We start from the raw sequence: 72,089 nt of genomic DNA, 5'->3' as shown, positions 1-72,089 counted from the left end.
GAAGAAAGAGTCAGGCTTATCTGTGTCGGGGGTGTGACTAATACATAAGAAATAAATTATGAAAATAAGGAGTCAATGGACTATGTAGAGTATGATTAAGCTTTCATTGTACATATCAACTATGACCCTTTTGTCCCCCCATGATGTATACATGTTAGTAAGAATGACCCTTCGAGCATAGTGTGACTGATGCATAAACACTCAATTATGAAAATAAGGAGTTTCAACATAGAAATTATGATCCTTTTGTCGAGGATGTATACATGTTAGTGATAGATCATATGTCTGGTATTTTAATAACGGTGCTAGCAAGCACATTACTTCTCAGCATGATTTATTTTTCTCCCTTGAGTCTGCTCCTCAAGGAGGTATAATCACATATGAAAACAACTCCTCATATCCAATGAAAGGAGTTGGTAAGGTTGTTATAACTTGAAAACTATCGGACAATCACTCTCTCAGAAGTATTGTTTATGCTAGGTATTAAAAAGAACTTGTTGTCAGTCTCTCTGTCATTGCTAGGGTATGCATAGTATGGCTAGATTTGTTGATGATTAGTGTATAGTTTATGACCGGAGTGATGCAAACATCACTATGGTATCCGATATTCTAAGACATGGGCTTTACAAGTTGGACATGTATGAGACATTAGTACATAATGTTTGTTCAGTTACTACCACATGTACTATGAGACATTAGTACATAATGTTTGTTCAGTTACTACCACATGTACTATGAGTGATGCGGAGCTATGGTATGCTTGATTTAGTCAATTACACTTTGGTAGTTTGTTGCACCTTAGAAGGAAAGTGATTCAGTTAGAGTTGCCAAAGATTGAGGCCCTTGTTAAACATATATGTGAGGGTGTATCATTCCCAAAATGGCTGCCTAAAAATTATAGCTTGTACGTTGTGATATATGTGGTCCTATGAAGACACCATCGATCGGCAGATATCTCTACTTTTGTGACTTTTATTGATGAATACTCTAAGCACACCAATTGTAGCACACCTGGGTGTCTCCATTAAAAGAAAAGTTAGAGGTTTTAAAATGCGTTAGCAAACACTTCATTTCTATGTCTGAAAATGTGTATACATGTAAAGTTGGCACTCTTTGTACAGATCATGGGGAAGTATATACCAAAGGAGTTTTAAGTATATATGGCTAAAAGAGGCACAAAACATCAATGCCTTATGTGCACATCTCATCAAAATGGTATGGTTGAGAGAAAGAACAAATCCCTTATGGAAATGACATGTTGCATGGTTAAAGGTCTTGATTTGCCTCATGTTTTTTGGTTGGAGGCAATTCTATATGCCACTGCCCCACCAAGGCCTTGTAGACAATTACACCTATGAATCTTGGAATGATAAGAAGTCCTACGTGGCTCATTTACATGTTTTTAGCTATCTTGCTTATGCTCTTGTTCTTGTGAGTAACAACACAATAAGCTAGATGATAAGGCGGTAAAATGTATTTTTGTAGGATACAGGGAGCAGAGATGTCTTTGTTGAGAACTCATTTAACCCATGCTTTTATGCAAAAAAACAACAAAATGTATGCTCACATGACATCTTTGATACACTCCTACCTTTGTGCAGCCAAAAGAGCAGCCAATGTAGAGAGAAAATGAATGCTCAACAAGGTGCTAATAATATTGACTGATGCTCAGCAAAACAAAAGAGCAGCCAATGTGGAGAGAAAATGAATGCTCAACAAGGTGCTAATAATATTGACTAAAAATCAACTTAAATTTCAGCCCATAGATCAACCTCCTATTGAGATGAGGCACACATTAGTGACCTTTGTGTTTATCTTTGTGATTCATGTATATCATGGCTCAACAAGAAGTGGCCGACAATGGTGGCCAAACTAATAACAAGGGTAAAGAATTTATTCAACCCAATCTTCTCCTTAATCTCAAGAAGTAAGGGATTTAAAATTATGGTTACTATGAGTAAGGATGCTTTCTTGCTAAGTGAATCCATGACCACATTCTCTTTTCCTAACCTATATTTGATCTTAAAACAAACTCTTGAAGAGTTTGCATCAATCTTCTTTGCCTCATAAGATCGTTTTGAGTAAAATCCACTTTAAGCTCTTATGATCAATTACTAAAGCAAAATTTTTCCCAATAAGATAGTGTTGCCAAAGCTTCAAGGCATGCATTATTGCAAGGAACCCTAAATCATGGACATCATAGTTTCTTTTATGCAGCCTCAATTTATAGGATTTATATTCTTATGGGATATCTTTCCTACATTAGGATTCCACCAATAACAAATCCATTGGCATCAGTAATAACTTCAAAAGGCTTCCCAAGTTCTAGTAGCTTTAGCACAAGATCTGTCATAGTTTCTTTTATGCAGCCTCAATTTATAGGATTTATATGCTTATGGGATATCTTTCCTACATTAGGATTCCACCAATAACAAATCCATTGGCATCAGTAATAACTTCAAAAGGCTTCCCAAGTTCTAGTAGCTTTAGCACAAGATCTGTCGTCTTGCTAATGTAACCTAAAGCTTATCAAAGTTACTCTAATACATATAATACTTTTAAAATGGAGTGTCCTTCTTGAAAATAACCATAAAAAGATAGTTAATGTTGGCATATTGAGGTTGGGATTACAAAATGTGTACGAAAAAGTAGTAAATAACAAGGCACTTCATAGATCTCCATCAGGGCTATTTCAAGGTGAAGGCAATAATCTCTTGGACCGATTCCATGAAAAAATACTTGGGGACATCATACAACGTCCATAGCAAGATGGCCCTTGTTTAGCTCAAGATAACCGGTATTATCTGAAATAGTTGGAGAAACCATATTGAGTCCAACCATCTGAATCAAGATTAACTCAAAAAGGAAGACATGAAGGCATACCTCCAATTATGGTTTTGTGCCCCAAGATTCTAAGAGGAAAGGATGAATGGATTTTTGAAATTGTTTCAAGTAAGGAAATTGATCAAAGCATACCACCAATCCTACACCAATCCTACGTAAGTATTGTACGCTATGCTCCTATGGATAGATGATGAGACCCTTCTTCACATCAGTTTGTTTGAAGGTTGGATCCTCCTTTTCCTCCATAGTAGCTAAAGTAGTGAGAATGGATAAATATTTTGCACAGGTTTTTCCAAAAGAGATAGCCCAATCAAAATCATTTATCTTCTTCTTCCTAGTTTTAGTAATGGCATGCTGCTGACTAGGCTAGAACTTGCCTCCTCTGATTTTTTTTGTTTTTGAGTTGGGGCATCCCTAATTACTCTCTGTAGATCTTGGGAAACAAGGAGTTGGAAAGGTAACACAACAATCGTCGTAGAGCATCAAGGCCAGCAATTTTCAGTCATTCATATCTCACCCAAATACCAAGGTAAAGATTTTAAGGTTTTAGTTGATTGAGGAAGTACTCATTCATCATTTTGCTTGGATACTTGCATAAATTAGTAATTAACTTGAAGCAGGAGGGTAAACCAATGCAAGTAAAAATTGGCCAATGGAAATATTCTTTTTCAGTACTATGAGATAGATGTGATTCAATTATCCCTAGGCTGAAGCTTAACCAAATGTAAGCTCAAATTTCTTCCCTTTGGTATATATGATAGAATTCTTGGGATAGACTGGCTTACTTTTAGAATCATGGGATAACATCCACTATCATAAGGGGAATATTTCCTTCATGAATCTCCACATGGATAAGGTGCAAGCAGTTGGAGTAGCTGGAGCTCCTACTTGATAACTCTTGTAAAGGCATCTAAACTGAGGACCATGGATCTCTAGGGGAACAAGGTGCAAGGGATCCGAGTAACTAGAGCTCCTACCTTACAACATGTAAGGCATCTAAACTATTAAAAGGACTTAGAAAGAAGCAAGTAGTTATGTTGTTAAGCTAAATCCTATAGGTAAGGAATCAAATACTAAGGAAACCAAATGGTTAAGTCAGTATGCTGACATAATTCCTAAATATTTGACCAAAATGAGTATACTCACATAATTTCTAAAGATTTGACCAAAATGCCCCAAACTCGAGATAAAACTCATACTTGGAGCTCATCTTGCAAAGAGAGCACATAAGATGGTCATTTTAGAAGCAATTAAACTCAAGGAATAGTTGGAGCGAGGCTTTATTTGACCCAGTGTATCCCTATGTAGTGTGCCTATTCTTTTTCAAAAAAAGAAGGATGGGGCTCTTAGAATATATATTGATTATTGAATGTTGAATCAATTCACCATCAAAAATAAAATTTATGCTCCTAGAATAGATGAGTTTTTAGACCAATTGCATGGTTCCCAAATATTTAAAAGATTAACTTAGTCAAGGTACTACTCGATTAGGATTAAGGAGCTAGATATTCTTAAGGTGGCCTTTAATACTCGATATTGATGTTATGAATTTATAGTAATGTCATTCTAAGTAACTAACTCCCTTGTTAGCTTCAATCGATTAATGGAAGAAATCTTTAGAGAACATTTAGATGATTTTATCTTAGTCTTCTTTGATGATATTTTGGTCTACTCCAAGAATACTATTGATTATAAGAAGCATGTGCATAAAGTCTTGGAAACCCTTAGAAAGCGCAAATTTCCTAAATTTAGAGTAATGCCATTTGAATTAACTAATGCCCTTGGTAGCTTGAATCAACTAATGCCCTTGGTAGCTTGAATCAATTACCTGATACCACGAGTAGATGACTTGCTAGACAAGCTCAAGGGAGCACAAGTCTTTAGTAAAATTGGCCTCAAGTTCGGTTACGATCAAATTCGTATGGATAAAGGAGACATTTTCAAACTGCTTTTAGAACCTAAACCAGTCACTATGCTTTTTTAGTTTTTGTGTTTTTTGGTTTGACTAATGCTTCGGGTACTTTCAACAAAATTATTGAATAGAATATTCGTGAAATATCAAAATTTTATTGTAGTGTTTTTTGATGATATCTTAGTTTTTAGTAAGAATCATCAAGAGCATGAACAACATTTAGAACAATTTTTCTCACTCCTTTGAGAGAATTAACTCTATATCGATCCTAATAAGAGAAAATTCTTTTAAGAAGAAATTGAATACTTAGGACATATTGTATCTACTAGTGGTATTCGAGTAGACCCTAAAAAGAAGCATTATTAATTAGCCCAAACAATATGACATTCACAAACTTTGATCTTTTCTTGGCTTGTGTAGCTACTATAGTAAGTTCGTTATAGAAATTTTGTATATATTGCACATCCTTTAATCGAACTTCTTAAGAAAGCTAGACATTTTGATTGGACTAGTAGATATGACCGTTCCTTTTTTGAGCTTAAGAAAGCTTTGACTCATGCACTGGTTCTTACATTATTTTATTTTCAATGACCACTCTTACTGATGCAAGTGGGTCAGATTTTGGTGCTACTCTCATGTAGGATACAGAAAGAAATTTTAGTACATATGATAAGGATTTAGCTAGTACTATTGTACATGCTTTGAGACTTTGGAAACATTATTTAAATTGATTTGAACTTTTACTCAAAACTGACCAATAAGGCAGTCATCATTTGTTGACCCATCCTGTAAGATTCCTCCCTCTAACTTTTGAGGAGTAAAGGTATAAGAACCTCCCCTTCTGTTCTTGAAATTATTCCCCTCTCTGAAATAGGAGAAAGATCTTGTTTTACCCTGTTTTGGCCTAGAGAGAGAAAATGTCTAGAGAGAGATAATCCAAAATTAAGATATCTTTGGATATAAAAATCCTCCTAGTGTCTAAAATGGATTCCCCTGAAATAAAAGTTCAAAATGAACCTTCCAATGTGCATTTGGAATTAATTGAAAATGTGTATAAGGGACCTTAGCCTAAGGGTCTACATTTAAAAAAAAATTAGATTATGATCCAATTAAGGTTCCAATGGGCCAATTGGATTAATCCAAGTGTTGGGATGAGATAAAACTAAGAGAATAAAAGAAAATACCAAAAAATGAGTAAATGCTCACATAAGATGAAGAGTTGACTGAGTACAAGGTTTATTAGTTAAAAATTATGAGATATTACTAAAAAAATGAGATATTTTGGAATAATGATGCATTTTTGATACCTTGGTAAAAGGAAAGGGGGACTCTTGAGGTAGGTGCCTATTTCACATGTGTGGAAGGGCTTTTAATTTCAAAAAATTGTGATATTTTTATCTCTCCTCTCTCCTAGATCAAACCAAATAAAAAAGGGAGCCAAACTAGTCCAAATCTTGTCCAAATTGAGTCAAACTGAACCTGGAAAATTCTAGAACCCAGTTGGACTTGGTTAGTGGCCTCCCTCACCTATAAATAGACCCTCAGTCATTTGTAATAAAATATTAGAGCTATACTATGCTAGTATTATATTAAAATAATTATATTTTCTATTATCCTTTAAATTTTCCTCTCTCTTGGAAGCTTGGAGCTCTCTCTCTCTCTACAAAAACTCTTGGAGTTACTCTTATCCTCTTGGTGAACCAATTGATTGGTCGGGGGCTTCACTGCTGCTAATAGAGAATCAAGCCAAACTTGGAGGTAAAATCAAATTTTATGGGTTTTTTCAATTTATCTCAATGACTCTTCTTCTCAACCCCTCTCAAGCTTGAGAAGCTTTCTAAATGAATGTTTTAATTCAAATCAAGCTTTCCCTTAAAGTCTTAATGCTTATTTGTAATGCTTTCTTTAAATAAATCTCTCTCTCTAAAAGAATAGCCATCTTTATGGCTAAATCCCTTGAAAAAGGATGCTTCTCAATGATAGTCTCTTAATTCAAAGCCAAACTCTAGGCTTGATAAGCTAGAGATTAAGAAAATGATATTTTTATGATTTTGTGTTAACAAAATCATGGTTATTTCTTTTAGATTATTTATAAGTAGTTATAAACTACTTTGATTGATTCTAAATGAGAAATAGATTATCCTATCAATTCGGGAAAAGAGAAATAACGGAATGAGCTTAATCTAGTGGGGTAATCATAATTAAGTTTATGATTATGATTAAAATTATGATTTAAATTCATAGTTTGATTTTAAGCATAAAAGAGGAACTACTATCATATTTTCATTACAAGCTTTTACTCTTTAAATTTTTTTTTAGAATTATCAGTAATAGTAGCGAAGCTATGGCAAAATTTTCAAAAAATAATACATATCTTATTTTTATGCATAATGCTAAAAGAGGACTTCCTACTATATTCTAGGATTAGACATCCCATGCAAAAAGAATGTTTTTCATCATATTTATGAGAAATAATTTTTTAATAATTATGCTTAGTTAATTGTTTAAGAGAAAAGAGTAATTTTTGGTAAATTTATTTTTATGCAAAAAGAGGAATTCCCATGATATTTGAGAATCAAGTATTTAAATGGTAAAAGAGAAATTTTTGATAAATTTCTTTTTATGTAAAAAGAGGAATTTCCATGATATTTGAGATCCAAGTAATTAAATGGTAAAAGAGGATTTTTTTGGCATAATTCAAATTATGAGTATTTATCAAAAGTGGAAGTTTAAGCATTATTAATTTTATTGGAATATATGGGTAGAATTGATTTTTGTAAATCCCATGAATCTTTTACTCAAAAGAAGAATATTGAATATATTTCACTTGAGAAATTTGAGAAAGAATATGAAATAACTTTACCTTATGTTATTAGTCATATATTAAAATGTGTAGTCTATCACTTAGTTCTATATGCCGTCAGTTATTGCACAACAAGCACAAAATTAGAAATCATATCATGTGTTCCCACCTAGAGTAACAAGCTTTATGTTGTCATTGTCAAACTACATATTTAATAGAAAGAGACATGATTCTATGCTCTAGTTTCCACCCAAATATAAATGTGCAAGCCAAAATGACACACTTTCATTTTTGCAATATATCATCTATCTCGTATTGGGCTTCCAACTTCATTGTGTGCTTTTCATCGAAACAAATATTTTTTTTAAGAAGTGAAATTTCAAGCTTGAAGTTTTGTAAATTTTCCTTGTTACCCTTTTAAAGGAACGAGAAAAATATCTTTAGTGATTATAAGAGAGCTTATTACATCATTTTGGACCAAAAGGTAAAATTTTCTAAATTACAAATTTTCTATATGGAAGATATAAGCATAGTTGGTTTAGAATTGACAAATATTGATCTAAGGTATATAAGCCACTTCCACAGATCCTATATACTCTTTGACTAGACCTAACTTTTCCATGATCATTATTGAACATAGGTTGGAGTAGGAAAATGGCATAAAATTAATCTCTATATTAACAAAATGAACTTCCCATCTTGTGGCTACACCTCACATGCATTTGATAGGTTTTTGCAAGAACATGGGATTCGGAGACAGATTACTTGCAGGTACTCACCTCAGCAAAATGGTGTTGCTCAAAGAAAGAACATGGTCATTGGTGAGATTGCTAGAGCCATGCTCAATGAGAAGAGTATGCCAAATTACTTTCAGGCTGAAGCATATGCTAAAGTGGTGTACTTGTTGAACAAGACACCTATAGCTGCCATACATGAGAGTACACCTGAGATGAGGATGACAGGTTGTAGGCCTGACATTAGACATTTGAGAGTCTTTGGATATGTGGCATATGTGCATGTGCCAGATGAGAGGAGGAGAAAGTTGGATCCAAAGGCCGAAAAATGTATATTTATTAGGTATGCACAGGATAGGAAAGCATACAAATGTTACAATCCAATGACCAAGCAGGTGGTCATTAGCAGGGATGTAATATTCTCAGAGATGGCTAGTTGGTAGTATGATAGTGAGGATGTCATGGTTGATGACATTGATGCAAGTTTGGATGTGAACTTGCCTATTCAAGAGGAGTCCACTAGCATGTCTGGACCACATGATGATACATCTAGTGAGAATGTGGGTTCTTGGCCTGGAAGACTAAGACATGATGTGAGCACAGATGGGAGTGACTTGGACAAAGGAAAAAAGAAGGTGGAAGGCATTGGGATTGGAAATGCAGGTTATGACTCATCTGGCAGTGAGAGCCTTGATGGAGAGTTGGGCATCCCAGTGGTGAGGACTCCAGGTGTAAGGAAAGACAGGTATATTCCACCACATGTGAGAGCTCATGGAGCTCGTAGTGACCCTTGTGAGGAAGTCACAAAGGGTTAAGTACCCTGTTTAGAGATTGACGTATAGGAACTATGCTATGCATTATGCATATATGACTTCCATGGTGAAACAGGTTGAGCCTACTCATTTTGAGGAGGCTATTGGCAAACAGGTTTGGGACAGTGCCATGGATGAGGAGATGGATGCATTGTCTAGCAATGAGACATGGGAGTTGGTTGCCTTACCAAAAGGTAAGAATGCAATTGGTTGCAAATGGGTGTACAAAGTGAAGTGTAAGTCAGATGGATTTGTGGAGAGACATAAGGCAAGGCTAGTTGCAAAGGGTTATGCACAAACTCATGGCCTTGACTATGAATGAAACATTTAGTCCAGTGGCCAAGATGGCCACCGTGAGATCCGTGATTTCTATGGCTGCACTCAAAGGTTGGGATTTGCACCAAATGGATGCGAAGAATACTTTCTTGAATGGTGAATTACAAGAGGAAGTATTCATGGAGTAGCCACATGGATATGTACATCCAGAGTTTCCCACATATGTATGCAGATTGAAGAAAGCCTTGTATGGGCTTAAGCAGGCACCTCAAGCTTGGAGTGATAAGATAAACAAGTACTTATTAGCATTGAATTTTATGTGGGAAATTTAGATTCTTTATTGTATGTGATAGAAGACAAAGAGAGGCATTATGGTGATATCTATGTGGATGACTTGATAGTCATAGATGATCATGGGCATGATGTTGCAGATGTGAAAGCATCATTGAACAGCCAGTTTGACATGAAGGATTTGGGAGAGTTGATATTCTTTCTTGGCATTGAGGTGATTAGGACATATGGCATATGGCTGCAAAGGCAATATGCCTTGGACATGCTTGCAAAGTATGGGATGACAGGATGCAATGTCTATACCGTTGGAGCAAAATGTGAAGCTCAGGACTGATTTGGGTGATGAGTTGAAAGATGTCACCATGTATAGGAAAATGGTTGGTAGTCTTATCTACTTGACTATCACGAGGCCCGACTTATGTTATGCAGTGGGACTAGTGAGTCAGTTTATACAGAGTCCCAGGAAGCCTCATTTGGATGCTGTCAGGAGGATCATGAGGTATGTCAAGACTACTACCCATTATGGCTTATTCTATGAGCATGGGGGAGATGTGCATGTGTATGGATACACGGATGCAGATTGGGCATGTAGTTCTTATGACAGGAGATCGACCAGTGGGTATGCTTTTAGCATTGGTAGTGCTACAGTGAGTTGGAGCAGCAAGAAGCAACCCACAGCTACTTTGTCTAGCATAGAGCCACAATGGAGTGAGGAGGGAGAGAGAGAAGACAACATGTGGCACCCAAATTATGAGCTAGATAATATCTCACCAAAGTGGTGAGCTCTCTCACACACCATACAACAAAGGATAGCACACCTTTATACAAAGACAAGGCTCATGCATGTGAGCCATGTGTCACCATGCTAGACACTCCATTCCACCTTAGTCTAAAATGATTAAATCCACCACACTACTAATACTTGGATTTGATACCTTCAACATTTAATTGCTTCTTCTTCTCAGAAGCATTAGGGTTATCGAAGCCCTTTCCCTTGCCTTTCTTTGCATTTATGGAGAATGCACGGTTACCACCATCTTTGGCTTTAAAATGTATCTCCTCCTCGAGAACCAAACTCCTTAAAAGTAAGATTCAAGTTATGCACTTGTCTGTTTATGTGCCACTTCTTCACTATCTTGTGATCCTGATTGGTGATCCCCACTACTACCGTATGATCTCACATATTCTTTATCCATGTTATGAACTGCTCTACTAATTCTCTTTATTGAAATATTTTCTATTGCAAGATGATTCTCAAGGTTTTGTAGCCTTGTCTCATTCCCATCTTGAATTGGTTCTTAAGAACTTGCCAAGCTTTAAAAACTATGGTAATATGTTGAATTAGGGCCATCATTGAATCAATGACGTTGGTGATAATAGCACACAATGTACTACATTCCTTTAGATCTTGAGTAGGACTTGTATTAATAACACCCTTGCCGATTCACCCAAGAATCAATCACCCATCTATCTCTTCACACTTCATCATGAGATTACTCATGGAGTAATAGCAAGGAAAGAGGCATGCCATGCATTGCCATGTGTCACCATGTGTCTGTCGTTTCTTCATTTTCTTAGTAGTAGTATAGATATATATTTATCACTATTAGTAGTAGTATAGATATATATTTATCATTTTCTTAGTAGTAGTAGTATAGATATATATTTATCATTTTCTTAGTAGTAGTAGTAGTAGTAGTAGTAGTAGTAGTAGTATAGATATATATTTGTCACTATTAGTAGTAGTATAGATATAAATAGACATGAGGATTTATTCGAGTCGTCTTAGCCAAGAAAAATACACAAAATGTCAATAGCCCTCGTACATAGAGTACCCTAGCTTCAAACATGCATGCTAAAAAGTGTCACAACAATGTCTTATATTTTGAGAATCATACATGCCTCGTTTATAGAGTACCCTAGCTTCAAACATGCATGCTAAAAAGTGTCACAAATTTCATTTATAATTTCATTATATATGAAATGAAATTTGGATCACTGAGCTTTTGAATCTCAACATTCTAAAATGACATTTTTTGTTTAAAGTTTGGAGGAAATTATTGGTTTACATGGGCACACAACAATGTAGCAAGCATCACACACCCTACTCCGGTTACATGGGTGCACAACACTATAGGCGAGCAAGATTCAAATTTGCATCAACTCAATGGGACTCCGATCCTTTAACCACTACCCTACAACCATGTTGGCATTTTTAATCATGCTTATAACCTAGAATCATTCTTCCTAGGTAGTGTTGAAATATACAAGTGAATAGGGTGTGTGTGGGAACAAGCCCTTAGCAAGAGGCTGTAAAAGAGAATCTGTAAATGAGTGAGAAGCTGTGAAAAGGTGAGAAGTATCTACTGGGAGAGAATAAAGGGTAGCACGAGAAGATTTAGGATGTGGAGATATTCTGGGAAGAGGTGGAGAGAATCAAGCAAAAGAGGTGGAGTGAATCAAGGAGAGATCAGTGGGATTAGATGCTTGGATGTAAACTCTATAAATTGAGGCATTGGCCTAATGAGAATTTGCTAGTTTTTTATTATCCATGCCTACATTAAGCTATCACTTAATTTCTCACTAATCACATCTTAATCATCATCTAATCTCTTTGTTAATGATGTTGATTCTAGCATTTGATCCACCATAGCTCATCACATTGCTACAAATTTAACATGATATCAGAGCCTAGCTTAGAATCCATCAAATTTATGAGCCCATTATCTTGTTAATCACCTAGTTAATTAGGATTAGTAGATAATCAAGTTTTTATCTCTTTTTTCAATTAACCTCTGTACCCCCAGCTGGTGGAGGCTCCCTTCACACATAACATTGGCCTAAAACCTCTTAGCCAAACATAGCCATACTCCTTGTGCTTCAGCCCATCTAATCAAATCAGCAAACCGCCGGTGCATGCTGCAGATTTTCACGATTTCTCAGGCACCTTTTTTCTGAAGCAAAATTGAGATCTTGTGTACACCAGATACAATGGGTCTAATTCCTCTTGGCCCCAGGGGTTTTCAAGGGTGCTCTAAAGCTAGTGAAGACAGTTTTTGATTTCATCAAGTCTACAGTGAGATCCAAGCTCTACATCAAATCTGTAGGTGACTGGTAAAACAGAGATTAAGCATTCAATGTTTGGTCAAATCTTGTGTTTCTTGGCTTAATCCTCTACTAGACTAACTGCTATTGATGGCTTTGAAAGGGGTTGAGCTCATTTGAACTCTAAGGCCCCAGATCTGCACTCCTCGCATACTCCATTTTTTGCACACAAAACAGAGGATTATTTTGCTAATCAGTGATTAATAAGCACTAATCACTGTATTTTGGTGCAATTGAGGGTTCAAATTAACCATTGGGTATCTGATACAGATCCCTATAACTTCAGATTGCAATTTGGAGATGGTTTGATACTCCAACCATTCAGTACAGATTTGTTACCCTTGGTCTAATGTAACTTTTGGTGAATTTATGTTGATAAATCTGTTGTAATCATCACCTAAACACCATATTGAGTTGTAAAAGGGTAGACATTGCCCTTGAATCTTGAAATTGGATCAAGAGGTAAGACCCCCTTCACATCCTCATGAGCACGGCACAAGAGATAGCCAAATTTAATGGGAAGCAGTTTTATACATGGCAAACAAAAACCATGTATTTGCTCATGAGGAAAAATCTGTGGGGGCTAGTTGAGGGAAGAGATGAATGCCCAGAGGTGAGTAGGGAAAATGAGTGGAAGAGCAGGAATGAGAAAGCATTAGGACTTATCACACTCAGTTTAAATGATGAAATCATTCATAAAAGATGCATGGGATGAACTCAATAAATTATTTGGCACTCAAGCAAAAAATTCAAAGATAAATCTGTTAATGCAATTCTACAAACTGGATATGAAGGAAAGTGAACCTTTAATCACACACTTGAACAAATAGTAAAGCATTAAGCAACAACTAGCAGCCATTGGCAAAAAGGTGGAAGATGATGATGAAAAGATGCAGGGGGGAAGAGAGCTTGAGCTCTTGCAAGCACACACTCACACACAAAACCCTAATAGAGAACACACAAGGTGAGAGGCTGAAAATCTTCTTCTCTTTCACTCAACACTCAACACACAATATACAAAGATAAGAGTACTCCTAATATGAAAGGTACTCAACCAATACGTACACGGGTTCTCTATAGTGTGAACCCAACTAAATGAGGTGGCGCTATAACTATGCCAGTCTCTAGAATGGCTGTCACACAGCCTGTCATCCCACTGGCCGCATATCACCCATGATCTCACCAACCATGCCAGTGGTGTAAGTGTGGGGCCTATCCCCCAGGCGGGTCATCAGTGTCCACCGCCTCATTGGATGAGCTCGATACTCCCCCTCGAGCTCAACTCCATCTCATGTACACCAAGCAAAGCCCTGAATTTGCGGAGCTTCTCTGTACCCAATGCTTTGGTGAAGATGTCAGCTACCTGATCCTCTGTGCTGACATAAACAAGGTCAAGGTCTCCTGCCAAGACTTCTCTCTGACGAAGTGGTAGTGGACCTCTATATGCTTCGTACGAGCATGAAAAATTGGGTTCCTGGCCAACTGTATATTGCTAATGTTGTCACAGAAAATGACAACTTGTCTATTCACTGATAGACCCAAATCTGCAAGTAGCTTTCTCAACCAAGCTACCTTACATGCTGCCATAGCAGCTCCTCTGTACTCGGCCTCTGTACTAGATAGGGCAACCGTAGGCTGCTTCTTGCTGCTCCAAGTCACAGCAGCACTCCCTAAAGAAAACATGAATCCACTGGTAGATCTTCTATCTGAGATACTACTAGCCCAATTAGCATCTGTGTACCCATGTACACATATCTCTGTCCCAGTCTCATAGAATAGTCCACAATGCAAAGTAGACCTCACATACCTCAGTATGCGTCTCAATGCATCCAAATGCGGTTTCCGTGGAACCTGCATAAACTGACTCACCAACCCAACAGCATAGCTCAAATCTGGTCTGGTGATCGTCATATAGATCAAGCTTCCCACTATGCGCCTATACATAGTAGGATCCTCCAAGATCTCTCCTGAATCTGCACTCAACTTGCCATTCTGATCCAATGGCACGGAAATAGGCTTACAGCCTGTTATACCATACTTGGATAACATGTCCAAGCCATACTGTCTCTGCAGTAATCCAATACCATGTGGTGACCTAATCACCTCAATGCCCAAGAAATATCTGAGCTCCCCCAAATCCTTCATCTCAAACTTCTGTGTAAGCAAGATCTTTACATCAAAGATCTCTACATCATGGTCCCCCGTAATGATCAAGTCATCTACATAGATGACAACAAGCACAACCCCTCTATCACCATGTCTCACATACAGCGAGAAATCTGCATTGGCTACATGAAAGCCAATAGGGACAAGATATTCAAAAATCTTGTCAGACCATGCTCTTGGTGCCTGCTTTAAGCCATACAAGGCTTTCTTCAACCTGCAAACATGCTCAGGGTGACTCACATCCTCATAACCAGGTGGTTGCAACATATACACCTCTTCTTGCAAATCCCCATGCAAGAATGCATTCTTTACATCCATCTGATGTAAAGACCATTGCTTTGACGCAGCCACTGCTATCACAACTCTCACCGTTGCCATCTTGGCAACCGGGCTGAAAGTTTCCTCATAATCAATGCCATATGTTTGCGCATATCCTTTGGCTACCAACCTAGCCTTATACCTATTTATGCTTTCGTCACACTGTTATGTTTTACTTTGTACACCCACTTGCATCCAATGGCTTTCTTACCTTCAGGCAATTGCACTAAGTCCCAAGTTTCATTTCCATATAGTGCATTCATCTCCTCATCCATAGCTTTCTCCCAACACACATTTCCAACAGCCTCATCAATGCATGTGGGCTCAACAACCTGCACAACCTTTGCCATATATGCATAGTGATGTGCCACATAACCATCATAGGTAAATCTCTGCACAGGATTTTTTACTCTCCCAGATCTTCGCAGCTTTTCATTCATGGTTTCCATAGCCTTCTTTACACCAGGTGTTCTCATGGCTAGGATCCCAAGCTCCTCATCAAGGTTCATATCTGAGCCACTGCAGAAATGTCAGGCATACCAAGGGGCTCAACCACTTTCTCTTTTCCTTTACGTGATGTACTAATCACATTTGCAGGGCTGGTATTATGACGCAGCCTGCCACTCCATGGTCTATCAAATAGACCCACTAGATGAGGACTCTCCTGGTCCACTCAAAGACTGTGATTGCTGACCTACATTATGTGCAACCACACTTCCACTCACATCAGCCCACTCTCAACAGATGAGGCCCTAGCAGTGCTTCTGAAGAGTGTGGACAAAGGTGAATATGAAAACATTGTAGCAACATTAAAGAATGTACTTGAATTAAAGCTGCATGAGATAGAAGGAGCTCTACTAGAGCAAGAGACCAAGGTCAAAGAGAAGAAATGGCTGGACTCAACAGCTGGAGAAGAAAAAGCATTCTTCAACTGAGGAGGATTCTCTCGAGGATGAGGATGAGGAAGAGGTAGAGTAGGAGAGGAAGGACCTTCACTTGCCACAACTGTGGAAAGCCATGACACATGGCAAGAGACTGCTACAACAAACCCAGTGGAGAAGGAACGACATCGGTAAACTTCATGGAGCCTCCTAAGGAAGTGGAGTCAAATCATCTTTTCACAGAGAGAGAGAGAGAGAGAGAGAGAGAGAGAGAGAGAGAGAGAGAGAGAGAGAGAGAGAGAAACCCCACAATCCAATGCAACCTGCCCCAACAGAGTAAAACCACCTCTGAGCCATCGATGATGTAGGCCATGTGGTAGATGTATGTGTGAGCACTTTAGTCAAGGTCACGGGCACTTCAAGTAGGCTTGGACACATAGAGAGAGAGAGTGTCAAGGACTATGAGTTTAGGGACTTGAGGAACTGGTCGCAGACTACCAAGTAAGAGGGAAACTTGGTATAGGATCCAGGTGTGCTAAGATTATTCACTTGAGGGGAAGTGTTAAAATATACAAGTGAATAAGGTGTGTGCGGGAACAAGCCCTTAGCAAGAGGCTATAAAAGAGAATCTATAAATAAGTGAGAAGCTGTGAAAAGGTGAGAAGTATCTACTGGGAGAGAATAAAGGGTAGCATGAGAAGATTTAGGATGTGTGGAGATATTATGGGAAGAGGTGGAGAGAATCAAGCAAAAGAGGTGGAGTGAATCAAGGAGAGATCAGTGGGATTAGATGCTTGGATGTAAACTCTATAAATTGAGGCATTGGCCTAATGAGAATTTGCTAGTTTTTGATTATCCATGCCTACATTAAGCTATCAGTTAATTGCTCACTAATCATATCTTATCGTTTGAGATGTCAGATTTGGGACCCTTGCATTATTATTTGGGGATTCAGTTTATGCAGCGCAATGATGGCATTGTTATGTTGTAGTCTAAATATATACAGAAGCTATGAGGTTTAAACAATCTTGAAGACTGTAAACCTATGGCTACACCTATGGAGACAGGTACTCGACTTAGTCTTCAAGATGCAGGAGACTCTTTTGATGCTAGTTTGTATCAGTAGGCTGTTCGATCCTTTCTTTATGTATACAACACGAGGCCATATATACAGTATGTTGTCTCACAGTTGAGCAGATTTATGCATAGCCCAGGTACGAAGCATTGGCAGGCTGTCAAGCAGGTTTTTTGCTATTTGCAAGGCACTCAGTATTTTGGATTATTTTATCAAAAGGGAGGTGAGTCACAACTGCATGCTTTTAGTGATTCAGATTGGGTTGGATGTTATGACACACAAGTGTCCACTAGTGGGTTTTGCTTTTTGCCTTGGTGATTCATGTATATCATGGCTCAGCAAGAAGCAACCTACAGTGGCCACTTCCAACTGTGAAGCTAAGTACATGGCAGCTTTTACAACTACAATTGAGTGTGTGTGGCTCAGATGTCTTATGGCTGATTTGGGTATTGAAGAGTCATCTAGCACTATGATTTTCACTGACAGCCAAAGCGCATTAGCAGTTGCGGAGGAACCCAGAGTTTCATGCTCACACTAAGCACATTGAGGTGCATTACCACTTTGTCAGGGAAAGACTCTCTGCAGCAGCAGAGATTAGCTTGATCTATGTGCCTACACATGACAACATGGCAGATTTATTCACGAAGGCTCTTCCTCGTGAAAAGTTCGAAGCTTTTCGTAAAGCTTTGGGCTTACTGCCTTTTCAGGATTGATCGGCTGTACCCTGTACATGTTCACATCATCACTTTAGGGAGGATTTGTAGCATTATATGGTAGTGATGTGTGTGAACACACTTAGGACCGCCGGGGCACTTTTTCCCTCACTAGGAGGTTTTTTCCCCCGTGTGTATGTACACCCTCTTATCTACTCATTTTGGGGTGTGTACTTATCTTTTGTATCTGGCACACATTTGTTCACTCTATTCTAGTGAGTTTGTATGCTCTCAAGCTTCTATATCTTGTGTGTGTGCATTGTTGAAACCCTAACCCTAATTCCAACAACCGTTCAGGTTCCGAAATTTTTTGTCCGTTTGTATTCTAATGTGTTTGGGGTGTATTAAATTTTTTTTAAAATTTTTTAAAAATTCACGAAAAATTAGACAAAGATTTTTTCTAATTTTTGGAATATCCGGGTTTAACGATTGGCATGTGGCGTGTCCGTTCAGGCACCTGTTTCACTGTTCAAATTCCTTAAAAAATCTATTTTGAACAAAAAAAATAGTAATTCCATTAAAATTGGAGATTTTGATTGGATTTGAGAATTGTCAGGCAGAATTAAAAAATTTCGTGATCAATGGGATTCTCAGGGTAATTTTTTTAATAATTACCAAACTTAGAAAAATTTTATAAATTATTTTAAAAATCCTAAAAATTGATATTTTTAAAATATCAAGAAAATTTTAGATTTGGAGTGCCATAAGATAGAATTTGGTGGATTTCAAAATTAGAAAATTTTAAAGCCCTATGAAAATATAAAAAATTAGAAAAAAATCATGATAATTCTTTTTCTTGAGAATTTAATACTTTCAAGGGTTATTTAGTGTTGAAGTACATTTTTTACATGCTGACATTAGATAGATGCGGGTTATTCGCATATAATTAATGTGAGTGGTCTCGTATTTGTAGTTATTTCTGTTTGGATTAATTCTAAATAGTGTTTTCATGATTTTTTACCATTGTTTAGCCACCAAATGCTAATTCAAGCATTTTTCCTTATGTGCAATCAGTTCTAAATGAATTGATTTGCTATATTATTTTGGTCAAGTGAAGTTGGTTCGAGTGAATCGTGATTTTTTACGAACCTTATATCCATAGCTCATATTGACTTCTCAGTCAATGATAATGTCGATGAGATGCGTGATCATCCCAACTCAGGTAGGGAAGATCTTAAATTCCAAGTTGAAGAAGAGGAGGCTGTTGGAAAGAGTGAATTTATGGAAGTGACATAGCATCTAGAAGCAACTATTACCAAATGCCATGACGAGATGGAGTCATTGAAGATGTAGATCTTGACTTTGCAAAAAGCTCTTTTGGCGGCACCTGCGCCATCATTTGCACCAAAGGTGTACAGCAGTGAGAAAAAGAAGGACTCAAGAATGTGTAAATGTCTAGCTTAATAGGTAGTTATTTCCGTTTGGATTAATTCTAGACAGTGTTTTCATGATTTTTTACCATTATTTAGCCACCAAATGCTAATTCAAGCATTTTTTTCTTATGTGCAGTCAGTTCTAACGAATTGATTTGCTATATCATTTTGGTCAAGTGAAGTTGGTTTGAGTAAATCGTGATTTTTGAAGAACCTTATTACCATGGCTCATATTGACTTCTCAGTCATGCTAATGTTGATGAGATGAGTGATCATCCCAACTCAGGTAGGGAAGATCTTAAATTCCAAGTTGAAGAAGAGGAGGCTATTGGAAAGAGTGAATTTATGGAAGTGACATAGCATCTAGAAGCAACTATTACCGAATGCCATGATGAGATGGAGTCACTGAAGATGTAGATCTTGACTTTGCAAAAAGCTCTTTTGGTGGCACCTCCTACTCCTACCAAAGCAGTTGCTCCATCGTTTGCACCAAAGGTGTACGGCGGTGAGAAAAAGGAGAAGACTCAGGAATGTGTAGATGCCTGGCTCAATAGGTGGACTATACACTCTGTCTTTCATCCATTCACTGATGCACAAAAGCTGCAAGATGGCGCAGGGGTTATTGAAGGGGAAGGCATTAACTTGGTGGAAGGATCTTAAAGAAGATTCCATTCCTACCACTTAGCAAAGTTTCGAGGAAGCTTTCAAAAAAGAGTTTGTTCAACCAAAGGATGAATTTGAAATAATTGCCAAGCTTATTAAAAATAGCATGGAAAGTCTTTCTTTTGACAATTATGTGCAAAAGTTTAGACAATTGGCTGCCAAAGCCAAGTTTGATTATCATACCTGGTGTGGGATTTTCATCAATGGTCTAGCTCGTGACTATCAATATGAGGTTAAAAAATGCAAGGTCAAAATGTCTGAGGATGCTATTTAGGAAGCTCAGATGTTTCATAAGACTTATGGTCGATGCCAACACTTCAAAACCATCGTCTAATGAAAAGAAATCCACGTTTACTTTTTCAAATAGTGGATAAAAAAGAAAGTTGGTTTTCACACCAAAACTAAAAAATTTTGACAACGCTAGCAAAACGCCAGCAAGAAGCGTAAATTTGCGAGCAGGGATAATATCAAATGTTTCAAATGCAAGGAAAAGAGACATACGAAGAAATTTTGTCCTTTGAATGGAGCTATAGCACCTTCTGCGCCTGGACAAAAGCAAGCACCAAAGAAGTTTATACTAAATGGGTCATGTAGACATCATTTTAGGGATGGAATGGTTTCATCGAAAAAATAAGGATTTTTCTGTTGATTAGGTCAAACATTTGATGTCTTTCCATCACAATGGAAACCTTGTTACTCTTAAGGGAAACATTGTTGTACCCAAGGAAACTTTTATTAATGAGCTTAAGTTAATGGAAAATCTTTTAACTATGAAATTTTCCAACTGGTTATGGATCCAGTGTCTTCATGTGTTCATTTTGATGTAAACACTGTTTCTTTAGATGTTTGGTAAAGTAAAGTGTTAAATTCCATTAAGAGTGAATGTTAGGGTGTATTTCGTGATGAGTTATCTCATGGATTACCTCCTAAACGAGAGGTGAACCATAAAATTGAGATAGTATAGGGGCAGTACCTATTAGTATTCCTCCATATCGACTTAGCTAGACCGAGGAAGACGAGGTAGCCAAGCAACTAGCTGAATACTTGAGGATGGGTCAGATTAGACCAAGTAAGTCTCCTTGGGGTGCACCAGTTCTCCTGGTTAAGAAAAAAGATCAAGGTACATGGCGGATGTATATTGATTACAAACGTCTAACAAGGTTACAGTTAAGAACAAGTACCCATTGCCTAAATCAGACGATCTTATTGATAGGTTACAAGGAGCTAAGGATTTCATAAAGCTTGATTTGCAAACCGGTTATCATCAGATCCGTATTGTAGAGGAAGATGTTCCTAGAACTGCTTGTAGGACGACACATTACGACCATTATTGAATTTTTAGTGTTACTCTTTGGTCTTACTAATGCACTAGAAACTTCCAACATATGATGAATGATTTATTTCGGGATCTATTAGAAAAATGCATGGTGGTTTTCTTAGATGATATTTTGATACACAGTATAACTTTGGCTGAGCATGAGGATCATCTTAAAGAGATTCTAGGAAGGCTCAGGAAGGAGAAACTGTATTGTAAATTATTTAAGTGTGATTTCTTCAAGAAGAAATTATTATACTTAGGTTATAAGATCTCTCGAGATGGCTTAAGTATAGATTTGGATTGGATCCAAAAGGTTTTGGAATGGCCAGTTCCGCGTATGGTCAAGCAATTAAGATCTTTCTTAGGTTTCGTAGTATTTCTTCAAAAATCTGTCAAGGATTATTCGAAGTTGATAGTGCCTTTTACCAACCTTCTTAAGGGTAAAAGTAAGAAGTCCAATTATCCGATTGAGTGGAATGAGAAGCTACAAGGAACTTTTGATACTTTGAAAAATAAAGTTCGAGATGCTGTTGTGTTAACCTTGCCGAATCCTAGTAGGCCTTACATCATTGAGACTGATGCTAGCAATTTTGCATAGGCGCAACTTTGTTCCAGGATGGGAAGCTTGTGTCCTTCGAGAGTAAGAAACTCAATGATGCGCAGACTAGGTACCCTGCTTAGGAGAAAGAGTTGTATGTGACCATTTATGCTTTAAAGGCATGAAGACATTATCTTTATGGGTTTTAGTTTATGGTCTTGATAGATCACCAGACTTGTACATTTGTGATCAATCGGACTTAAAAGGTAGAAAGGCCAGATGTGCTGAGTTGATTTCATGATTAAATATAGGAAAGGTAGCTTGAATTGCATCTGATGCATTCAGTCAAATTGGTGAAGCTAATGAACTTAACTTCACGGAAATTACTTCTAACTTAAACAATTCACTCAGGGGAAAATGCAGTATAGATATTTTCTTTGGAAAATATTAGAATTTGGCAAAATTAGGGTTCAACTCTGAGGTAGATCAAAATCTAGTGAATGAAGGAAAAGCCAACCAAATTTTTATTCAGAATGTTCTTTTATTCCTAAATGATAAGGTTTGCATGCCAGATGTGCCATAAATTAAACTAAGGATCCTATTTGAGTGCCATGATGCACTATTGGCAATGCACTATTGGCGCAGGACATCTTGACTGGCATACAATGTACCTTGGCTTTATTTAGAAGGACTTTTTATTAGCAAAAAATGAAGAATTTTGTTCAGAATTATGTGGTTAAGTGTCATCAGTGTTAGATTAATAAGGCAGAGCGTCTTAAATCTGTTGGGTTATTACATCCTCAAAAGTGGGATAGATTGACAAAGATGGCTAGATTTTTACCCACAAAAACAAGAGTCAAAGCATCAAAATTGGCTTACCAATTTGTCGAGTAATTGTTTAGACTGTATGGTCTACCTTCTAATATTGTGAGCGATTGTTCACGACTCATTTTTGGCAGGAAGTTTTCAAGAAATTGGAAACTACTTTGAGTATGAGTTCCTTTGATCACCCACCGCAGTCCAATGGACAAACAGAGCATGTGAATTAAATTGTAGAGGATATGATTTGTGGACATGTCTCTCGAAAACCATTGAGTTGGGAAAAATATCTTCCAATGATGGAATTTACCTATAATAGTTCTAAGCATACGGCTACTGGGCTATAGTTCGTTCATGCTTATGTATGGGTATCAACCCAGGGCACCTGTTGATGTCGGTTTTAAGGACATTGAGCTTGATGCATCGCTCGAGGGATTTCTTGCGTTATATGCAAGAAATGATGACCCAAGCTCAGGATTATATCAGGAGTGCTTAGGATAGAGCACGGTTTTATGTTGATAGGGGATTCTCACCTCGCTCTTTTGAGCTAGGAGCGTTGGTTTATTTGAAAGTTCCTAAAGATTCTCAGACTTTGTTAACAGGAAAGTGCTCAAAATTATCTCCTAGATATTGTGGTCCATTCCGAGTTATACATCCATCATCTAATCTCTTTGTTAATGATGTTGATTCTAGCATTTGATCCACCATAGCTTATCACATTGCTGCAAATTTAACAGGTAGGCCCTTAGTATAAAATTGCAAATGTTCATACAACATAAGGTTCATGCTTGTGTACTCTTACGAGGTCTTTTTTTCTCAATGTATGCCACAAAATTAGCATTAACTCCTTAATCCATAGTTTATAAAGAAGTGCTCCGTCATTTATGTCGTTGAGCATCCCGAAAAAGATTAGAGTGTGCCCCACGTGAAGACTCTACATCAAATCCATCAATACTCTAGAGTGTGTCCCATGCAAAGACTCTACATCAAATTCATCAATACTCCATACCAACCCATCATGCATGATGACATCGAATCCATCAATACTCCATATACCAACCCATCATGCATGATAACAACCCGATGATGTTTATAACAAGAACAAGAAGAGGAGATACATCATACCAATTTCATCCCATCTAGAGTGTGGATTTGCATTAGTGCATGTGCATGTGCATGTGCATGTGCATGTGCATGTGCTGGGGTGTGTGTGTGTGTGTGTGTGTGTGTGTGTGTGTGTGAGAGAGAGAGAGAGAGAGAGAGAGAGAGCAGGGAGGGAGAGAGAGAGAGAGAGGAGTGTACCGGTATGTTGAGAGAATAAAATTTAAATAAAGATATATAATAAATAAGTATAAATATATATAACAATATGTAAACATATAATAAGTAAGGATATTAAATAAATATATATTAAATCTATACTAATATAATATAATACAATGTTATATATATAATAATACATAAGTATCAACAAGAAAATTAAAGACATATATTTAGTAAATATATAATAATATATTATAAATATGATAATTTAATATAAATATATATAATAATATAATATAAGTATATAATTAATAAATATAACATAATATAAGAAATCTAAAAATATATATAGTAAATACATGATAATATAATATAATAATAATATATAAATCAATATACATATATTAAATATATAATAATATTTTATAAATAATATTATATATAAACACATTCACACACACATACATACGTGTACATAGTCACATACGTGCATGTGGAGTGTGTGTGTGTGTGTGTGTGTGTAAGAGAGAGAGAGAGAGAGAGAGAGAGAGAGAGAGAGAGAGAGAGAGAGAGAGAGAGAGAGAGAGCATGTGCATGTGCACACGTTTGTGTGTGAGAGAGGATTGTGTATATGCACGTGAATGCATGTGAGAGAGACACACACAAATATGCATCTATGTGAGAGAGTCACGCATAGACACATGCACACATGTACACACGTGCACACAAATACACACACATGTATACAAATACACACACAAACACACATACATGCACACACGCTTGCACACATATACACATGCATAGACGCACACACACATTCAATCGCACACTTGCATACACACATAAAGCTGCAGCAACACACAAGTCATAGGTTACTTGTAACTTTCATGCTTATACTCTTTCAAGGTCTGTTTTCTCAATGTATGTAATAAAATTAGCATAACTCCATAATCCATAATCAATAAAGAAGTGCTCCATGTCATTTATGTCATTGAGCATCGCGAAAAAGATTTGAGTGAGTCTAGAGTGTGCCCCATGTGAAGACTCTACATCAAATCCATCAATACTCTATACGAAACTCATCATGCATGATGACATCAAATCATCAATACTCTATACCAACCCATCATGCATGATGACATCAAATCTATCATGCATGATGACATCAAACTCATCATGCATGATGACATCAAATCTATCAATACTCCATACCAGCCCATCATGCATGATGTAAGTACTAAGGGGCGAGGGCCATGATGTTTATCTCTACTATATTTAACCCGGCTTCTTTCTCTCGCAACACGTGTCACAAAAAAGGGGTGGCCAGCTGTCTACGTGTTGACTTCTTGGGCGCATGTCCATGCCCACGCCGCCTCGCCACCTCTGCCAGAATGCCATCAGTCCATGCCGCCCCTATTCGATGCTGATGAGCGGCTGGTTGTTGCAGAGGAGGTTGCAAGTGTCCCCTCTGCTAGCATTCGATGCTGTCCGCTCCCCTCCAAGTGCATGCTGTCCGCTCCCCTCCAAGTGCATGCTGTCCGCTCCCCTCCAAGTGCATGCAAATCTATCCTACCTATCTCCTCGGCAAGCTCTTCACGTTTTTTCTGCCTTCGGAGTGGCTTGAGCTGTGTGCCCAGGTGAGCATCTCTCTCTCTCTCTCTCTCTCTCTCTCTCTCTCTCTCTCTCTCTCTCTCTCTCTCTCTCTCTCTCGCGGATGGCATTTTTTAATCTCGCAGCGCAGGTAGACTTGACGACCTCTCCTCCTCTCCTCGGAGCCTCTCCTCGGAGAGTGCCCACAATGAACTGTGTGCCCTGGTGAGCATCTCTCTCTCTCTCTCTCTCTCTCAATGTGTCGTGGATGGCGTTTTCTTTGGCATGCAAACTTCACAACCTCTCCTCGATAAGCACATCTCTCTTTCTGCTGTGGTTTGTAACGTGGGCCGCCACCTGCATTTCCAAGTGCATGCAAAGGTCATGCCTATCTCCTCGGTCGTGCCTATCTCCTCGCGGCGAGCATATACAGACAAAGAGCTGTGATTTGCAACGTGGGCCGCCACCCTCTCTTCCAACGCCTATCTCTCTCTCTCTTCCAAGTGCATGCAAAGGTCTTGCCTATCCCGAGGTGACGTGCGCCCACATTCGAGTGTTAAATGTTTTAGTATATTAAAAATGGTAAAATTTTTAGTCTTTTAAAAATTTAAAAGTGTGTGTCTGTTTGAGGGTTTTTGAGTTAGTGAATAGAGTGTATTTTGTGGGGGTGTGTGGGTTTTTTTGACATAGTTTGTGTGTGTGTGTGTGTGTGTGAGAGAGAGAGAGAGAGAGAGAGAGAGAGAGAGAGAGAGAGAGAGAGAGAGAGAGAGAGAGAGAGAGAGAGAGAGAGAGAGTGGGTGTGTGTATTTATTTACATATACCCATGTGTTGTTTTTAATGAAATATGAAATGAGAGAGAGAGAGAGTAGAATTTGTCACACACACGTGCACACACTCACCTACACACACACACACACACACACACACACACACACACACCTACACACACCTACACACACCTACACGCAAAGGTTTTTTGAAGCTTTTTGAAATAGTGTGTGTGTGTGTGGTGAGAGAGAGAGAGAGAGAGAGAGAGAGAGAGAGAGAGAGAGAGAGAGAGAGAGAGAGAGAGAGAGAGAGAGTTTGTGTGTTTTTTTTCACGTGAGAGAGACTTTTTAAATGTTTTAATAATATTAAATGTGCTATTTTATTTGGCATGCATTAACTATGTGTGTGTGTGTGTTTGTGTGTGTGTGCGTGAGAGAGAGAGAGAGAGAGAGAGAGAGAGAGAGAGAGAGAGAGAGAGAGAGAGAGAGAGAAAGATTTTATTAACGTCTTCCAAAAGACTGAACTCGGCCTATGAGACAAATCGGAGTACCTGTATGGGGTATCCTCTGTCATCCCAACAAAATGAAAAAGTACTGAACAAAAAAAGCTGAATCTGGGTGGTGTATGACCCCCATGTGGGAAGCATGTCAGCCCTCCTGATCCCGGCCCACTGTAGCATCCCATTATAAATAACGAGACAATGCCTGGCTCCCAACTCTAGTAAGTGGTCCCCATAATGTCCTCTGTCTGGTCCAGTGTCCTCTGATGCCCGACTAGCCCCTATCTCCTCTGGATCCACAGGGTGGAGGATCTCCATGTCATCATAGTCATACACCTCACACTGTCTGCTGCTCTGTGTGTGGGCATTGAAGTCGCCCGTAAGAAATACTTCCGCTAGTGTAGAATAATGCATAATCTCCTCTGACAGATAAGTGTATAGCGAGGCTCCTGTCTCCTCCTCCTGTGGCATGTCCTCTAATGACATAGGAGGATCCTGATGGAGAAAAGTAACATAGAGCTATGTATATAACCCTGTCCTGTGAGAGCTATAAGCTGATCCACATGTATATAACCCTGTCCTGTGAGAGCTGTAAGCTGATCCACATGTATCTGGGCTCTGGATCCTGTGCTACCACTCTCAGTCTCCCCTGAGCTCCCGTCTAAATAGGACTGCTACTCCCCCCGACCCTCTCGAGGTACCCTGGCGTGTGGTCCTCTTGTATGCTGACTCCCACTGGAATCCCTCTACTCGAGGTTGCCCTCTCTCTGGGCTCTGATGTGTCTCTGTCAGAAGTATGATGTCTCTCCCCACCATAACATGCTCCAGTCATCTAGGCTGCACCCATAGTGAACCATTACAGTTCCATACTGCCATGTGTATCTTTGTCAATGGCCTGGTCTGTGTCCCATAGGCCCCAAATCGCTAATCCATGGGCCGGCCATCAATGATGACCCGACCATCTTGATAGAAGGCCTTCTTGCCTTCTCTCCTCGCGTGTAAGACTCGTGGCATGCAAGTTCTCCTATGCTCAAGCTGCATCCTCGTGAGATCATCATCCAAGAAAATAGGAGCTCCCTCTAAACCCCGTAGTATGACCCTCTTCCTCATGAAGGTGACCCTCTCCATCTCTCCTGCAAACTGTAGGATGAGGGCTCGCTTGCGTGTTGAGTCTTTCCCGGCTCTCCATGCTTTGGTGAAGGGGAGAGGGTGCTCTTCCTTGTAGCCGAGCTTCATGCATAGAAGCTGTCCATCTTTCTCGGGATGTTGGTGTGAATGATTTGGTGTTCTTCCCTTTGAGTCTCCTCCCTCACTTCTTTACGGATGTTCTTCTTTACGGATGTTCTTCTTCACCACCTCGACCCATCTTGACTGCTTGGCTTCGAGCTTTCCCTCCATGTCCTTTGTGATCTCCTTGGAGATCTCTTCTTTGATGGCCGTGAGAGTGTTGTCATTGATCTCCCCTTCTTCCTTCTCAGTATTCTTGATGGCTACCATTTCCACTTTCAATGCACTCACCTCCTCCTTGAGTGCCGTGTTCTCTTGTTCGAGGTTCGTGACCCGTGCTTCGAGAGCTATGATGTGCCGGTGTAGTTTGTTTTCCACCTCATTGAGGTTGGAATCGGATATCTTCTTGTTCTCCTTGATTAGTGCCTTCATTGCCATCTCGAGGGCCTCGAGTTTCTCTTGGAGACTCGGGGCCATTCCTCCAGATCACTCTGCAGTCCTTCCCACAGGCAGGGAGGAGAGAGAGAGAGAGAGAGAGAGTTATGTTGCTGCCTTGGGGGCCTGAGCAAGGGTGGGTGGGGAAAGGGCGGCCACCAGTGCTGAAGGAGGCGGCGAAAGGGGCCCGAACAGTGCTGAAGGAGGCGAAATGGGCAGGAGGCAACGAACAGCGAAATGGGCAGCGACCAGTGCTGAAGGAGGCAGGAAAGGGGGGTGAACAGCGAAATGGGCAGGAGGCGGCCAGTGCTAAAGGAGGCGGCGAAAGGGGCAAGGGGGGCGAACAGCGCTGAAGGAGGCGAAATGGGCAGGAGGCGGCGAACAGCGAAATGGGCAGCGACCAGTGCTGAAGGAGGCGGGAAATGGGGGCGAACAGCGAAATGGGCAGGAGGCTGCGAAAGGGGCCCGAACAATGCTGAAGGAGGCGAGCAAGGGGGGCGAACAGCGCTGCGAGAGTGTGTGTGTATTTATTTACATATACCCATGTGTTGTTTTTAATGAAAAATGAAATGAGAGAGAGAGAGTAGAATTTGTCACACACGTGCACACACTCACCTACACACACACACACACACACACACACACACACACCTATGCACACACACCTACACACTCACCTACACACACACCTACACACTCACCTACACACACACATACACACCTACGCGCGTAAAGGTTTTTTAAGGCTTTTTGAAATAGTGTATGTGTGTGTGGTGAGAGAGAGAGAGAGAGAGAGAGAGAGAGAGAGAGAGAGAGAGAGAGAGAGAGAGAGTGCTTGTGTGTTTTTTTCACGTGAGATAGACTTTTTAAATGTTTTAATAATATTAAATGTGCTATTTTATTTGGCATGCATCAACTATGTGTGTGTGTGCGTGAGAGAGAGAGAGAGAAAGAAAAAGAGAGAGAGAGAGTGTGTGTATTTATTTACATATACCCATGTGTTGTTTTTAATGAAAAATGAAATGAGAGAGAGAGAGAGTAGAATTTGTCACACACACGTGCACACACTCACCTACACACACGTGCACACACTCACCTACACACACACACACACACACCCCCCTACGCACAAAGGTTTTTTGAAGCTTTTTGAAATAGTGTGTGTGTGGTGAGAGAGAGAGAGAGAGAGTGTGTGTTTGTGTGTTTTTTTCATGTGAGAGAGACTTTTTAAATGTTTTAATAATATTCAATGTGCTATTTTATTTGGCATGCATTAACTGTGTGTGTGTTTATGTGTGTGTGTGTGTGCGAGAGAGAGAGAGAGAGAGAGAGAGAGAGAGAGAGAGAGAGAGAGAGAGAGTATATTTATTTACATATACCAATGTGTTGTTTTTAATGAAAAATGAAATGAGAGAGAGAGAGTAGAATTTGTCACACATGTGCACACACTCACCTACACGCACACACACCTACACACACACACACACCCCCCTATACGTGCGCACACACACAAACACACACCTACACACACATCGCACAAACACCCTCACCTAACACACACACACACACACACACACACACACACACACACACTAACCTACACATACACACCGACACACATGGTGCAAAAATGTTTTAATAATCTTAAATGAGCTATTATTTTTCATGCATTAACTATGTGTGTGTGTGTGTGTGTAGGTGAGTGTGTGCATGTACTCACACACAAACACACACACACACCCAAACATGACGTGTAGATGTGTACATACACACACGTGTATATATAGATATATTTATATCTTATATATATATAAATAATCATATATATATTTATGTATTTGTGTGTGTGTGTGTGTGTGTTTGTTGTTGTTGTTGTTGTGTGTGTGTGTGAGTAAAACACACATGTACATACACAAATGTTTGTTGTTGTTGTTGTTGTGTGTTGTTGTGTGTGTGTGTGAGTAAAACACACATGTACACACATGTTTGTTGTTGTTGTTGTTGTGTGTTGTGTGTGTGTGAGTAAAACACACATGTACACACACAAATGTTTGTGTGTGCGTGAGAGAGAGAGAGAGAGAGAGAGAGAGAGAGAGAGAGAGAAAGAGTGTGTGTGTGTATTTATTTACATATACCCATGTGTTGTTTTTTTAATGAAAAATGAAATGAGAGAGAGAGAGTAGAATTTTTCACACACGTGTACACACTCACCTACACACACACACACACCTATGCACACACACCTGCACACTAACCTACACACACACACACCTACGCGCACACACACACAAACACACACCTACACACACATGGCACAAACACCCTCACCTACACACACACACACACACACACACACACACACCTACACACACACACCGACACACATGGTGTAAAAATGTTTTAATAATCTTAAATGAGCTATTATTTTTCATGCATTAACTATGTGTGTGTGTGTGTGTGTGTGTGTAGGTGAGTGTGTGCGTAGGTGAGTGTGTGCATGTACTCACACATAAACACACACCCAAACATGACGTGCAGATGTGTACATACACACACATGTGTATATATAAATATATTTATATCTTATATATATAAATAATCATATATATATATATATATTTATGTATTTGTGTGTGTGTGTTTGTGTTTGTGTGTGAGTGTGTGGTTGTTGTTGTCGTTGTGTGTGTGTGTGTGAGTAAAACACACATGTACACACACAAATGTTAAGCACCCAAATGTGAGTGTGTGGTTGTTGTTGCTGTTGTTGTGTGTGTGTGTGAGTAAAACACACATGTACACACACAAATGTTAAGCACCCAAATGTAAAGTTCCAAACATCCATTTACACACACAATGTATTCGCATTAGTATATTTGACACACCTCGACGTATATAGTATTCATGCTTCTACTTACTTATATAATTGTATGTATGATTGACACACCTCGACGTATATAGTATTCATGCTTCTACTTACTTATATAATTGTATGTATGATTGACAGATGGAAGAGGTGATTAGCATTATTTTTAAGCACATGAGAAGCACTCTTTGCTTTGAGGAAAGGGTGAATTTGGTTGCCGAGTTTAAGCATCGTTATTTCCATGTTCCAAGTCGGTCTGGGCCATCGATTTTTGTTGTTAATTGGAACGATGTTTTCCAAATTACTATACGATTAGATTCAGATAAATTAGATGAAAATATTACGCTCATGATTATTCAAGAAAACTTGGGCTTGATTGATTGCTATGAAATAGACTATAATGTCCATGGTGATAAAGATCAAGCAAAACAAGTATTTGATGAGTCATCAAATGTGTCCCAAAGCATAAGCTTCTTCAAAAATAAACATGGTTGTGTTATTATTTAGTAACCATTGGTGGTAGATTGTATAAGTATTTTTTATTGTTTCTTATGATCTTCTCTATGATTGTTATCAATATATAGCTTGATTATGTTTCATGCAGAGAAATGTCATTAAATATCTTGAAGTTGACCTATGACAATAACAAATTGTTGGATATGATCTTCTTTGAGGAGATGCCACAATTGGGCTTTTTTGGATATCATTGTAGCCCAAAATGGAAAATTCTTGGCTTTGGGTGGGATGATATTAATCCTCGATACATTTATATAGTCTTAGATCCTCACAGGCTAGATGACAATCTTAAGCTTCTTTTAATCAAAGAGGCCTTGGGATTATTAGATGGCTTTTACATTGTGGGTAGTAGATGTAGGAGCTCTGAGGAAAAGTGCTTTATTTTTAGGGAAATATTGAGATACATTCCATTGAAAAAGTCGGTAAAGATAATGTAATAAGATTTAAGATTATTGATGGATGAGTCTTCTCTCTCTCTCTCTCTCTCTCTCTCTCTCTCTCTTCTCTTCTGTATGTTTGATTGTTTGTCTATCTCTGTCTCTCTCTAAACGAATGCTTATTATTTGCTTTACTTTTATTTGGTGTGAAATATAGTTAGGAGAGGGTGAAAAAAATAGAGAGATCATAAATTTGTTATTTTATGTATCTTTGTATGTCTATGTGTAGAAGCAAGCACAAGGGCGATTGAATCAAAGTTGGTGCTTTCGAGTATAATTCTGTCTTCAACTTGAGGTTAGTTCTTTTGATGCTATCACTATCTCTCTCAATTTTTGTGTTAAAAAGAGATGCATAGAGAGAGAGAGAGAGAGAGAGAGAGAGAGAGAGAGAGAGAGAGAGAGAGAGAGAGTGGTGGAGAGAGAATTGTGTACATTAACATACTTAAAAAAGGAAAAAAAAACCTTTCATAGAGAAATATATGTATCGCTGTGTACTTCTTTCTGTTGGTTTGCGATATACATATACGATACTAGGGTTGGGTTTATGTTGGCAAAGATACATAGAGATAATTGTAGATCTTTAAGATTTTAATTTTGGATTTCAGCAAATGGAGCTTCAAAATGATAATAACCTCTCCAAAGATGTAGTAGCTATGGATGATTCTTGTAATGAAGAAGTAGCTTTGTTTACGCCATATGAGTTGATGAATATTTGAGCTGCAAAGCACCTTGCTCGGTCAAGGTCTCCATCTGGACAAACAAGATCTAAACGTCTTCAAACTATTGCGGATACATGTAGTCGCACTGAGAAAACTTTGGTTTCTTGCAAGGAGTTCTTAGATGCCCTTTAGGATGAGATTCGTGGAAGTGGTAGCCAAAGGGGAGATACGTTGAGAGATGAGTTGACTCATCATCTCCATCGCGTCCATGATAGTAGTGGTCGCATGGAGGCAAACCAACTAGGCATGATTTCTTTCATGGAGAACATGCAATCTAAAATTGGGGAATGTCTATGTGGATGTAATGGGCAATGTAAAGAACATGTAGACTCTCTAAAAGATCAAGTGCGTGCATTAGGCATGGAGGTATTGAGTTTAAAGATATCTGTTAATCGACTCAATGCAATTATGAAAAAGATGTGCCGTGTTTTAGAAGCCAGGGTAGTTGCTTAGAGATTTTGTGAGAGGGATGATGTTTTTTTATCAAGGGTCCCGACTTTTAGAAATTTTGGCTCTTCATTTTGGCGATATATATGAAATTTCTATTTTTCAAATTTAATACTTCTCTCTTCTATCTTTCAACATGTTTCAACTCTGCCTTCCTTTATATATATATATCTCTCTCTCTCTCTCTCTATATATATATATATATACATACACACACACACACACACACACACACACACACACACACACACATACACACACGCACACACACACACACACACACATATATACACACACACACACACACACACACACATATATATATATGTATGTATGTATGTATGTATGTATGTATGTATATCTATGTCATTGTCTCTCTCTTTGTCTATCTCAAGTATTATGTTGTTTGAAGTTAAGAAAAACAGTATTCATAATTTTGTGTTTCAAAGGCGATTAAAAATGGCTAGGAGTTGTACATACTTGAGCTTGAACCAAGTTTGTCGGCTTCGAATTTTGGATGCAACACGCATGACGACTCGTTGTAAACGGTCATCACAGACAAGGACTTGCGTTCGAAAACAAAATGGTGCTAATTTTACGGATTACTTTGCCATAGCTGGAATTGAAACATTTGGAAGGGTTGAAACATTTAGAAGGGTTGAAAATGAGGAGCATAGTGAACCCCATGGCGGAATCTACTTGAATTCAAGAAACAGAACTATTCTCAATGCTACGGTTCTTCAGGAACCTATCAATGAACCTCACAATGCTCAGACACGTAGAGATTTGGCGTGGGGCCCTTTCTCATTTGATTTAAATGAGCTACCTATGGATGATAATTTACATTCTATAACATTTGTTGTTGGTGATGTGAAAGATATTAAATCTGCATGTCACTCTATAAGGCGTGTTTTCTTTGCCTCAGAATGTCAAGCACCGAGATATTATGGTGTTATATTCTGGAGATTGTACTCTTCACTCATTATAGGAGCCCTTTCTTGCAAGCGTCATTTTTGTGGTGTAATGATTTGGAAGTGTGAGGCGACAAGAAAGCTTGGAGAATATGTGGGCAAACACTGTTGTGGAAGTGGGAAGGTCTCTTTATTGCCATTGGAAAATCCACCTCCAGCATTGGTTGAGTTGTTGCTTGGTAATGATAATGCAAGTAAGGAATACGCTCTTATAATAATGCCTTGGCATTTGTTTCACTGGGTGCTCACTTGGATAGTTAATTCACAAGGGGAGGAGGAGTATTCAATTTTCGAATCCATGGTACCACCTATCATCGTGTTGGTTCTGTCATACTTGATGGAGCCCGAGATGCGGCTCCTCGATTTGCTCAGCTTTATGTGTATGATACAGAGCATGAATTAGAGAATAGACTTCATGGGATGCCCTCTTTAAATCACAACATTGTTGAAAGGTTGCAAACAATGATGTATGTACATAATCCATACGCCCGTGCACTTCGTTCAATGAGAGAAATGTTGCTGTCAAGTCCGCATGTAGATTTGAGAATGGTCATCACCCTACTGAAGCTCGATCAACCTCACGGCAATACTTGGTTCCTACAAGAAGTGAGGTTACAGCTATCATGCCGGGTCAAGGAGATGATTTTCATGTGTGGCATTAGAGACATTCAAATAATCTCACGCAACACAGGTGCTATAAAAAAATATCTAACTTGCATCGCTCATATATGCCTCTATTATATGTTCTTCTATTTCCTCAAGGAGAGGATGGTTGGCATGTTGGAATTCCACTCAATAGAGAAGGCTCAAATGAGGATACAAAGACCGTAACTCAATGACAATATTATGCTATAGACTACAGATTAGGGAAGATACAAATGCATGCCTTCTACGCGGTGGTCGTCTTTTGCAACAGTACATTGTTGATGCATTTAGTAGCATGGAAGAATCTAGATTAGTATGGATATGCAATAACCAAAAAGCATTGCGTGCAGAAGTATACCAGGGTCTTGCAGATATGGTTAATTTAAGTGATGGAGTTAATAGAGTCTCTGCATGCATTGCTGGACGCAGGGTGGTGCTGCCATCTACATATACTGGGAGGCCTAGATATATGCATCAATTGTACCAAGATTCAATGGCTATTGTTAGAAAGATGGGCAAACCTGACCTATTTATCACCTTTACTTGCAATCCTAAGTGGGATGAAATAATCAATGCTTTATTGTCGAGTCAGATTGCCCAAGATCAACCCGACTTGACTGCACGGGTCTTTTATGAGAAGCATAAGGACATGATGCACTCATTGGTTAAAAAATCAATATTTGGAATGGTATTGGGATTTATTTCTGTTATTGAATTTCAAAAAAGAGGCTTGCCACATGTACATATATTATTGATTTTGGAAAGTGCATGTAAACCAATCGAGATCCCTCACTATGATGTGTTGGTGTGTGCTGAACTTCCTTAACAAGGTGATTTTCCAGAGTTGCACAGCATAATTAGTCATTGCAATGTCCATGGACTATGTGGTGAACTGAATATGCACTCTCCTTGCATGGTTAATGGGAGTTGCAAACATCGGTATGCGCTCTCCTTGCATGGTTAATGGGAGTTGCAAACATCGGTATGCGCTCTCCTTGCATGGTTAATGGGAGTTGCAAACATCGGTATCTACGAAATTTTTACGATAGTACTAGCGTTGATGACAATGGGTATCCAACTTACATGCGACGAGATGATGGTAGTTTCATCCAGGTAAAGGATTATAGGGTGGATAGTCGATGGGTTGTTCCATATTAACCCTTTTCTCTCTTTGAGGTACAAAGCCCATACTAACATAGAAGTATGCTCTACCATTACAGCTGTAAAATATTTGTATAAGTATGTATACAAAGGACATGATAGAGCTACTATAGAGTTGCAAGACAGAAATGGGGTTATTGATGAGGTTAGTCAATATCTGGATGCACGGTACGTTTCTGCTTCAAAGGCATGTTGGCGCATATATCAATATGATTTGCACGATGAAAAGCCCAATATACAAAGGTTACATGTTCATCTGCCAATGCACAATAATGTGCTTTTCAATGACCAGGATGACTTGCGTGATGTGATTAGTTGTGAGAGAAACCAAAGAACATCTCTCACCACCACTGAATGGTTCAAAGCCAATCAATTGTATGCAGATGCAAATAGCATACTATAAGTTGATTTCCCTTGCAAGTGGATGTGGAATTCGGCTCTTTGCTCATGGACTAAAAGAAAAAGGGAAAATATGATTGGACATATGTATAATGTTAGCCCGAGTGCAGGAGCAATATTACTTACGGATGCTACTCACAGTGTGCAAAGGATGCAAATCTTTTGAGGATTTGCGAATAGTGAATGGACATTTGTATCCATGTTTTAAAGCTGCATGTGAAGCCAGAGGGATGCTAGAGAGTGATGAGGAGTGGTGCATGTGTCTCTATGAAGCTGTAATTCAGAATACAGGATTTCAGTTGCGTCAATTGTTTGTCATTATAATGGTTTTTGTGAGCCTATATACCCTGGGCAGCGTTGGGACAAATTCTCCGCTGAACTTTCGGAAGATTTTTTGCATTCATTGCTACAAAGAGGGTGTGTCGATGTTGGTGTTTGTCATTCTAGAGCAAAGAATCAGGCTTTGTTGCACATGCAAGATCTCTTACACCAGTATGGAAAGCGGTTAACTGATTTTGAAGGGTTGCCTACTCTGGATAGATCAAGTTTTGCCACTGTCAACAATGGTTTGCTGATGGAAGAGATGATATTTGATTCTATTCAACAGGTTGATTTGTCTGTTTCCATGGAAAGGAGTCTTAATAGTTGTCAATCAAGAGCATTTGATACTATCCTTTGAGCCGTTTCTTTGAGCCAAGGTGGTGTTTTTTTTCTTGATAGACCGGGTGGATCAGGCAAAACTTATCTTTACAATGCCTTGCTATCTCGATTGCGTGGAGAGAAACACGTTGCCTTGACATGTGCATCGTCTAGAATAGCCGCATTATTATTCTCAAATGGTCGTGCAGCTCACTCATGTTTCAAAATTCCATTGGTACTTAATGCTTCTAGCACATTTGGAATCAAAGCTAATAGCCCATTGGCCGAGGTGTTGAAGCTTGCAAGGTTAATGATTTGGGACGAGGCTCCAATGATGCATAGGTACGCATATGAAGCACCGGACATGACATTGAGGGACATTATGCAAAGCAATACAATGTTTGGTGGAAAAGTTATGCTTTTTGGTGGTGACTTTAGGCAAATCTTACCAGTTGTGCCAAAGGGATCGCGCGAAGACATTGTTGATGCAACGTTATGCTGGTCACATATTTGGAGATATGTGAGTGTTTTAAAGCTCACCCAAAACATGCGGGTGTTAGACAGAGTGCTTACTGTGGTATAGAACATGAATTTGTTAAATGGACATTACAAATTGGGGGGATGGCACTATAGGTCAGCCAAACAATGAAGGCAGAGTAGTAATTCCATCACGCAAATGTTTTTTTTTCCACAAAAAGATCCTTCCAGTTATCAATAGAACTGCTCCGTGGGCTACAAACTCCTGTTGACGATCAGGCGGGATCATAGTATAGACAAAGGGAGGCTCTCCCACTCACACACCCAGACTCTCTGAAGCTATCTCAAGTATGAGGTGGAGGGGGGAATAGCCACACAGGTGGCCTATAGCTCCAGCACACAATGCCCTGTTGCTCACTAAAGAACGGGCCGCTCTTCCATAATCGAAGGAGGAAGGCAAGCCTGCGAAGGATCATGGAGTCTGAAGTCCCCTGAAGTCTGTCAAACTGACCTCGAAGTGTGTGGATAAGCTCCAACCAAAAGTCCCGAACAGTCTCAGCTAGTGGAATGACCCTCTGCCTCAAAGATGTGTCTGCAGCGTGCCCGCCATACAAACCAAAGTGCCAGGCTGCTAATGAGCTCCCAACGAGGATCGCCCTCTCCTGACCATAAAGTAGTGTTGAGGTCTGGAACCTGAAGTGGAAGAAGGTGACCTCGCTGAGCCTAAAGAGCAAGACTATCTACTGTCGTCTCATATCCTAGCGCGGGTCCTGAAAGAGTGCTCCAAGCCACGGCACCCCATGTAAAGATCTGGTCACCCCCAAGGTGGCTGTATAATCGCAAAATCCATCACCAGATCTGTTGTGCAAGGGGGCAATCCCAGACGCAGTGCCTCTGTGTCTCCTGTGGGTGTCCACAGGCGGAGCAATCTGGTGGTCTGCCCACAAGTGCCCACAGCAATGGCTCTATGAGCAACCAGCCACACTGAAAGGTAACCATACACCTGGGCTGTCTACTACTCCAAATGTGCTGCTAGAATGTAGTCAGGAACTCTGCTGAAATGCCCTCATGCCACCAATGCTCTGCAGCAACTGGACTGGCCTGCCTGAGCTAGCAAAATATGTCTGCCAAGCCGTGCCGAATACTGAAAGAACAGCGTGGGCGGTCTCTTTGCCGAGGCAAAAGGGTCTCTCCATTGCCACTTGCATGGGTCCCATTGTAGAGGGGCCAGTGGCCGGGCCTCCCATGCCTAAAGGCGCCACTCAGAGTCTACGGTGATGGCCTCCGGGTCTGGGTCAACATGCCAAAGTCTGCCACAAGCTCCTACTACTTGGATCCGCTGAAAGATGCAGTCAACCACAAGCTCCGACTCAGTCATGACTCTGTGAAGTCGCCCACCCTCACCCACCTCAAAGAACAATGTGCAATCCCCAAAGTAGCCTCTCACTGCAATGAGTATCTCCAAATGCGTGCATGCCCCCATCCAGGTGGGTGGAGTTTGAATCTTGGGCTGTAACCAAGTCCCTAGCACTGTTGCCTCAATATCACTAATCATTTGCGGAACACCCCTCAAACCTGCAAGCCTCAAACTTTGCTACTCCTCAGGAAGCTGCTGAAACTGTATCCAATCACCAAGGCACCGAGCAGGTCTAGCAGTTAAAGCTCCCCAAGAGACATGCGATCTGGATCCAACCATGTAGTCTCTATCTATCCGAACCTGTGGATTCCAAACCAGGGGCTGTCTCATGATCTCCTCAGTGTAAGAGGGAGGAGTCTGGATCAAAGCAGGGCATAGCTGCTCCCATGTCCTCAACAAACTGCATGCAAATCTGTCCTCAGTCCTATGCGAGAAACCAACTCTGCGCATCTCTATGAAAATCCATTGGACCTCTGCCTACCACACGGGCCTCCTGTATAGCTGGAGCGCATCTACCAAGTCTGTGTAAGAGGAGTTCCTTCCAAGGCTCAACCGCCTGGTAAGAGTCCTCGAACAATAAGCTTGCCCAAAAGCGCTCGGCTTTGGCAAGCTGGGTCCACAATCCCTAGACCTCCGTGTGCTGTCAGCAAAGTGATAACTGGCCAAGCAACTTTGGTCCTGGCCGGCCCTCCGTTTCTCCCAGACCACAGAAAAATCCTGATCAGGCGGCTGAACCTGGTTGATACATGAGCGTGAGAATATCCAGCAGGAAGTAATGTACCACATGGTGGCCAAAAGCACCTGATTCGCCACTACCACCTGCCCAGCCAAAGAAAGTCTCGCAGAGCTCTAGAAAAGAAGCTTCCGCTGAATGCTCAAAAGTAAAGGAGCAATCTGTTGCTCGGCTATCAAATCAAGTCCAACATGGCATCCCACATACCGCACCGCCGTGCCAGGGGGAATCCACTGAAATTGCATGCTAGGTCGCCATGGTGGTACCTCGTCTCTACTGACCCACAAGCCACATGATTTGTGCCAATTAATCTTGGCACCAGAGGCATCACAAAACTGCTCTAAAGCATCCTGAAAACGAGTCAAATTGGCCGCATGGCCATGCAAGTAAACTACTGTATCATCTGCAAACTCTGAATCCAGTAACTCCTCTTCCCTCATCGGGAGACGGAGGCCCTGTAGGCCTGTATCCTGCGCAGTCAAGTAAGAGCTCATCGGACCGAACGAGAAAGGGAGAAGCGCTCCCCATGCTCCCCTGCCACAACAAGACCTAGCTATGAGTGGATCTATAAAGTGTAGCCACACCCCTGATCCAAGCCTCAGGGAAACCCATCCGAAGCATAGTGGCCTCGAGAAAAGCCCAATCCACCTGATCATAGGCTTTCTCAAAATCAAGCAATAGCACTGCCAAGCAGGGTTCGGGAAAACAATTTTAGGGAAAAGGAACTAAATCCTTTTCACCACTAAATGAGAAGGAAATTGCTATTTTTGAGATGGTATTTTCTATGTGAACTTAGAAAATATAACTAAAACTTGTAAAATTTGAAAGGGTTTTATTTCCTTCTCATAAGAATTTGAGAAGGATTTTCCCGAAGTTGAACAAGTTCTAGGCTAAAGCAAACCCGTCTTTTCCCGAACCCTGCTGCCAAGGGCTCTTCCCTCATACGAGCAAGTGAAACAGCCTCCCAAAAAGTAAAGATACTATCAAGGATGCTATGGCCCTTGACAAAACCAGTCTAGGTAGGGTGGATGAGCTGCAATCTCAAACTCAAGGCCTTAGTAATAATTTTGTAGGCAGAATTCAAGATCATGATCGGCCGCCACTATCTTATCTCCTCGACGTTTCCTCCCTCCTTGGGAATAAGGCAAATCAACCCCTTAGATAGGGCCTCAGGCATCATACCACTGTCCATCATCTCTTGGAAGGCAAGCCTCAGCCCCGCCTTCAAAAGATCCCAATATCGCAAGAAAAAAGAGGGAAGAAGACCATCCTCTCCTGGACAACTGTCTCGTGCCAAAGAGCACAAAGCCTCATGTAACTCACTGCATGAAAAAGGGGCCAATAGCTGCAAGCGCATATCATCAGTCTCACTGTCTTGCGAACATATCTCAAAACCTGCTCTCGGCTCTCCATGCAAGTCGGCGAAGGAGCCTCCTTTGTCACAATAACTCACGGTAGAACTGCGTAGCAATCTCTCGCATCTCTTCAGGTTCCGTGGCCATAGTACCATCGGCCCTACGGAGCCGTCGCACTCCTGCTCTAGAGTGTCGAGGTCCAGTAATCGAAAAGAACTCCCCAGTCACGCGGTCCCCTACCTGAGTCCACTGAGCCACCTCTCTGTGAAACATAAAATCATGCCTGCGCTTCTCTGTCTCGCGAAGCTCCTGATGTGCCTGAGCCAGCTGTGTCCCCGGCCACTCACTATCCGGATGACGCTCAATAACTCTCTGAAGGGAGGCAACACTCCTGTGTAGTCGGCGCTCAGCCTCTCTAGTGTGCACCCATCTCCGGCTCGTCTCCTCTCTAAGAAGGGCACTAATCTGCTCAAGGCCCATCGACACGGACTGTGCCCGCGATTCCGACTCCGACTGAGTATCTGCTCAATCCGCTCAGCCAGGTTCTAATTAGCTGTACATTCTCTGGGATACGCATCGACTAGGAGAATCTCCTATCCCCCTCAAAGAGAACCAACAAAACTGGCGCATGATCTGACATACAAGTACCAGCAAGAATCCCCACAGAACCTTCTCTGTCCCACAAGTAGATCACTAGCATACATCCTGTCAATCCGAGAGAGGTTCGTGCTGCCAATCCGCTGATCTGAACGAGAAAAGAGGAGACTACCTCGCTCCCGTGAAAATCCCTCAGAATGCCATACATCAACAATCCTCAATGTCATACATAATCTCTCCCATACTGCAAGCTCTGTGCCATGCACAGTGGTCTGGCTACCACCACATCTGTCCTCAGGTGCTTCAATCATGTTGAAGTCACCCCCAATACACCACTCATTAGCTCGAGGTAAAGTAACATCAATCTGTGTCCAAAACTCTGCACGAGCACTCTCATGATTCGGGGCATACATGTTCAGGAGACCAAGCCTGATCTCTCCCCACTAAAAAATCATCCACTGTGCTCTGCCAGGAATAATAATGCCTCTGTCAATGATGGCAGCCCGCCAAGTATCCGCAATAGACATACATACTCCCCCCTGAATATCAGAGGGTCCAAACGATGCTGACCAAAACACCTCAGAATGTCTATGCATAAGCTGGCCACAACGCCGAATGTGGTTCTCTGACAAATAATGCTCCTACAACATAAGAACATCCATATGACCACCAGTCAAGCAACGCATCATCTCCTGGCGCAGACGCCCACGGTATCGCATCATAAAATTGGAACCTCCAAGCCGCTCTACATTCCATGATATGATCCTCATGGGGACTGTGAGAACCAGGAGGCGCCATAGTCGCTAGCCGAGCAATCTTGGAGATAGGTTTGGACGGAGAGAAATCCAAGTCCAAACGTCCCCTAAATCCTGAAAAGCGGCCTGTCTCAAGCAACTCCAGGTCTCAGTGGCCAACTCTCTGGCAAGGTCATGTGGAATCTCATCCTCATGTACATATACATAGCTTGGAGTCATCCTGGAGTCCACAATCAAATACATGACAATATGTCGCTCAGTGGCCTCTGGTGAGCCTGGCACCACCATAAACTTAACCAAATCCCAGAAGTAAGCAAGCAATTCCGTGCACTCCAACTCTCCAAGATGGTGTGAAAATTCAATGATCTGTGCATGCATGAATCGCATAGCAGCTGAGATAGTCCAATCTGTCTGTGAGCTACCACAAAGTGGGAAGGAGAAGGCCACTGCCGAGTCAATGGCTATTGCCCCACGTGAGGCAAGAATCGCTACATGCACCCTCAGACGAGTAGCCGGCCTGCTGTCATCAAGTTCACCGAAGTGTCTAGTGAACTCATACCCAAACCTCTCACCCTGCAGGTGATAGTCAAAAGAAGCTAATCTAGGCGGAATAGCAGCCATGGGGGAAGTGCTGATCACCACTGGGGGATGAGGAGAGGAGCTACCCTCCTGTGCAGCTCTGCTTGCCAAGAAGGAGCTCTGTAAAGACCGTCGAGCACTGCCAGGAGGTGTGGGAGCCCGGCCAGGGGGAGGGGTAACAGTGGGCGTGGTGCGAGGAACAACTAGAGGGGGGGGAAGGCGGGTGGATGAAGGTCAGGTCAAGGGGCGGACGCATGCGAGGGATGCGGGTCAGTAGAGGAAGGGGGTGAACGTGGGCAGAATGGTGGCGGCAGAGGGTGAAGAGAATGAATGGCCGTCCGGACCTGTAGGCTCCTCCTGCGAGCGACTCTCTCTGCGGATGACAAGTCGATGCGCCCTTCAAGGAGTCCCTAGTCGGCTCCTCCTGAAGGACACTAAATCGGTTCCCCTATGGGAATCCACTATTGCTGCAGGGCCTGCCGTCCTCGTGGGAGAGCTGTCTCTCTCTCAACAGTAGGATGACGGCGCCGAGTAACTCGCTGCCGATGAGGATGAGCCCGTGCTGTCTCTGGGTCGCCTAACTGGCCTGAGAGCTCCTGCCCAGCCACCATCGGGGTATCTGTCGTCTCCGAATCAGTGTCCCCCGACGTCTGCTGTGGACCAGAAGCCTCCTGTGGTGTCGCTCTAGCGTGTCTGGACTCCTGCTGGGCCCATCGCTCGCCGTCGCTGAGCCTACCTCTGAGTGCGCCTAGGGCACGCCTTCGCTAGATGTCCTACCTGACGGCATGAAGCACTGGTTCGAGAGGCCAGAGTATTCCACCTTCTGAGCCAGCCATTCACCTGCCAAGGTGGGAAGCTGTATCTCCGTCGGTAGCTGAGCCGGGTTTGAAACAAGAACTCTCACAGAAGGGAGACCCGCTGCCTTGGCAACCACTGAGGCTGCCGTGCGAGGTGACTCGATGTACGTCCCTAGGGTCTTCCTAATCTATGGCAAGAGGTGTAAGTACTCCCTGCGGAGTCCCGGCAAACAAGCGGTCACACTGGAAAGCCCCTCTCCTCCTACGGGATGAAGGAGGAGGTCTCTGCTCTACTGGATCAAAACCATGGATCCATGGTCAAAAATGAGCCCTGGAGGAGCGCAAAGCCAATGGAGACATCTGTAGAATGCGTGCGGCTGCCTCCTGGGACTCAAACTCAATCTAGTAGAAATCACGACCGAGCAACTGTATATCAATGATTTTGCCCACATCAGTGATGAGCAAACGGCTCTGAAGAAGATCTCGAAGCTCGTCGCCGGCTGGCTCTGCTTCCGACGACTTTTCCAATGACGAAATATTGCTGGAGTCGCTCAATCTCGGTGATGAAGCCCGCTATCTCCTCGTCGGTGAGAGAGAGTCGAATAGCGGGGGCATCAGGGCCGGGCGAGGGGGCTTCAATAGAGTCCCTCTGCGAAGAGGATGCCTCGCCATTCGTGTCTGCTGCTGAAAAGAAGGAGAGAGAGGAGGCGAAAGGGAGGAAGAGAGCGGGGGAAAGGGGGGGGTCGCGAAGCAGCACGGCCACTCCATCGCAAATGTTCATCCATGCAACTCTGTTTTGAGTTTGGTAGAATGGGTATACAAAGATCTTCATAGAGTTGAGGATTATGCATGCTTCTTCAAAGACTGTGCTATTCTTGCAACACGAAATTTAGAGGTTGATGAGATCAATGAACTAGCCTTGAGTTCGTTGCCTGGTCTTGAAAGAGAATATCTTAGTGCAGATTCTATTGTTTCTTGCGAGAATGACGCAATACTGTATCCAATTGAGTACTTGAACAGTTTGAACTTATGTGGTGGTTACCCTCCTCACCGCTTACTTCTAAAGATTAATGCGCCTATCATTTTGCTCCGCAATTTGGACCCTCGACGGGGACTTTGTAATGGTACCAGATTGATATGCAAGCAATTTAACTCAAAGGTGATGGAAGCAGAAATCATTATAGGTACAAACATTGGAGACATAGTCTTTATTCCCAGGATAATATTTATGCCTACTATGCTTCAATTGCCGTTTGACATGAGAAGAAGGCAATTTCCTGTCAGGTTAGCTTTTGGTATGTCAATAAATAAGTCTCAAGGACAAACATTGAGTGTATTGGGACTTTATCTGGCCACGCAAGTATTCACACATGGACAACTGTACGTCGCTATGTCACGTGTTAGATCATCCAATGCAGTGAAAGTGTATGTAAAGCATATTGTGGAATATGATAGTGGCACAATAGGTTCAAATGAACTCTTCACAACCAATGTTGTCAACAAGGAGGTTTTGCAAATGGCATGTCGAAGAATCTAAATGTAAATGGCAGTTTGCAAATGTAAGAGACTACATTTATACCTATCTTTGTGCAATGAAGGAAGCATTTGATTGGAGAATGTTTCTGAAGATGTGCAAGTGCAGTCTTTGTTGGCTATTGGATTGCTTTTATATACAGTAACCTTATATCGTATGTGTGTGTGTGTGTGTGTGTGTGTGTATATATATAGAGAGAGAGAGAGAGAGAGAGTGTGTGTGTGTGTTATATTTGATATCAAGGATATATTGCTTAGGATGGATGTGGCAAGGAGATCATTTTCGTTCGTTTATGGTGATGGACAAGATCTTGAAGGTAAATGTTTTACACGTTTGCTATAATTTAGGTATTATTGTTTTCCAAGATTTATTTAATATTCATTGGTTGAATTATAGACCCTCCATTTTGGGAAGGCCAAGCAACAGCTTCTCTAATTATCGAACTGCTAGAGAAAACTGGTGTTTTACGATATATATACAAACTTTCTTTTTATGTAGCTTTTGTGTTTTGTTTGATTAATTTATATTTTTACTGCATTCATCTGCAAACAGGGAATATCTTCACTTTTTATAACCCAGATTATCGTTGGGTTTGTATGGTCGAGACAGTTACGAGACAAGAGCTTTGGGCTCCTAGGAATTTACAATCTACGATTGTGGAAGGTTACAGATCAGCTTCATGTACGTGTAATGTTTGCGGATTATGAAAAGCCTGATAAGTTAGATTTTCGGTGCATAGGCACCGGACAATACATAATTTTTTGATTTGCTGTTTACAAGCCTGTTCAAACGCCGTTCGCCTCAAATATTGATCCACCAAATGAGTTTTGTAAGCTTTTATCTTTATCTAACTTTTTTTTACGAGAGTTATATTTTCAATGCTAATATTTTTTATGGCATACATTTTGCCAGATGGAGGCGCGGGATATAGGCTACCAAGGAGAGAGAATCCTATTGTCCGAAGATTGTTTTGAGGTTGTGTTCATGTGTGTTAAGATACTCATCATTTTATGGGTTTGTAATGCTAGGAGCTTCTATATGGATATATATGGCAATCATGATGTTCTTATATATTAGTTTGGCAAGTTGAGGGCGATGTATACATATATGTATGAGTGTGACTAGTATTTATGGATATTATGGGTGCGTGCGCATACACAGACACATATCTACATGTGTGTATGTGACATGCACACATGCATTCATAGGCGTGCACACACTTACACATATCTTCCAGTTGTGGCATGTATGGTTTCAATGGATTTAACATACACGCACTCATACGTACATGTACATACATACGTACATCTTTATGCGTGTTTGTGGGTAACTCGATGTGCCTAGCTTCTAAAAGGAAAGGAAGAGTGATTTTACACATATATCTTTTGCATGTACCTAAATGCAAAATGATTCTTGCCCGTCAGAGAGACGGGTCGCGACACTAGTAACAAGAACAAGAAGAGGAGATACATCATACAGATTCCATTCCATCCTTTGAAACTTGGTGCATTATGATAGCTACCATAGGATGATGTGGCATGCATGGCCCATGGGGCAAAGTTACAAATTTTCAAAAGTGTGTACCATACGTAGAACGGAGTACTAGTATCCAATTATACCGTGCAATGTCCCTAGGGCCTAAGTTGATGTCAACGGCAATGCATTATGGCTGAAGGGATCTATCACTATGAGAGACTAGGCTCACTATAGTGTACCGTGTTGTGAGTCTTACTTACAGAGAGTGAGTGTTTCCAAAAGACCGAATGCATGATTCCAACGGGGGAAGGTTGCAACGTTGCAACTTGATGGGTGACTTGGTCCTTTCACTCGAATGAATAAATTTATTCCCCCTACTGTGCCCCAACTTTATCCCTATTTTTTGTTTTTGTTCCTGCACCTCCCCCAAAAAGCCTGGCCTGGCATTTGCCCAATGAACCAAGCAATTGATGCGCTGCTGTGAGGAATGTGATAGGAACAACACGCAATTACATAATAGATTCGACTCGAATATTTAAAATGAATTAATTTATCACTATTTTCGGTGCAGCAGGCCTTCCTAGCATCATCTGCGTCTGGAGAGGAGTCCGCGGGAAGCACGCGCATGATGGATAACATTTTCTACTTTGATATAAAAACTATTATTATCCTTGGTTGGAAATTAAAATGGATTTGATGTTTGGTAGGAAAAAACTTTAGGCTACGCTTTGCTGGCTGGGTGGGCCACCTAGTACCACTCGGCTTTGCTTGGGTGGGCGAGCCACGTGGACGTCAAGCTATATGTCACATGGCGAGAAGGGTTGATCGCGTGTGTTAGAATGGAGTTCGAGAGTCTCTCTGGGTTCGAATCTCCCCAGTGTGAGCGATGGCATGTGTGTGGGTGATAACATGTGTACTTTCTACTTTCAAGCGGAGATCTAAAAAAAGAACACACACATGTTATAGGCTAGAAAACAGCGCAAAATAAACTCCACCAGAATCGAAAGAAGCTACACGTGCACACATGTTGGTACTAGTGTCAGAAATGAACTTTTTTTCTAACCGATGAAAAAAAGATGGCCGTCAAGCTCAACCATTTTTAATGAAAAGGTGCATGGATTGACTGGTTTTATAACCAAACTTTAAAATTTTGAATCTTTAAATTCAAACTTGCAATTGGTTTTTCTCAATTTGAGCCTTGAAAATTTCACTAAAGGATGGTTTTTCTCTGACGTTGATGGTAGACCAAGGGGAGAGAACTATAGTCTCTGACTTTGGAAGATGCCAATTGCGCTATTTCAATCGTTGCGTAAAAGCCTTGTTTTTTAGTAGCTACCTGATTATTTTGTGAGATAAATGATGTATTTGAGGCATGAAAACTTGATGTAGCCACTTAATTGGGGAAAGATCTGATCAACCCCCTAGTAATGCGGTAGCTATTTTCCGCAGGCTTCGAACAAAGGAGCTTGGAACCTAGTGCTACATGCCTTAAGAAAGAAACGAATGAAATGGTGTGACCTTCTAATTACTATATGCATTAAAGTGGCATAGTAGCACATGTGGTGCCGACTCATGCACTCGTGTCACACAGCTCGGAGAGAGAGAACATAGTAACACTTGGTCTCCATCATGGGTGTAAGTGTTGGGGAAACATTTTGGAGTGAACTTTACATGAATGCTTCTCACCATGAGTCGAAGAAAATTTGAATAAGCATTTTCTTCAAAATTTCATTCAACAGAGGAGACAGTTTTCCTTCTCCTCTCACAATTAGGTGTATTTTTCAAAAAGTTAAGCAGGCTCCAAGATAAAATGAACCCGTCTTTACTCGAACACCTTGCTCTCGGAGTGGACACTTGCATCCACCTAGGGATAAAATGAACCCGTCTTTACTCAAACACCTTGCTCGGAGTGGACACTTGCATCCACCTAAGAATACTGCGGAGTGCCTAGTGTGAGAAAAAAACCATCTTGTAATGTAATTTTCATGGAATAAGTTGGGAAAACTAGTAATTTTGACTCCCTTGAATTTAAAGATTCAAAAGTCTTAACCTATAAAATATTTAAATGCAATATTTTCGGTCGAAACCTGAGTCTGAAGGTTTTTTTCTAACACCTGCTCAGTGCTCCTGCCATCATGCATGCCTATTCTTGCCATGGTGTCAGCATATGCTTGGAATCTGCCGCCTGCGGATAGCGGAGCCATGCATGACCCGTAGCCATTTCGCAGTGCACATCATATATGTCCCCAGAAAGCATAATGATTAGTAGAGTGGGCCTGCCTACAGAAATATGCGCTGGCGCCAGACCACGTCAACCTAGGGGCGGGCCATATGCAGGTTGACCCTAGGATAGGGACATCCTAATCGGATAATAAGAACTCCGACGTGGCGGGCCTGCCTTCGTGGTGGGCCTGCCGACGTGGCTGTTCATACCAAAAGAGGGGAGTGCAACCGGGAGAGCCGGTGGAACGCCGTGAAGCCGGTGAGCCGAAGCTTTGAATCTAAAATGGCAACTCGGCTCAGCTTTCACCTCATCCTCTCCTCCTCCGCTAGCTTCTATCAGCGAGCGCCCACAGAGTTCCTCTGCTGCGCCATAGCCGAACTACCTTAAGATTGAAATTGTATCCTTTTGTCTCACATCGTTCTTCCTTCCATGGCGCCCCCTTTTTTCTGCACAATCTGAGCTCTTTCTCATCATTTTATTTGCAACTCGTTGATAGTCGACGAGAGAGTGGTTTCGCGTCATGATGCCTGGTCTGATCAACAACATCCGCCCCTTCTCCTCTACATCTTCCACCTCTAAAGCCGGAGAAAGCGGCGGCTTCCCGAAGCTCTTCAGTGACAGGCTTGCAGAAGAATCTACCGCGCCGCCTGCCTCTCTGCTGCCCCACCCTGCGGCTGGAGCCAAAGCGGTTCGTGCGATTCCCATGCCTGCCTCGCAAGCGATAAGGTTACAATCGAGGCTCAATGCCGTGACCGAGGTTGCCAAGACGGGGATATGTGGGGATCGAGGCCTTGCTGCAGAGAAGATGGTGCCGGACTACGGCAGCAGCGGCAGCGGCAGCGACCACGATCCGAGCTCCATCTGCCTCGTTGCCATGGTTAATGAGTTCATGGAGAATGAATGCGCATGTGAGCAAAATAGCTGCACTCACCGTTTTGCCGATGGTGGCTGCCCTAACAGTAGCAGGGAAGATCCCCAGTCCAATGGGGCAGCAGACATGCGACAAGCCTTGCAGGTTGGCCTTGGCCATGTATAGCTAGATTTGCCTTCTTTGTTGTCTGTTCCTAACTAGATTTCGCCTCTCAATTCGCAGAGCTTGGCTTACTGCACAGAAGACACAGAAGCCATGCTGCTGAGAGATGCCCACCTTATTGCGGACTCCATCACAGCCGAAGCCAGGCACCTCTGTGACGAAGGAAGTAAAGTCACCCTCACTCATGGCTGCCTAAAGCGGATGGTGATGAATTGTCTCCAGAAGATGGGCTACAATGCTGCCGTCTGCAAGACTAGATGGGATCATTCTCGCGGGATACCAGCAGGTGCATCCAACGGCCATTCTTGTCCTGTTCTCTCCATGTGTGTGCACCGTGCTGAAAGATCAGATTGTAACAGTAGATGTCTATCCTGCAGGTGACTATGAGTACATTGATGTCATCCTGAAGGATGCAGCTTGCACGCGGCCCGAGAGACTTCTTGTGGACATTGATTTCCAAGCTCAGTTTGAAATTGCTCGCCCAACCAGCGAGTTTACTGCGGCTTGGCAGCTTCTCCCTCCAATATTTGTAGGGAGGCCAGAGAGGCTTCAGCAGATAGTGCATCTCATGTCAGAAGCTACGAAGCAATCCCTGCGGCTCAAAGGCTTGCATTTACCACCGTGGAGGAAGCTGAGCTACATGAAGGCCAAGTGGTTTTCTCCATACAAAAGGACTTCCAACAGTGATTCTGCACATCCCTGCAGAGAAGGGGAGTACCCTGCCAGTGGTGGAGGATTTGCAGGTATTGCAGTGAGAGGGTGTGGTCTAGATTCGAGGTTCACAAGTGAACTAGAAATGCTGTATCATGATGCTGGCTCCAAGTTCTTCATTAGGGGTGGGAAACTTTTGCTCCGGAGTGAGAGAGATGAGATTACAGTTGTTGCTACAGACTGGCAGCCCCCTGCTGTTGCACCAAGGTCTGCTGCCACCTCAAGAAAGCAAGGCAAAGTGACAGGATTGGCCTCCCTATTGCTGCAGGCTGGTGCACCCTCGTCTGATAAAACCCTTGCAAGGGCAGCATGAGTTTATTGGATGGGTCTCTTTGAGGTACTGTGGGCCCATGCATGCACCCAACCATCATCCAATGATTTGGGGGGGTTTTTTGGTGATTCTATCTCATCACTGAAGAGTAACGGACGGTGGCAGCACAGATTTAGGGTTTTTGTGTGTGCTAGAAACTGGATGCACGATGGAAAAGCTTTTGCTTTCATATCTTGGTATTTGGCCAGGAAGGAGAGTTTGGTTGCTTCTTGTTTGGTTAGGCTTATCCCTATAGTTGTCGTCAAATTTGCTTTCTCAAGGGTGCAAATATACCCACGGTTTTTGGTGTAAGTAGGGTCTCAATTTATGGCCCCGAGTTTGGAAACCATTGTATGGAGTTTTGATGCTGCTTCCGTTTTCACAGTTTTGACATAATGCTGCAGAGCTTAAAATGAAGCTCTTGTTTTTACACTTCTAATATTATGTACAGATGGAGTTCTGTTGTAATGGTATCAGGGCTTGTCATGTTTTGTGAATGGCTCATCAGCTGTTGATACTCTTTGAAGAGGAAATAAGTGTCCCCTTTGATTACAGGGTTTCTGTACTACATTTGGTTCTTACGTTTAAAAGTCTTTAAGCTTATTCCTTTGTATTTTCTGAATCTCATCTTGTTGACTTTGTGCTACCTCTGCAGCGTCTGACATGTGCATTCGATATCTCGCCTGTACATGTGCATTCGATTTCTCGCCTGTACGTACATTTGCTTTTTCATGTCAACTTTGTACAGCCTCTTTAGGTCTTGTTGTCAACTATGTGCAACCTCCATGGAGTCTCTTACATGTGTGTTTGATTACTCTCATGTCATAACATTTGCATCTGCCGTAAATTTGATTCCTCATGCAGAAGGGAATGTTTAACTATTGAAATGATGGAGACCACCAAAATGATTCAGTCAAGAAATTGTAAGAATGAGTACCATGATGTGCACACAGAGGGGAATGTTGAATTATTGAAACGAGGAAGAAACAACAAGACAATTGTCAATGGAGGAATTGTAAGAATGAGTACCCATGATATGCTCACAAAAGATGCATGGTATGCACAATACTGCCAAAGCATGGTATGCACTATGTATATTAAATGCTGGTTATATAATTAGAAGTTTTTCTGTTTCCATAAATGCACAATGTAGACTAAATGCCGTTTTACAACTAGAATGTATGAGAATTCTAAGCTCTAACTAGAATGTAAGAAAATTTATTCCTTAAAAGGAGGGGTACTAGTACTAGAATCTTTGGTCAGTGTTCTTTAATTTCAGCCGGCAAAAGGTACACTACAATGTTTTAGCACTGTACGCGCTGTCGCGGGCAGATACTGTGATGATGCGCATTGCGCCCTGCAAAGCAAAGAGCAATATTAATATAAAAAATTGGCTCCAATTTTCAATGGTACTGTGAAGCGCCCCTAAAAAAGAAAGAAGAGCTCGAATCCGCAAAAGGACTCTAACTTTTTGAACACAGATTTTTTCGTTAACATTGTACGAATTAATTTTCTCCAATTTGGAGACTGAAAATGTAAATATGAACGCGATTGTTGTTATCAGATTCAGAGGAGCCCTCAAAATTTAAATCCCTTGTATATTATGCTAAGAACCGCCCTTTTATATGTCCACACCCTTTATCTTTAGGCCCATTGTGGCCAACCGCATGAACTGGCCCTTACACGCCTTTTTTTTTGGTATTGCTAGGGATATTTGTTATTATTATTATTTTTTTTAATGGACAGACCACATACCATTTAGGCATGCGGGAGGAAGGGCGAGTATTTAAATGGCATGCGGGGCTGGTATTGAACCCAAGCCTTTCTTTAAGAGGGAATCATCGTGGCACCATTGTTCCAAGATAGACTATTTTATTTTCCAAAATTTGGCCTCCTATCCCCCCCCCCCCCCCCCCCAAAAAAAAAAAGGCCTCATTTGTCAGCACCACCTTCTTGGGAATATGCAATGTGATGATGAACACTCGTGGCCTAAGGAGATGGAAATATATACATACATACATACATATAAGTTATAATTGGGAAAACACTTCAAGTTGATAGGAGATGGAAATATCTTATATGCATACATACACACACACACACACACACACACACATATATATATAAGTTATAATTGGGAAAATAAATGAAGTATGCTTGTTTATAAATACCTTTTCCTCTTCAGCCCATGGTGAAAAAGATTTGTGTAAAGGTTTACTCAAAGGTCTCCCAATCACTCTCTCAAAGTGTAAAAGCAAATGCATGTGAGCTCATAGACATTGTTGCAATACAACTTGGGGGTGTTCAAGAGTGATTAGTTTAGGGCTAGCTTACAAAGGTAGACACAGTGATGAAGCCTAGTGTTGACTTGACTTACAAAGGTATACACAATGATAGTTTTCATGATTGAACCTTTAGGGCTTATCCTCTTTTCTCAATATTAAGATATCAATTCTAAATTCCTTCAACCGAACTCCCACCCACCATTAAAGTTTAGAGGTCCATCAATTAAAGGTTTATTTTATCTATTTTTTGGCAACTTAGTATGAATTTTCATGTTATTGTTATTCTTTAGATATTTGATAATATGAAACCAAAGTAGGTTGACTTAAGAATCATCATACATGGGTATTAAATTTGTAGGTATGAACGACAAATGAAGGAAATATGATCCATCATGCTTACATACTTTATGTATGAATGGAAAAGGACATAGTCTCTACGTAGCAATATGTGCCCTCACAAGGATATGAATGGCAGTGATGTATATTTTCCCTTTTGAACCCCTCCCTCCATAATAAGAAGCACATGTTCCTTATTTAGATTAAATGATTTGGCTAATCGAGTTCACCAACTTTAGCATAACAACCTAAAGATTAGATGTACTAATTATCAAGGTTTATTTCACTATGTAATTCTATACAAATAAATGATCAAAGATCATAAAAATATTTATCCATAGGTTTTATTCTTTGAACATTTCTCAATTTGATGTTGGTTGCATATGTAACAAGTTAACAAACAAAAATTTCATGTTTATCTTGTAATTATAAGCAATCTCCATTAGGGACATCATTACACATCTTGTAATTATAAGCAATCTCCATTAGGGACATCATTACACATCTAACAAATGAAAATTCATGTTTATCCATAAGCAATCTCTATTAGGGGCATCATTACACATCTATTAAATGTGCATATTAATAAAATCATAAAATCTCTTTGCACTCAAGTTCTGAGAGACCATTTTGCTAGAGACGTACCAAGCAAACACTAAACTACTAGATATTTGATTTGTACTATCACTGCTGTGTCTCATATGAAGTGAACAGACATTTTGGTAGGGAGGGACAAAGAAAACACCAAACTACTAGATATTTGATTTGTACTATTACTGTGGTGTCTCAAACTGACATGACCCTCCACTCTTTCACTCTATAATCTAGAATGACTTTTAGGTTTTCAAAAGTGTAGATCATACACAAATTTATACTTTTGCATTGAAAGCACCAAAAAATAGTTTCAAATTTGTGATCTCCAAAAAGGTGATGATGCTCCCTCTAAATAAGCCATAATACATGTAACATTGATAAGTATGTTATCATATTTCAAGATGTCGCAAACTAGGTGACACATATTTCTTTTTAGGGATTGATACTGTACCATAACTTGTCAAATAGATATAATTAAAACTTAAAATTTTAAATAAATTGAAGCTATTATCATACTAGATCTAAGGTTGTGGCTTAATATAAACACATCTTACAACTTGTATTAGTTTGATGTGATTCTATATAATTCAATGCTTTGCCATTAATTAATCACTATCTTAAATTACTAAACAAAGCTCAATATAAACACATCTTGCAATTTAAATTAGTTTGATATGATGCTATATTATTCAGTGCTTTGCCATTAACTAATTACTATCTTCAACTAGTAAACAAAGCGTATTATGAAAGATAATTACGAAAGAACTTCCTAGTTTATAGAACTAGAACTCTGCACTCATATATATAAAAAGTATTTATCGATTTCAATGCACAAAACTCCACAAGCCAATATAATCAACCTCAAGAGACATAACCTAAAAAGTTTTTTTGTAGTTGATCATTGGGTAATAAATGACAAAAAGAGGAGGAGGAGTGGTAACCACCATCTTGTAAAATTGTTTTATGACCACCATCTTGTAGCACTGGTTTATTCAACTCCACATTAGTTGTATGCATGGGCTACACACAAACAAAAAATAGAAGAGAAAGAAAAAAATCCATTAGAAACATGTATATATGCAACAAAATTATGGGAGAGTAGAAAAAAACAAGAAAGCTATGTTTTTTGCCTTTATCTTTTGAGGGGTGTGTGTCAGTGTGGTTCTTCAGGAGAGGGGATTATAAAGAAACCACTTTTGAAAAAGCATTGCACAATATCATTCTTATAATATAATCATTTGAATACTTTATCTATGATTGTGTGAAGAAAATGTTAGAGCCCATTTCCTCCACAGCTCCATGTGTGCATAATGTCAAACCACAAAACTCCCCTCCTTACAACCACATGTTTTTTTTTGGCTACTTGGCTCTTGTGAGAGGAAAATATATCTCTTGGTGACTTATAAACATCCACCTTTCAAAACTAATGCCCCCTCCCCCCACCCCCCAACCTGCATGCCCTCGTATGCATGCATGATATGTGTATGTGCTGGGAGAGGTGTTGGAGGAAGCAAGCAAGAAAAAATTATAGAAGGTAGACATAAAGACTTAAGTAGGGAGGAGAAGGTGGGTAGAGAAAGTCAAAAAGGCAAGGAGGGGCACACTAGAGGAGAAGGTGGGTAGAGAAAGTCAAAAAGGCAAGGAGGGGCACACTAGAGGATGCACTTGTTAACCCTTGGTGGAAACAGTTGTGAACTTCTAGTAGTAATGGTGGAAAAGTCTTAGCACCTGTGAGTGAAAACCTAGGGGCGATGGTGGCATCATTGATAATCCTAGCAGAGTCATAGGGCAAGATCCCTAATAGTTAACAACAATAGTCATGATAGGAAAGGGATGCTATAAAGGTGGTTGTGGTAGGGTGGGTTAGGAGTAGAAGGAGGAGGAGGAAAAAGAGATTGGTTGTTGCGAACAAATCCTATTATCTTACCTCTAGAATTAACCATGTACATATAATGAAAGCAATGTATAAGAGTGTTTGAAATTTATTAGTGATATATCGGTTAGAAAAATGATAGTCTTGGATAAATTATCAAATGCACCTGACTTTGATGCCTGAATCCTTTCCAATTTCAAACTAATTGTTGCAATGGAAATTTCAACATGTTTTTATATTTCATAATTATCAATTATCGAGACCTTACTATTTATCAAGCACCTATTTATGTCCAAGTTTGAGTCCTTCAAATCAATTTATAAACATGAGATAATACACAAATTTCTTCTTTGAGTTGCAAACACTTAAAAGTTAATAAGAGGTTATTGTAATCTACATCGGACACATAAATCTTCAAAGACAACTCTAATGATATTTGCAAAGTGGTTGAGAACCCAATGAAAAAGCACAAAGAGAAAGACTATAATAATGGTATGTTACATGGAAAGAGATTTGGGGGTTTTAACATTTAAAAGAGATTTGTGGTTTCCATGGGGCTACAAGGAATCAAGGATGAGGAGTAAAAAAGAAGAGTGCTCATGGCCATGTGAATAGTTGAAAAACAATTGTGTAGAAGTAAGACCTACTAATCCTAACCAATGATCCAAATTAGGTACATTGTGCACTTAGTCATTTTTCTAACCATTAATAATTACTTTAAACTAAGGTCAACCTCTAATTATTAGGTAGGTTTATCATCTAGAATACCTCCAATTTCTAAGGATGTAGGTGCACACTCTTTTTTGCTAAAATTGAGGCGTGAATAAGACTTCTATAGGATACAAAGCTTGACAGTCAATTTAAGGTTAATCTTTACTAGCAATGGACCTCAATTTAATTAATTTACAAGTCAATTTATCCGAATATTAATCTTTATTATAGCAATGGACCTCAAATTAATTAAATATCAAGATCTAATATTAATTGTTATTAATAAAGAGATCAATTCTCATAAATTTAGGCATTTGATATTTTCCCAAGAAAATGAGAATTGTCCAAAGGTCAAATCCTATTTAATTATTAATTTTAAAATTTATAGAGAATTAAAAATAATAGTAATGAAAACTCAAAGCGAGAAATGCATTAAAAAGTGTACAGTACTCGTCAAATGCACATTTTTGAAAGCTCTAAGCACTTACATGTGATTTAAGATTGCAAAGAATGATGTGTAGAGCCTCCAATACTTGATGAAGACTCCTAGATCCCTTTTTTAAAAAAATGGCCCTCTTTTCCTTGATTTCCCAAGAAAGCTTCCAAAGTGGTGTAAATGCCTAGTATGACAAGTAATTGGGGTACTAGATGGTGTAAGAAGGTGAAATAACTAGTGTAAGTATTGTAAGGGCACAAAATACTAGAAAAGAGCCTTCTTTAATGAGGCATGGTAAAAATTAAGGGCTTGGGGGTCCTTTTAGTGGAATGCCCTCCTTTATGCATGGGAAGGCCCCCAACATGGTATGCACCTTAGTTAAATCCCCCTTACTTGCGTAAAAAGGGGCTAAACCTGACACCACCAAACCCTCCTTGGCAAAACCACATGCTTGAATACTAATTACCATTTTTCACAAACCACATGCTTGAATACTAATTACCATTTTTCACAAACCATTTGCCCAAAATTCACATGATATTATAGCAAACATATTTTTCTCTCAACCCTTTAACCTTAGTCCAAAACTATGTGTGCACAGGATACATACACTTACACAGGTCTTATTTTTATCTCCTTCTTACAAAGGATCTTGAACAATAAAACTAAGCTTGAATTTTTATTATTTATTTATGTTTGTTAGTCTATTTGACCTACATAATTTTCTAGGTGAACTAATGTACACACACACTCACACACACATACATAGTGTATTTTTACACATGTCAAGTTGATCCTCAATGGAAAGCATACCAAATACATCACTGCTTACTACCATTCTGCCTACAAATAACTAACCACATAGAATGCAAATATCCCAACTATTTGTAGGTACTGTCAATGCTTAATGTAATTGAAATGGCTTTGCAAGTAAATCACTAATGATGATGGAAACCTATAAAGTGTGAAAAATTACAGAGTATAGAGTGTGGAAATGATACTTAGCAAGAATGTAGAAATCATTGATAATGTTGATATGATGTTGAAGCTGTTAAAGGATGAGCTCGAAGATGCAATGCCAACAATGATGTCGACGACCCTCTTTGCACACCAATTGATGCTCTATTGTGAAGAATCCCCAAAATTAAATAAAAACATAAAAATGGTTCGGATTGGCACTCCCCCACCACACCTGTAGAAATCTTAAAGCATACAAACGAGCCTCAAAACACGTAAAATGCAATTAACGAAACGCTATAGGGTATACCTCTCCACCTAAGAGGATATATCAACCTAAGACTTAAAAGAGAAACTCTAGGAGAAAAAGATGACAAGGGGGTGAGAGCCAAGAGAACTTGCTCTGGTACCAATTGTTGGAGTGGAGATCAAAGTAGTAACATAGACATAGATGCAACAAGCAAGGAGAGATAGATGGAAGAATAACACTCACATAGTGTATTGATGAGAATGAGTGAAGTACAAGTAAAGTGACATGATAAGGTCACTTACACACACTCATAAGAGTGCGTACATATGCTTGAGGGAAAAAACCTCCTAAAGAGGGAAAAAGTGCCCCGATCTATTATTAGCCTAAGTTCACACATCACTACATGATGTGTGTCAATTATCTTATCAAAGCAATAGGAAAATGGCTACATGTTGTGATTATCTTATCAAAGCAATAGGAAAAGACAAAACAGTTACCTCAAGAGGCGGGGGAAAAGGAGAAGTTTGAGATTGATTATGGTTTCTATTACTTGAAGTGGATTATCCTTGTGATGAGCATGATTTAAATGTGTCGAGAAGCAAATTCCCTCATCCAATTCAATAACTCTTTTTCAAAGAAAGAACCCCCTTCACAAGGTCTACAACAAAGAATAATAAGAAGCTTGTTTGAGTTCTATTTAGTGACTACCTATGTAATGATCACGATACCTTCTCTTTTTATTCCACAAGAGTGCCATTCATCCAATTTAATAAATATTTTTTAAAGAAAGAACCCTCTTCACAAAGTCTACAACCAAGAATAATAAGAAACTTGTTTGAGTTTTATTTACTAGGTCCTATGTAATGATCATGATAAGTCCTCTCTTTATGAAACGACAAATTGAACGTTTATCAATAGTTTCTATATATGATTATATGATATTTTTGTCATATCACCACTTTATACACTATAAAAAAGTATAAAGTTCTAATAAAGTTATAAAAATGCTAGCATATAAACAAAATTAAGTATATGTGAAGTATGATGATTAATTCTAATCAAGGTAATTTTGATATTTTTGAAGTATGTTCATTAATTCTAATCAAGGTAATTTTATTGTGAATTTGCCTTGGGCCATTTAAAGCATAAATTTGTATGGGTTCTTGGATTCAAATTAGCAATGAAAATTGACTCTTGAAATCCTTAGAAGATTGAGTCAATTAAACCCTCAAATTATGAGCACACTTACTGTATCTAGTATAGTTAAATGCATTTAGCCTTAAATCCCAAATTGGTGTGGGTAACCCTTGATTCAAACCCTCCAAATTTTAGGTTAAGTAATCCTATGGATTCCTAGAAATTATTTAGAAAGGATTGATGTGTAACCAAGAGAATTTACACCTAGTAAAAACACATAGTCTTTAAATCTAGTAAGTGTTATTATGGAAAAGAATTATACAATCTTTAAATCTACAAATTAGCTTGCTAAAAATAGTAACATTTATTCGAAAAAGGGGTAGCCCAACCTAGGAACTAAAAATGGGCATCTTTAAATAGGTGCATTTACTCTTAAGGGTTGCATTAAAGGCTTAGATTTTTTAAAATAATCGAATAAAATCTTGATAATTATTTAGGGTAAATTTTATGGATTGTTAAGACCATAAATCAAAATTTAGACACACATTTATGTGCATGTGTATAAAGAGATTAGTTTTTGAAGTAAACCTTAGGAGGAAAAGGAGTCTTTGGAGTCCTTAGCAGGATCTAGAGATGGGAGAATTTTACAGATTAATTTTTAAAGTAAACCTCAGGAGAAAAATGAGTTTTTGGAGAAGGACCTAGAGATGGGATAATTTTATAGAAAACCTAGTGTTAATCCCTGGATAAGAAAGTGAGGTTTTGTTATGAGCCTTCTACCCTATGTAACCTTAGGATCTAGAGATCGAAGAATTTTATAGAAAACCGAGTGTTAATCCTTGGATACGAAAGTGAGGTTTTGTTGAGAGCTTGCTACCTCATAAGAAATAGTGCTTTAATACGGTATTTGAAAAGAAAAAAATAAGTTCATTAGAGTCTTACCGAATGAAAGGGGACTTAACCTAGAGTAAGAAAGTACATCAGAAATCATAAAGGAAATTTTTTGATTTAAGAAGACCTTAGGCTGAGGAAGCTAAAGGACATTAAAACGATCTTAGGCCTAGAAAGCTAAGGGATTTAAGAGTCTATTAGGACTAGCACTACCTATTGAAATCTTCAGAAATGTCAAGGAATACTCAAGAATCCACTTCTAAGCATTGAATGAGAGACTTGCATTTGGAGTTATGATTTGAGGGTTATAAAAGACTCGTTCTTAGACTTGCAATGGTTCACTCTACATTTGGAATGCACGTGTGATCCATGGTTGTTTGCCCTTGTTTTTCTTATTTGAATACTCCATTCATTGGACTCTATTGTTTGTGAAGTTTGTGAAGGTACCTCATAAATTTTTATTGTATTGAGATGGATCTCACCCAAGTGGCAAATCACGTTGTTGTACGAGGACGGTTGTCTAAGACCTTGACCCATCTTCGGTTAAACGTGGGTCTGCTCTAAACGTAACTTGCGTGTTGGTGAACAAGAGGTGGCTCCCATTGTACTAGTGGTGGGCAGTGAGTGTTGTAAAGGACTATTTTCAGTGGGGTGTGTGTGTGAACTCTGTTTTGCTGGTCATTAGAGTGTGTGTGAGTAACGAATCAGGAATAACAATTCTGGGTATGTAAGTTCAAGTGGCTCCATAGGCCCAGTGGGCAAGGTGGGGCAAGCTAGATCCAAGGGACTGGATTAGGAATATTAATTGTGGGTGTGTAAGTTCACACTGGCTCCATAGGCCTAGTGGCAGGGTGGAGGAGCAGGCTAGATTCAGGGGACTGGGGAGGGGGTCTATGTCCATGGATCTAGCCTAAGTAGAAAGGATAAACCATTGGAAAGCGAGAGGTAGGGTGGACCCAAGTAGGTTCTTTTTGAAAAAATAAGACCAACCCTATTTTAAAATTTTAGAAACTTAGGAAAAAATGGGATTTTTATTTTCATTAGAGTGCAGAAACCCCAGGTATGGTCTGTGAGCTGCCAATATGACATCTATTTGTGAGAAATATAGAGGGACCATTCTTGGAGGAATCAAATGCATTTCCTAGTGCGAGGTCTATCCCATTCAGTTAAAACTGCTGGGGATAGCCAAACATTAGGATAATGTCATATTTCGAGGCGGCGAGTGAGTTGCTTTACCTTGAAGTTAGTCTTCCGATGTAGATGTTTCAATGGGGTAGGTGTATCACAGTTGGTATTGGAGCACGGTTAGAATTATTGTTATGTTGACTCATTAAAAATGAAACTTAGAGTGTTTATTGGTTTTCTTTTTTAGATGGCCACAATTGATAGCCGATATCTCTGAGGGATCCCTGGGATGCTAAAGGAGGACGACATGATAGCTTTTGCATTTGTTGATCCCTCCTCCCCCCCCAAAAAGAAGAAAAAAAAAGTACCTAACCCAAAAGTACTTGTATATACTCTTAAACAGACATTTACATGCACACATGTGCACACAACATTTACACACACATGCACCCACACTTACCTTAAATGCCCCCTTGAATTCCCTCCCCCCTTTTTTTATTTTTACCCCTCCTAATGTTTCATACAACCCTCCCAAAAGAAAATTTGCCTTCCCCCCCTCTCCCCCGCCCATGGGTTCTTTTTAAAATTTTCTCCCCCCCTCACCCCCCCAACAAGTTCTTTTTTAGATTTTCTTCCCCCTATCCTTTCTTTATTTTTTTGGTCAATTTAACCCTTTTATTTAAAAAAAGACCCCCTTAATTTAAAAAATAATTATATATTTCCAAAAATAAAAATAAAAAATTTTATTAAAAAATATGACCAGACCCATAACCCTGCTTGAATCCCCCTACAAGGCCATATTTTGGGGGTCGTTATAAAAACTGTATTTATTACCTATTTTAAAATGACTGTTTTATGTCAATAATGCTGGGGAAGCATTTTGACCGTCTTGTGAATGAGGTCGTGGAGACCTAACTGTTAAAGTTGCAATAGCTTACGGCGGAGAGTCAACGGAGGACGTCTCACATAGCAAGGTCGGCCGAGGTCTTAACCAGCCTCGGTTTGATTTAAATGGTGAGCTTCTGATACGGTGGATAAGGGACCAAGGAAGCGGCCTATGAGTGAAGCGCTAGGTGACCTGCAAAGGATCCTAGAGGGTACTGACCATACGGTGCTCAGGCTACTCTGGGTCGCCGAAGATACCCATCTCCTACCAAGGTGGCATGAGAGACTGGCGCTTCGGTATACACGTCACATCATACAAGTATTCACTTACCACAATCATATGTTCCGTGAGAACGTATGTTTGGCCATGATATTATTCAGGATGAACATGGTGGCAAGGATACAATTATACCGGTACGATACCCCATAACATCATGCTTCTTCGTCGATAAATGTATGGGACTATCTCTTACTACATTCCTTGATCTCGTATACTAGCTCCATATCGAGTTCCAGATGTCGTCCACTTCTCGTAGAGGAGTACTTGAGAGGCCTACCCTTTGATGACTTGCATTTTACGAGAATTGCAAACAATACTATTTTGGGTAGCCATATCACAACTTACTCATGTGGGACCACATCTGGCCACAAGATGGGAAGTTCATTTTGTTAATATAGATATTAATTTTATGCCATTTTCCTACTCCAACCTATGTTCAATAATGATCATGGAAAAGTTAGGTCTAGTCAAAGAGTATATAGGATCTGTGGAAGTGGCTTATATACCTTAGACTAATATTTGTCACTTCTAAACCAACTATGCTTATATCTTCCATATAGAAAATTTGTAATTTAGAAAATTTTACCTTTTGGTCCAAAATGATGTAATAAGCTCTCTTATAATGACTAAAGATATTTTTCTCGTTCCTTCAAAAAGGTAACAAGGAAAATTTACAAAATTTCAAGCTTGAAATTTCACTTCTTTAAAAAAATATTTGTTTCGATGAAAAGCTTACAATGAAGTTGGAAGCCCAATACGAGATAGATGATATATTGCAAAAATGAGAGTGTGTCATTTTGGCTTGCACATTTATATTTGGGTGGAAACTAGGTGGAAACTAGAGCATAGAATCATGTCTCTTTCTATTAAATATGTAGTTTGACAATGACAACATAAAGCTTCTTACTCTAGGTGGGAACACATGATATGATTTCTAATTTTGTGCTTGTTGTGCAATAACTGACAGCATATAGAACTAAGTGATAGACTACACATTTTAATATATGAGTAATAACATAAGGTAAAGTTGCTGATGTATTGATATAACATTCCTATGGTTGATGTATTGAGATAGCACTCCTTTAGCCTTTTGAGGGCATGTGCCTTGTCTTTTTACACATAGTCAAATAAAAATTACCTTGATTAGAATTAATGAACATACTTCAAAAATATCAAAAAATAAGATTAGAATTAATCATCATACTTCACATATACTTAATTTTGTTTATATGCTAGCATTTTTATAACTTTATTAGAACTTTATACTTTTTTATAGTGTATAAAGTGGTGATATGACAAAAATATCATATAATCATATATAGAAACTATTGATAAACGTTCAATTTGTCATTTCATAAAGAGAGGACTTATCATGATCATTACATAGGACCTAGTAAATAAAACTCAAACAAGTTTCTTATTATTCTTGGTTGTAGACTTTGTGAAGAGGGTTCTTTCTTTAAAAAATATTTATTAAATTGGATGAATGGCACTCTTGTGGAATAAAAAGAGAAGGTATCGTGATCATTACATAGGTAGTCACTGAATAGAACTCAAACAAGCTTCTTATTATTCTTTGTTGTAGACCTTGTGACGGGGGTTATTTCTTTAAAAAAGAGTTATTGAATTGGATGAGGGAATTTGCTTCTCGACACATTTAAATCATGCTCATCACAAGGATAATCCACTTAAAGTAATAGAAACCATAATCAATCTCAAACTTCTCCTTTTCCCCCGCCTCTTGAGGTAACTATTTTGTCTTTTCCTATTGCTTTGATAAGATAATTGACACTCAACATGTAGCCATTTTTCCTATTGCTTTGATAAGATAATTGACACACATCATGTACTGATGTGTGAACTTAGGCTAGTAATGGACCGGGGCACTTTTTCCCTCTTTAGGAGGTTTTTTCCCTCAAGCATATGTGCGCACTCTTATGAGTGTGTTTAAGTGACCTTATCATGTCACTTTACTTGTACTTCACTCATTCTCATCAATACACTATGTGAGTGTTATTCTTCCATCTATCTCTCCTTGCTTGTTGCATCTATGTCAATGTTACTACTTTGATTTTCACTCCAACAATTGGTACCACAGCCAGTTCTCTTGGCTCTCACCCCCTTGTCATCTTCTCCTAGAGTTTCTCTTTTAAGTCTTAGATTGATCTATCCTCTTAGGTGGAGAGGTATACCCTATAGCATTTCGTTAATTGCATTAACATAAATTTTACGTGTTTTGAGGCTCGTTTGTATGCTTTAAGATTTTCACAGGTGTGGTGGGGGAGTGCCAATCCGAACCGTTTTTATTTTTTATTTAATTTTGGGAATTCTTCAAAAAATAGAAGCATCATTTGGTGTGCAGAGAGGGTCGTCGTCATCATTGTTGGCATTGCATCTTCGAGCTCATCTTTAATAGCTTCAACATCATATCAACATTATCAATGATTTCTACATTCTTGCTAAGTATCATTTCCACACTCTATACTCTGTAAATTTTCATACACTTTATAGGTTTCCATCATCATTAGTGATTTACTTTTGCAAAGCCATTTCAATTACATTCAGCATTGACAGTACCTACAAATAGTTGGGATATTTGCATTCTATGTGAGAGATTAGTTATTTGTAGGCAGAATGGTAGTAAGCAGTGATGTATTTGGTATGCTTTCCATTGAGGATAAACTTGACAAGACCAACTACCCATTGTGGTCTTATATAACGTGTCATGTATTGGTCACCACCAAAAGGATTTGGAGTGTTATTGGCATTGAGTCACACCTTGTCTCACTGCTAGCACAACATCATAATACATGTACTTTGGATGGTGATACGAGTTCTGATGTAACTGTGGCATCCACCTTTTCACCTCCCACAATAGCGGAACAAGTTAGGTGGGATGGTAGGGATGCACATGCACATGCATTAGTGTCACTATCATCGTAGTGAAACAAGCATTATTCCTCATATTCACTTATGTAAAACTGTGAAGAATGCTTGGGATGTGCTTGTGCTTTACTAGGTGTGTAATGAGACAAGAGTGGCCTACTTACGCAAGCAATTAGAGTCCGAGTGATTAGGAAGATTTAATGGATGAGTTCCTTCACAAGGATTAAAGATCTTAGAGGGAGTTACTAGCATGTATTGATGAGGCCTATGTGGACAATTCTTTGGTGTTTGCTCTTCTCACACCTCTACCAGATTCATATTAGGGTTTTACGTCTACACTTCAGCTCATGATCTCAAGGGTAACCCCAATGCCCTTACTTTTGATAAATTGGTTGCAGTTTTCTTGTAAGAAGTGCAATCTCGATAAAATTAGTCTAGTATGCACGGGGGAGATCAAGCATTTATTTCGAGGGTAACCCCAATGCTCTTACTTTTGATAAGTTGGTTGCAATTTTCTTGTAAGAAGTGCAATCTCGATAAAATTAGTCTAGTATGCACGGGGGAGATCAAGCATTTATTTCGAGTTAAAAAGGTAAAGACAAACCCTTTTCTTAGGGAAAGCCAAAGGTAGAATCAACATAGTCTTCTAGAAAGGATATCGAAAAGGAGGGTGATGAGCCTAAGAAAGGATACCTTTTCTTAGGGAAGCTATAAGCCAAAGGTACAATCAACATAGTCTCCTAGAACGGATACCAAGAAGGGGGATGATAAGCTTAAGAAAGGATAACTTTTCTGAGGGAAGCTATAAGCCAAAGGTAGAATCAACAGTCTTCTAGAAATGATACTGAGAAGGGGGTGATAAGCTTAAGAAAGGATACCTTTTCTCAGGGAAGCTATAAGCCAAAGGTAGAATCAACATAGTCTTCCAGAAAGGATACCGAGAAGGGGGGTGATAGGCTTAAGAAGAAAGGAAAATGCAACTACTGTCATCAGAATCTAGGCCATTATATCAATGAAAGCAGAAAAAATATGGAGAAGGAGAAGAAGAAAGATTTAGGCATGGATGTGGGGCTGATGCATCAGTACCAAGTGATGAAAAGAAGTAATCAACAAACTATACATAGGATGATTGTTCATTATGCACTGCAGTTATGATCCTTTTATCCACGATGTATGTATACCAGTGTAACAGATCAACATATTTGGTACTTTGATAGTCGTGGTAGTAAGCATATTTCTTCTCAGCATGATTTATTTTCCTCACTTTAGTTTGCTTAGAGAAACAATCACATGTGTGAAAAACTCCTCGTATCCAGTAAAAAGGAGTTAGTAAGGTTGTTCACTACTGCAAATAGTGGGATAATCACTCTCTCAGAAGTCTTGTTTGTGCCAGGCATCAAAAAGAACTTGTTGTCAGTCTCTCTGCTATTGCTAGGGTATGCCTAGTGGTTAGATTTGTTGATAATATAGGTGTACAATTCATGATTGGAGTGATGGAGACATTACTATGGTATTCGATACCCTAAGCCATGGGCTTTATAGGTTGGGTAGGTGTGAGAGATTTGTACATAATGCTTGTTCAATTATTGCCACACGTTCTATGATGAGTGACACGGAGCTATGGCATGCCCACTTGGTCACTTGGATTTTGGCAGTTTGTTACACGTTAAAAGGCACACATTAAAGACAAGAGATGGTGTCAGAGTTGCCAAAACTTGAGGCCCTTGTGAAACATGTTTGTGAGGGGTGCATTTTACGCAAGATGTAACAATGAGCATCATTCCCGAAAGATGGATCAGTTTTAGGGCTGCCCATAAATTATAGGTTATACATATTGATGTATGTGGTCCCATGAGGACACCATCAAGATAGGGGATATCTCTACTTTGTGACTTTTATTGATGATGACAACTCTGCAAGATCCCTCTTAACTCTTATACTTTATATGTGCAAATCTTAGGAGAGAGAAAATGAAAATTATGTTGTTTGCAAACTAAATCTCATTAAATGATAAAATAAGAAGTTTTGTAGCATTTCTCTCATAAATCAGATAATTTTATGTGTTTAAATTAACCCTAGGACCTAGCTTGACCCCTTGACATGTGTAAAAATACACTATGTATGTGTGTGTGTGTGTGTGTGTGTGTGTACATTAGTTCACCTAGAAAATTAAGTAGGTCAAATAGACTAACAAAAATAAATAAATAATAAAAATTCAAGCTTAGTTTTATTTTTCAAGATCCTTTGTAATAAGAAGGAGATAAAAATATGACCTGTGTAAGTGTATGTATCCTGTGCACACATAGTTTTGGACTAAGGTTAAAGGGTTGAGAGAAAAATATGTTTGCTATAATATCATGTGAATTTTGGGCAAATGGTTTATGAAAAATGGTAATTAGTATTCAAGCATGTGGTTTTGCCAAGGAGGGTTTGGTGGTGTTAGGTTTAGCCCCTTTTTACGCAAGTAAGGGGGATTTAACCAAGGTGCATACCATGTTGGGGACCTTCTTATGCATAAAGGAGGGCATTCGACTAAAAGGACCCCCAAGCCCTTAATTTTTACCATGCCTCATTAAAGAAGGCTCTTTTCTAGTATTTTGTGCCCTTACAATACTCACTAGTTATTTCACCTTCTTACACCATCTAGTACCCCAATTTGTCATACTAGGCATTTACACCACTTTGGAAGCTTTCTTGGGCTCTGAAATCAAGGAAAAGAGGGCCAATTTTTTTTAAAAGGGATCTAGGAGTCTTCATCAAGTATTGGAGGCTCTACACATCATCCTTTGCAATCTTAAATCACATGTAAGTGCTTAGAGCTTTCAAAAAAAGTGCATTTGACAAGTACTGTACACTTTTTAATGCATTTCTCGCTTTGAGTTTTCATTCCTATTATTTTTAATTCTCTATAAATTTTAAAATCAATAATTAAATAGAATTTGACCTTTGGACAATTCTCATTTTCTTGGGAAAATATCAAATGCCTAAATTTGTGAGAATTGATCTCTTTATTAATAACAATTAATATTAGATCTTGATATTTAATTAATTTGAGGTCCATTGCTATAATAAAGATTAATCTTAGGATAAATTGACTTGTAAATTAATTAAATTGAGGTTCATTGCTAGTAAAGATTAACCTTAGGATAAATTGACTTGTCAAGCTTTGTATCATATAGAAGTCTTATTCACGCCTCAATTTTAGCAAAAAAGAGTGTGCACCTACATCCTTAGAAATTGGAGGTATTCTAGATGATAAACCTACCTAATAATTAGAGGTTGACCTTAGTTTAAAGTAATTATTAATGGTTAGAAAAATGACTAAGTGCACAATGTACCTAATTTGGATCATTGTGTTAGGATTGTGAATTTGCCTTGGGCTATTTAAAGCATAAATTTGTATGGGTTCCTGGATTCAAATTAGCAATGAAAATTGACTCTTGAAATCCTTAGAAGATTGAGTCAATTAAACCCTCAAATTATGAGCACACTTACTGTATCTAGTATAGTTAAATGCATTTAAACACCATATTGGGGAATATGGGAATTTCCCACAAGTTTGGGACACGTGGTCAAAAGTTTGGATTAACCATAACTTGAACACCACTAATCCAAAATGAGCGCTTTATAGCTCTTTAGATTCCATTTTTCAAGCGCTTTCCAACGATAGGTCATATGATAGGGTTTTGAGAAACTTACAAACATGTTATCCGTGTCCCCTTTTTTAAGTATTCAAAAATGGGAATTGGGAAATTCCCAAATTCACTAATATGGTGTAATTTTAGCGTTAAATCCCAAATTGGTGTGGGTAACCCTTGATTCAAACCCTCCAAATTTTAGGTTAAGTAATCCTATGGATTCCTAGAAATTATTTAGAAAGGATTGATGTGTAACCAAGAGAATTTACACCTAGTAAAAACACATAGTCTTTAAATCTAGTAAGTGTTATTATGGAAAAGAATTATACAATCTTTAAATCTACAAATTAGCTTGCTAAAAATAGTAACATTTTTCGAAAAAGGGGTAGCCCAACCTAGGAACTAAAAATGTGCATTTTTAAATAGGTGCATTTACTCTTAAGGGTTGCATTAAGGGCTTAGATTTCTTAAAATAATAGAATAAAATCTTGATAATTATTTAGGGTAAATTTTACGGACTGTCAAGACCATAAATCAAAATTTAGACACACATTTATGTGCATGTGTATAAAGAGATTAATTTTTGAAGTAAACCTTAGGAGGAAAAGGAGTCTTTGGAGTCCTTATTAGAAGAATCTAGAGATGGGAGAATTTTACATATTAATTTTTAAAGTAAACCTCAGGAGAAAAATGATTTTTTGGAGTCCTTTTAGAAGGATCTAGAGATGGGATAATTTTATAGAAAACCTCGTGTTAATCCCTGGATAAGAAAGTGAGGTTTTGTTATGAGCTTGCTACCCTGTGTAACCTCAAGATCTAGAGATCGGAGAATTTTATAGAAAACCTAGTGTTAATCCTTAGATAAGAAAGTGAGGTTTTGTTGAGAGCTTACTACCTCATAAGAAATAATGCTTCAATAGGGTATTTGAAAAGAGAAAAATAAGTTCATTAGAGTCTTACCAAATGAAAGGGGACTTAACCTAGAGTAAGAAAGTACATCAAAAATCATAAAGGAAAATTTTTGATTTAAGAAGACCTTAGGCTGAGGAAGCTAAAGGACATTAAAACGATCTTAGGCCTAGAAAACTAAGGGATTTAAGAGTCTATTAGGACTAGCACTACCTATTGAAATATTGAGAAATGTCAAGGAATACTCAAGAATCCACTTCTAAGCATTGAATGAGACTCGCATTTGGAGTTATGATTCGAGGGTTATAAAAGACTCGTTCTTAGACTTGCAATGGTTCATTCTACATTTGGAATGCATGTGTGATCCATGGTTGTTTTCCTAGATTTTCTTATTTGAATACTCTATTCACTGGACTCTATTGTTTGTGAAGTCTGTGAAGGTACCTCATAAATTTTTATTGTATTGGGATGGATCTCACCCAAGTGGCAAATCACGTTGTTGTATGAGGACGGTTGTCTAAGACCTTGACCCATCTTCGATTGAATGTGGGTCTGCTCTAAATGTAACTTGCATGTTTGGTGAACAAGAGGTGGCTCCCATTGTACTAGTGGTGGGGGGCAATGAGTGTTTATAGAAACTAAGACCTACAGACCAATTGCCATAAGAGCTCCCTGTGCATTGGTTAGCTAGAGCATCTGTGCCTCGGGAGTGATGTGGCTACAGAAGCAGATCCATGTGATTTCCTTTACAGTATGGCGATGCTAAGTGTGAGAGACATATGGGATCCTCATCAGGTGGCATAGTGGCCTCGGAGTGATGAGGCTGAGGACTAGGGTTACAATTTTAGGAGATATTTTGATGAACATATGCTATTATTTTGAGTTAAATGTTTAAGTTATTGTTAATGTTGTGAAGGACTATTTTCAGTGGGGTGTGTGTGTGAACTCTGTTTTGCTAGTCACTCATTTAGAGTGTGAGTAACGAATCGGGAATATCAATTCTGGGTATGTAAGTTCAGCTAGCTCCATAGGCCCACAGTGGGCTAGGTGGGGCAAGCTAGATCCAAGGGACTGGATTCGAAATATCAATTCTGGGTGTGTAAGTTCGCACTGGCTCCATAGGCCTAGTGGTAGGGTGGAGCAGGCTAGATTCAGGGGACTGGGGATGGGGTCTATGTCCATGGATCTCACCTAAGTAGAAAAAGGATAAACCATTGGAAACTGAGAGGTAGGGTGGACCCAAGTTGTAGGTTCTTTTTGAAAAAATAAGACCAAACCTATTTTAAAATTTTAGAAACTTAGGAAAAAATGGGATTTTTATTTTCATTAGAAAGCAGAAACCCCAGGTATAATCTGAGCTGCTAATATGACATCTATTTGTGAGAATTATAGAGGGACCATTCTTGGAGGAATCAAATGCATTTCCTAGTGTGAGGTCTATCCCATTCAGTTAAAATTGCTGGGGATAGCCAAACATTAGGATTATGTCATATTTAAAGGCCGCGAGTAAGTTGCTTTACCTTGAAGTTAGTCTTTCGATGTACATGTTTCAATGGGGTAGGCGTATCATAGTTGGTATTGGAGCACGGTTAGAATTATTGTTACGTTGACTCATGAAAAATGAAACTTAGAGTGTTTATTGGTTTTCTTTTTTAGATGGCCACAATTGATTAGC

The 72,089-nt window shown here is 39.6% G+C and overlaps 1 protein-coding gene across 1 annotated transcript; it reads left to right on the top strand.

Moving 5' to 3' along the window:
* Positions 1-49,462: 49,462 nt before the first annotated feature.
* Positions 49,463-51,792, top strand: LOC147629696 (uncharacterized). Its single transcript, XM_086811237.1, has 3 exons — positions 49,463-50,182; positions 50,261-50,486; positions 50,578-51,792. The coding sequence occupies exons 1-3, from the start codon at positions 49,688-49,690 to the stop codon at positions 51,222-51,224; spliced, it is 1,368 nt and encodes a 455-aa protein (XP_086667363.1). The 5' UTR covers positions 49,463-49,687; the 3' UTR covers positions 51,225-51,792.
* Positions 51,793-72,089: the final 20,297 nt, after the last annotated feature.

The sequence above is a fragment of the Cibotium barometz genome, chromosome 17 (assembly GCF_041138505.1).
Source record: "Cibotium barometz isolate CiBa-2024 chromosome 17, ASM4113850v1, whole genome shotgun sequence".
NCBI lineage: Eukaryota > Viridiplantae > Streptophyta > Polypodiopsida > Cyatheales > Cibotiaceae > Cibotium > Cibotium barometz.
Note: the sequence above shows the minus strand (reverse complement) of the source record. Positions and strands in the feature narration are given on the sequence as shown.

Bases quoted from the DNA above. Each gene is read 5' to 3' on its own strand.
- LOC147629696 (XM_086811237.1), top strand. From the start codon at position 49,688: ATGATGCCTGGTCTGATCAACAACATCCGCCCCTTCTCCTCTACATCT. The intron at 50,183-50,260 runs GTTGGCCTTGGC...CTCAATTCGCAG, and splicing joins ACATGCGACAAGCCTTGCAG to AGCTTGGCTTACTGCACAGA. The intron at 50,487-50,577 runs GTGCATCCAACG...TCTATCCTGCAG, and splicing joins TTCTCGCGGGATACCAGCAG to GTGACTATGAGTACATTGAT.